Genomic DNA, 64,145 nt, shown 5'->3' with positions numbered 1-64,145 from the left:
TGTGGGCCGGCTTGAAGTATTGCCGTGCTCTATTAATGACGCCCAGTTTCTTTGAAGCCAATTTGGCTTTGCCTTCCAGGTGACCACGAAATTGGCAATCGGTCGAGATTTCGAGACCCAGTATTCCGATACTAGGCGAGGCTTTGAGGGAAGTGTTGTCGAAGAGCGGTGATACGACAAATGGGGTTTTTTTAGTGGTAAACGCGCAAACTTGAGACTTCTGGGGGTTAAATTTGACAAGGTTCAATTTTCCCCATTCCGCGACCTTCTCAAGAGAGGACTCGATAGAAGACACAAGTTTTTCCCGGCACTGGTCGACGATTACCCGAGAGAGACCTGCATGGCCCGTGTATACGGCATCACCAGTGCTGTCATCTGCATAGCAATGCATGTTGGAGGTGTCCAACATATCATTGATATGCAGAAGAAACAGCGTGGGAGACAGCACACAGCCTTGGGGCACTCCGGCATTCACGGGCTTCGGGTTCGAGCAATATCCGTCGACAACGACCTGTATGCTGCGCCCAGTGAGGAAGCTGGAGGTCCACTTGCACAAGCTCTCGGGAAGCCCAAATGATGGAAGTTTGGAGAGGAGCGCTTTGTGCCACACACGATCAAAGGCCTTCGCTATATCCAGGCTAACTGCCAGGCCTTCCCTCTTGCTTTCAATAGCCGCAGCCCATCTATGTGTTAGGTATACCAGAAGATCACCTGCCGACCGGCCATGGGGAAACCCGTTTTGTCGGTCGTTGATCAACTGGTGACCCTCTAGGTATACCAAGAGCTGACTGCTAATTATGCTCTCCATGATTTTGGAGAGCAGGGAGGTAATAGCAATAGGCCTGTAGTTTGCCGGATCCGAACTGTCTCCTTTTTTTTGGATCGGATGGACAAGGGCTGACTTCCATGAGTCAGAGACTACGCCTTTAGAATAAGAGTGCCAGAATAAACGAGTTAGCACCGGCGTCAACTCAGGGGCACACGTTCTAAGCACGATTGGAGAAATGTCATCCGGCCCGCTCGACTTCCTGACGTCCAACGAAAACAGAGCTCGCCTAACAGTTTTCTGTCTGAACTGTACTTCAGGCATAGAGCTCTGACACCGCGGGATGGTCGGCGGTGTTTTTCCGCTGTCGTCAAGAGTCGAGTTGGAGGCGAAAAGAGTGCACAAGAGATCAGCTTTCTCTTTTGCCGTATGGGCCAGGGTGTCATTCCTCATGTGCAACGGCGGCATGGACGGCTGGCTGAAATTACCAAGAGCAGCTTTCGACAACGACCAGAACTTGCGTGCTCCGGTCGGGTAACTGGAAAGCTGCTCGCCTATTTTGACGACGTGTTTTGATTATGCACGGGCGATTTGCCGCTTAAAAAATCTGGAGGCACGGTTGTATTTTCTCTTAAAAACTATGCAGTTCGGATCCTTTGTGCCCAGCGCCGCAACCCAAGCTCGATACGCCTGTTTTTTGCAGTCAGATGCTGCTTTAACTGACGCATAGAACGAGGGCTGTGATCTGCCACCGATGGGTACTACAGAGTTTGGTATAAAAATATCCATACCCTGTAGTATCACATCGGCTACTGCAACGGCGCAGGCACTAGGATCATCCGAAGGGAAACAAACCCTGCCCCAAGGGTAGGATGCAAAAAAGGAACGCATCCTATCCCAATCTGCTGACTTGTAGTGCCATACGCGGCGGGTCGCTGGTGGTCTGCGACGTTGGCGTCGGATAGGCACTACATTCCTGACCAGGCAATGGTCGGACGTTCCGAGAGGGGCGTCGACAAAGACCTGGTAACCATCGGGATGTGTAGTCAGCAGAAGATCTAATAAGGACGGCATGTGGCTATCCACATCCGGGAGCCGCGTTGGCGACTCAACCAATTGGGACAGACCATACGCCAATGCAAAATTATGCACAGATCGCCCTGCGTAGTCTGTGGTACGTGATCCAAGCCATTCGGCATTGTGCCCGTTGAAATCACCCAAGACTACGATTTCAGCGGAGGGGATCTGTGCAAGCACGTCGTCAATTAATGGATTGATGGATTGGCCTCCGGTCCTCGACACTAACCTATGCGAAACATAGCGGCACTAGGCCGCTACTTCACGCCGGTATTCTGTGCGAGTGTGGTAATTAACCCGGACGAGTCTGGCCCGATTGTGCTGACGTCAAAAGACGGCAGCGTGACTCTCCCACTTCTAAAAAAGCCCTTAGTCGCCTCTTACGACACCCATGGGCCTGGGACTCCCCTATTCTTTTTACGCCCCGGGAAAAGTACAGGGCAAAATCTTAATTTGCTTTATTTTGATTTTAAGGAAAATACTCATTTAGACAAAAAATAAGTTACGACTATTGACTTTCTCTTATTTACTAACTATTACAACTATTAAAATAGAAACAAAATAATATGGAGTGTGGCTTCATTGGTTGGAATAATGACTGCTGCAATTCTTCGTGGCATGCTCTGGACGAGGTATTTTATGAGGTATTGGTTACGCTCCCATTCGATCGTAATTGCAATTTGAAGCTCTCGGATGTTTTGTGGGGCTGGGTGTACAGCTATAACACGTCGTTTTAGAAAGCTCCATAGATTCTGAAAGTGATTAAGGTCGGGACTTCTTGCTGGCCAATCTAAACGGCGGATCCCGACTCCATTTAAGTAAGCTCGCACCCGTTCGGTGTGCTCGAACAATGTCGTCCATAAACACAGCAGCACTTCCTGTAACAGCTAACGCTGATTGTACATAAGGAATAAGAAGTTTCTTGATATAGCGTTGTGCATTTAGAAGCCATTTTATACGATTTCTAACTCTGTACGACCTTCTGAAGCTATGCCAGCCCAAAACATGACAGAGTGCCCACTGTATGTCGTAATTTCTTAATCTCACCGACCAAAACATACTTCTGCATAACACTCTGCTGGTCTTTGTAGCACTTTACGACGTCGGTACCAAATAAAAAGATTCTGGCTTCAATAGAAAAGCCTTGCTACAGTCTATATCTGTACATGTCTCACCATTTTAGGAAAATCTTAACGTTGCAAAATCGAGCCCACGGAGTAATCTAGGACAATTTCAATTTCCTCGACTGTGTAAATTGATTCTAGAAGTCTCTTTCTGACGCTTTCACTCACATTTATAACAAATGCAAGATTGATTTTGATGTTATTGTAGGTAGACTTCTTAAATCGTAGTTTAGCTCACAATATATCGATCGTCCTTGGGTTAAGTACATCGTTTTCGTTCTGATCCTGGTCTTCTTTTCAAAGAACCGGTTTCTTTAAACCTAGTCCATGTCATCTGAACGACTGACACCAAACCGTTCCGACACATAATAATAAGTACAGACTTCTTGAAGAAAAGTATATTACCAGCGATCATTGTCTACCATATTACGGTACGAAATTTGTCACGAAAAACCAATACAATTTTACATCAACAAAATTAAATAAGACTATAGAAACCCTTTTATATATACTATATACTACTATATATATACTTTATATATATATTTATAGCACAATATCTAAACACTAACTGCGGGTAAATCAAATTGAATAGAATATTTTTAACAAGCTTTGAAATTTTCAAATTCGGAACATTATATTTTCTTCCCGGCACTTTTTAATACCTACACAATTGTTTTTCGAAGTTCGCTGGAATTTAATTGTATTTTTATAATGATACGATCAGTATTGTTTGATTTTTGGCTTGTTGCATAATTCATCATGGAAAGTAACTATGCGAAAAGCAACCATAATCCACAGTTCCTTTGCGCGTAGTTTGAAGCCATGTAAACGTCAATTATTATAATGAAATACAATTTAAATTTCGACAGTACATACCGACGAAATACATAATTACAGCTTTATTCCTTCTCGGGCTGGAAGCTGTTTCTACAGGATACACAGCAGCACATTTTTCTGTCTTGTTGGCAGGAGTTTGCAAGAACTACTTGTGTTGTGATTTAAAGTGCACAATTTTTGTGTATTTACTGATCAACAGAGAATTTCTAATTAGTCTGGTGACGATAGCAATTACTTCAGTACTCCGAATTTGGATGTTACACAATACCGAATTGCACTGCATTCAATGCAGGTCGTATCACTTACTATCAGGTGTAGATATTGAAGAGTGCAGGTAGTTAAATTATAGGCCAATTAATCTTAAGTCTCTCAAGGTAACGAGCGTTGAATTTTACTTTTCCACTCAATCGTAGCCGGACTGTATTACAATACAGAGCGTTTCCTTTACTATAAGCCGAACATCTTACTTATTTCGTAGCTTCTTATAATAAAAAAGTGTATTAATTATATTTTTATAGGATAAGCCACAATCATCATGTCGCCAAAACCGCAGCAAGAAACGTTAGTCCAACCGGAGTCCCTAGGTGATGCTGATGCAGGAAACCGTGTGGTCATCACCGGGATGGCGGGGTCTTTCCCTGACAGCTATAATGTTAAGCAGCTTGAGGAAATACTTTACAACAAGGTAAATCAGTTAATACCACATAATATCTAATTTACTTGTAAAAATAATATTTAAATTAGTAAAACACGTGGTTTATGTTTAAAAATCGTATGATTAGTGTCAGTGAAAGTCATCTGTCGGCACACTTGCTCGTAAATTGAACCTTATTACGTCGTAACACACACGTACATAAACATAATAGAATTATCCCTACAAAGTTAAGTTAGTAGATAACTGCAAATAATCTAAGAGTAAACAGAGCATTTCAATTTAAACGGGTAATACAGTTTTATTACAACAAAGGTTTAATGCCGCTAATCCCTTTACACTTTTGGTTAAATAAATGTTTGCTTAATTAAGTCGAATAAGCATTTATTATAATTAAATAATTTATAATTCACAATAATTTTTTTATAAAATATATGTATTTTGAAGTAGGTTGTATGGCAATATGTAACCTTACATTTAACTTACAAAAAAAGAGCGCCATTTCTTATAATTTTCATATCTTGTTTGTGTCGTATTTGTTGCTGTGTGGTAAAAAAATATTTTTTACAATAATTGTCAAGTTTTAGCAAAGAAGACGAACAATTGGTAGATTTAAACCGACAGAAATACAAAATGCCCAACAAAATGGAAACGAAAGCCTAAAATCTAAAGACTTACCAGCTTACGATAGTTTCTTACAATGGAAGAGCAAAAGAAAACCAGTCATTTTCTGAAAATATGTTTTTGGTGTAATCCCTTGAACTCGTCAATACAAACAAAACCATTGTATAATGCAATCCCAAACCTTTATGTCAGCCAAATACTTTGATATGTTAATTGCTTTGAGGCATAGCTTCCGCAGTGTTGGTAGGCCCCCCACTAGATTTATTTATTTATTTATTTAAAACATCACAAAATCCACAGAACTTAAATTAGGTTATAATAATACTATTTTGTAGGACTTACATCTAATAACGGATTTACAATATTTATAATAAGACATGATATTTGTGCGTGTGGGATTTGGTGAGAGTGCGTGTGTGTGTGTGCATGTGTGTGTGTGTGTGTGTGTGTTTGTGAATTACTCTAAATTTAACCATCCTTTAGATTTTTACTAACACTCCTTTTAAAGCAGCCTTTACTGTTATTAAAAAGTTCAGTACTGTTGAATTGCTTATTATAGTTGCATAGAGTGCGACAGATTACCGAATTGTCATAATAATTAGTATGACTCAGCGGGACTTGGAATAGAGGCGTGTGTGTAGTGCGAGCTGACGGCACTCGTAATTGTATGAATAGTTCAGTTAGCTCTGTACTGTCGATCCTACCATGAACTATGTTATGAAGGAAAGAGAGATCCCGAACCTTGCGCCTGTCCTCAAGTGTCATCATATTGTGAAACCTGCAAGATTCGGGGTAGTCCACATAATTGTGTCGTGCGCGATAGTTGATATGTTTTAAAAATTTTGCTTGTATGTTTTCAATTTCTTGGACATGTGTTATGTATCGTGGGTTCCATATATTGCTGCAATATTCAAGAATACTTCTTACGTAAGCATAATATAGTATTTCAATACATTTTATGTCTGAGAAAGGTTTACTGACGCGCAGAATAAATCCCAAATTTTTGTATGACCTGGTGACTATTTCTGATAGGTGTTCATTGAATGTCATTTTAGTGTCCATTAAAACTCCTAGGTCATGGATTAAGTTAGTTTGCTGAATGATCGTGCTATCTATATTATAATTGAAGTTGATGGTGCTTTTCTTTCTGGTGAGAGTAATAAACTTGCATTTGTTACATTAATTTTTATTTTATTAGTCTTATAGTTATTGTTCAAATGATTTAGGTCAGTTTGGAGTTTAAGACAGTCAGTTAGATTATTAATACGTAAATAGATTTTTGTGTCGTCTGCGTACATAAGAAATTTTGCGTATTGAAAGCATTTTCCTACATCATACAAATATGCGGCATATAACAAAGGTGAGAGCGCCGAGCCTTGTGGTACGCCGGAAGGGTTGTGTGTGTAATCTGAACGATGCCCACCTACTACTACTGCCTGGCAGCGATTGCGCAGGTAAGATTCGGTCCATCTCAAGAGATCGCCGCAAATACCTAGCTCCTGTAACTTTCGTAGCAGGATGGTGTGGTCTACTCGGTCGAAGGCTTTCTCAAAGTCCGTGTAGATCACGTCTACCTGCGAGCCACCATCCATACCCTTCAATATGTCGTTAATGAAGATGGCTAGGTTAGTGTTAGTGGATCGACCTTTTATAAATCCATGTTGTTGTGCAGGTATATTGCAATACAACGTTCGATAAAAATATTGATGAGCTATTTTTTCCATCAGTTTACTAAGTGTATTAAGTATTGAGATCGGGCGATAGTTCTCAATGGATGTCTTGGTGCCCTTTTTGAGAATAGGTAGTATATGGGCCGTTTTCGAAATTTTCGGGAAGTAACCCTCACGAAAACATCGGTTGAACAGACATGAAATAGGCTGCGCGATACACTTCGCTCACTTGGCGTAAAATAACGCTGGTATTCCATCACTACCGGCTCCTTTAGTAGTATCAATGTTTTTGAGTAGTTTCATTATAAAATTTTCATTCGTATGAATAGTGTGTAGTGGATCGTGAACAACAATATTTCCAGGCACTGATTGATCTAAATTTTCAAATAAAAATTTCTAGAGAAAAAATTGTTAAATGCGGAGCATATTTCCTTTTCCGAGTAAAGTTCATCATTTCCATCGAACATCAGCTTAGGGTAGTTACTGTTATTTTTTCTTCTGGATTTAAGACCAGAGACTTTTGGGGCATGTCTTTATATTATTTTCTGATGTTGTTATAAATGATTTATAGTCGCTACGTTGCAGCGATTTAACTTTGGCTCTTAAATAGGAAAACGTTTTATATTCTAGTTTATTGTTATATTTTTTCCAATAAAAATGTGCTTTAGCTTTTTCTTTAATGAGTTTTATTAATTCACGACTATACCAAACGGGATATTTATTCGTAGCAGAGAGAGTTACGTGGGTTACAAATTGTTGTATGGCATTGTTGACTACTGTGTAGAAGTTGTTAACGGCATCCTCTACACTACAGGTAATAAGCAGTGATGGCCAGTCAGTTGATGATAGAAATTCGTTAATTGCATTGTAGTTACCTTTTTTAAATAATATAATTTTGCGTACTGCATTTTTCATAGAGGGAATTAATATGTCTACAGCATTTATCACTAAACAGGGATGATACTTGTCTTCTTTTAATAATATCTATCTTTTTATACTATCTGATTTATTTACGTTCAAGGAAAAATTTGCAAAAACTAAATCTAGCGTATTATTGTGGGATTTTGTTGTTGTGTTGAATTGATTCATTCCGAGATAGGATGTTTGATTTATTAGAGTGTTTGCGCTGTTCTGCACGTCAAGAGAACCTTTTTTTAAAATGCATGAATTACCTGAGGACCATGAGATGCAAGGTAGGTTAAAATCTCCTGCTAAAATAACATTATCATTTGGATGTTTATCAATAATGTTAGATAATACATCTAGTAATATATCTATTCTCGCTGGAATATGCTTATCGGGTGGTAAGTAGACAACTCCAACGTGTAGATCGTGCTGCAGTCGTGAATGCGGGGCGCCAGGCGCGGGAGGCGAGCGGTCGACCAGTACACCGGCCGGCACAGTCGCCCACACGCACTCGAGATCGTCGCGTTGCCATTCCGGGCGAGCACGGGCACAAAGCCGAGCTGCACTCATTATCATTACGCCACCGTGAGTGAGCCGCGGTCACGCCGGAGCACCGTGTACCTGTCACTACACAACTCAGTGTCAAGAATGCCATCGCTTAGCCAAGTTTCGGTTAATAGAACTATATCAGAGTCACAGGTCAATACATTGTTATAAAAATCGATCGTCTTTGTTCTAAGCCCTCGTATGTTTTGGTACACTAGTTGCACTTGAATATTATTTGGAGTCATTATAAATCGCAGTATATGTAATAGTCCTTAATATTGTTTGTCTTGTATAATTTGCGCATGATAATAACGTTGTTCTGATTGGTATATTTGTGTATTAACGTATTCTGATAATAAGTACTATGTGGTGAAGAAGTGACCAAGTGATGTTTAAAGGAATATTCAATTTTAAAGCTGTATCTGTTAGTGATAGCAACATTAATATTATAATGATTGTTTTTATTTAGTGGGTAATGTAGAAAACATAACGATATTGTAATATATATTCTGGTAATAATTGTAATCTGCTTCTTTAGAATTAGGTTGGTCTGTAATGTAAATAACGTTAAATAAGAGTATTGTATCCGTGCTTCATGTGATAATATTGTGAAATTTGGAGTGTTATAGGAAATGTGTTTGTTGATGTATTTTGTTAGCTGTGAGTTATTGAGTATTATAAGATGTGTTTGTATTAGAGAATAACAAAAATATAACAATGAAGATTTTTATTCAATTAATTTAAATTAAGTTATTTGACAAGGGAGGACAACTCTTGCAATATCATACAAAATAGGCAACATTCACCAAATATAAATGTTACTGCTATAGATAATCATAATATACCTAAAGCTCATAAATATTGTTCACCAGAATATACAAAGTATCTCAAGTAAGGAATTAGAAATTGAACTGTTTTTGAGCTGCTGTAATATAGATATATTATGTATTACAGAACATTGGCGTAAGAGTCATCAGCTCCAGTTTAGTTTTAGAGAACATAAAGTAGTCAGTTCGTTTTGTAGAAGTAGGGCAATACATGGAGCTTCCCTAATTATTATTAATAATAGATTAAAATGTAAAAATAGAAGAGATATTTTTAATCTCTCTATAGAACAACTAATTGAGATAGCTTGTATAGAACTAGAGCAATTTATTATTGTAAGTGTATACCGCCCCCCACTGCATCATATGAACAATTCCAACATAGAATGGAGGAGGTACTATCAAAATTTAGCAAAACTAGCAAGTCAATTATAGTGTGTGGAGATTTTAATATAAACTTGCTTGAACCTTCGGCCAATTGTACTAGCCTTAAAAATTTATTTCAAAGCTTAATTTGTTCAATGTATTTTGGGAACCTACTAGAATCACTTCTACAACAGCAACCTGTTTAGTTAATATTTTTACAGATGTTACTATTACTAGTAAACTCATAATTAATAATCTTCAGTCCGACCATAGTGGGCAACTTATAAAAGTAAATACAAGATTGGACAATGTCAGACCAAAAAAGGTGACGATTATACCAGTTACGGGAAGCCGTCTTGAGAGGTTTAGAAATAATTTGGTAAATACAATACCATTTTTACACTGTGGTGAAACTGCTAATTTTCACTATAACTTAGTCTTCAATTCCTTCTGTGAGGAATTTGACAGGATTTTTACTCCAGTAACGGTGACAGTAAACAACAAACATAGTTTTAATGATTGGGCAACAATGGATATCCACAAAAGTCGTAAACGCTTATATGACCTTTATTATGAGAAACATTACAATAATAGTGTAGAATTTAAAATATATGTAAAAAAATACTCCAAGCTCTTTAAAGTAGTTTGTCATGAAGCGAAAACACGTTTCATTGCAGATAAAATTAAAAACAGTAATAATAATGTAAAAGTGACTTGGAGTGTAATTAACAATGAAACTGGTAGATCGAATTGCCGTAACACCTCTATCTGTTTAAATATTAATAATCGCGTTATAAATTCGGAAATAGAAATTGTTAATGAATTTAATAAATACTTCTCCGAAATCCCGATTGTCACGACCAAAGACCTTAACTCTTCGCCAAAAGCAGCATATAATATGCTTAAATTACACGTACCAGAATCTTCCACTGATTTGAAATTTAAGTATGTTACAGGTAGCGATATAATAAAAATCTTCAAATTAATTAACCTAAAAAATACAAAAGACCTATGGGGCCATTCGACTAATATTGTAAAATACATACTTGACATTATAGCACCTGAATTAGCAATAATATTTAATGAATGCATAGATGAGGGTGTGTTCCCTGACCTCATGAAATACAGCAAAGTTATACCTTTGTTTAAATCGGGCAGTTCTTTTGACCCTGCTAATTTCAGACCTATTTCAGTGCTGCCTGTTTTTAGTAAAATTTTTGAAAAACTTTTGCTTCAACAGCTACAAATGCATTTTTGTAAATTAATGAACAAAAATCAGTTTGGTTTCACTAGGGGTTTATCAACAATTAATGCGGGTACTAGACTCATTGAGCACATCTTTGACGCCTGGGAAGAGTCACAGGATGCATTGGGCATTTTTCGTGATTTGTCAAAAGCATTTGACTGCGTCCACCATGAAACTTTACTCCTAAAACTAAAGCATTGTGGGAATAGGTGTTCCACAGGGTTCTATTCTCGGTCCTTTCTTGTTTCTTATATATATTAACGTTCTACCGTTTGTGGAAGATGATAGCCATGAGATTGTATTGTTTGCTGATGATACTTCACTTATTTTTAAAGTGAAGCGACGTGCGGATATTGATGACAAAGTAAGCAATGCACTCTCAAAGATAGTGCGTTGATTTGAGACGAATAATCTGCACTTAAACAGTAAAAAAACCAAGTGTTTACGGTTCATTACACCAAACACAGCGGAGGTACAAACCAACGTACTTATAAATGACCAGAGATTGGAACTTGTGGACACTACGGTCTTCTTGGGTATCACGTTAGATAAAAAACTTCAGTGGGGTCCACAAATTACCCATCTAGCAGATAGACTCAGCTCTGCGGCATATGCAGTTAGAAAGATTAGAGAGTACACGAATAGTGTACTTTAGTTATTTTCACAGCATCATGACGTACGGTATATTACTATGGGGTCATGCTGCTGACATTGATATAGTGTTTGCACTGCAAAAGAGAGCTTTTCGTGCTATATATCAGCTTGGTTATAGACAGTCTCTCAAAGAAAAATTTAAAGAAATAAAAATTATGACTGTTCATTGTCAGTACATTTATGAAAATTTAATATATGTTCACAAAAATCGTCACCTTTTTGCTCGTAATAGTGATTTTCATTATTATAACACTAGAAATAAGGGATTGCTTGTAACTAATTCTAGTAGGCTTCATAAGATACATAATAGCTTTAAGGGTAAATGTATACACTTCTACAATAAAGTCCCAGCCACTGTTCAGGCATTATCTATAAATAAATTTAAATGTTTCATAAAAAAAATGGCTCTGTCGTAAATCCTATTACTCCACTGCTGAATATCTAAATGATCGGACAGCCTGGGACTAGATTGTGATTATTTTATAGCGATAGAAATGACTGTACAATATTGTATATTTTTATTGAAAAGAGCGCAAAAAAAAAGAATGCTGGGAGAGTTTCTCGCGCCGCTTCTTCTCTCTCAGAGCGCCATTTGTTTCCGAAGCGGTAGTAGTATCTAGTAGTATAAGAAATGACATCAAAAAGAATTCTAAAGGAATCAATTTTGAGAATAATTTGAGAGAATCTAAGCCCTCGTATGTTTTGGTACACTAGTTGCACTTGAATATTATTTGGAGTCATTATAAATCGCAGTATATGTAATAGTCCTTAATATTGTATGTCTTGTATAATTTGCGCATGATAATAACGTTGTTCTGATTGGTATATTTGTGTATTAACGTATTCTGATAATAGGTACTATGTGGTGAAGAAGTGATCAAGTGATGTTTAAAGGAATATACAATTTTAAAGCTGTATCTGTTAGTGATAGCAACATTAATATTATAATGATTGTTTTTATTTAGTGGGTAATGTAGAAAACAACGATATTGTAATATATATTCTGGTAATAATTGTAATATGCTTCTTAAGAATTAGGTTGGTCTGTAATGTAAATAACGTTAAATAAGAGTATTGTATCCGTGCTTCATGTGATAATATTGTGAAATTTGGAGTGTTATAGGAAATGTGTTTGTTGATGTATTGTGTTAGCTGTGAGTTATTGAGTATTATAAGATGTGTTTGTATTAGATAATAACATAACAAATGTAATAAATAGTTTAGCAATAATAGAATAAAAAAAATTGATAATAGAATGGTTGTTACATTTTCCCCAAATCTGACACACTTATTATAGGTATGGGAGGTGAAGTATCTGTTTTCCTTACGTAAATTCGGCAGTTTTTTGTCCAAACATGCTTAGAGTTGGTTTCTGATGCCTTCTTTTTGCAAGATTTTAGTAGTTATTTATTAGACTTAGTGAGATGTTCGTTTATATATATGATTTTACTTTCACCTTCCATTCCCAGCGTCCTGCTTGATATATTACGGTGCTTCCGTGCAGCTGCCACGACGACGTCCTTGATGCCTGAACCGCGCAACGATGGCACGTGGGACCTGAGCCCCGGGTCGGCGAGCCTGCACCCGTTGCGCAAACTCGACATCGCCGGCCTACACTTACACCCCGACCTGCGCGGCAATCTTCACTACCACATCCGTCGTACACTCATCTTTCGCCTCGGGCACTCCGACCACCTCAATGTTTTGCAGCCTGACCCATTGTTCCTGGCGAGTGTGTTCATCCTCAAGGTGTTTGAAGCGGGCTGTCACAGTTTGTAGTTCCTCGTGTAACTGCATATTTTCATCGCGTATGGTTTTCAGTTCCGCCTTTGTGGATGAGTAGAATTTAAGCATGTCATCATATTGACTACTCATATGCTTTATACAGTCTTCGAGGCCCCCAATTTTCTCGCTTAGCTTTTGGAACTGAGATGTCACGTTACACTGGAGGGCTTTTAACATATTTTCGTCGTCCACATTAACCTGGTGCTGTGCCTGGGGTGTATCAATACTTCTCTGCGGTGATGTGAGTGTTGCTGGTGTACGCTTCTTTGTGTTTACGTGTGCATCGATTTTTGCGTTTGCACGGCTCATTTTCATCAATCAAATGTTTGGTGATTGGTAAATGTAAAATTTTAAAGAAAATTAACGTATAAAGCCACTATAGCACACAGATTACTTTAAACACGACTTTATATATTTTTATTCGAGGAGCACAAGAAATCACGTCTACACTACTAAAATCGCGGCGGTACTAAGATGGACGGACGTTATGGTTAAAATCGCCGGAATACGTTGGATGAGGGCAGCACAGGACCGATCGTCGTGGAAATCTTTGGCGGAGGCCTTTGTCCAGCAGTGAACGTCTTCTAGCTGATGATGATTGCTTCTGCTCATTAACTCGATATTTCAACTAGCTAAAACTAAAATCGATATCGTTTTTGTAGGTAAATCCAGTGGGTTCAAGAGAACCGAGGTGGGAATATAACCACCCTGAGATTGCAAATCACACCGGCCAAGCTCCTGATTTGAAGCATTTCGATGCTCACTTCTTCAAAGTGCATTACCTACTAGCAAACGCTATGGACCCAATGTCCAGGAAAATTGTTGAACATACATATGAGGCAATATACGATGCAGGTAATGAAGTAATAAAAATAGGATTCAAAATCATTCCTCAATCACACACTTAGTCTTACAAATGTTAACTATTATACGATTTGTGCACATATTAATAGCATGAAATTTGTTTTCCAATTTATAAGACGTTAATTCGAGCCATTCCTTATATTTTCTTTCCTTATAATTCTTCCTCGACTGGGATGCTTATAATGTTATTGTGTATGTACCCATGTCGTATCGTCCCGGAAACACCGCACAAGGAAGATCATTCCACAGTTTTGTAGTACGTGGAAGAAAGCTCCTTGAAAACCGCACTGTGAAGGACCGCCACACATCCAGATGGTGGGGATGATTGTGCTGGCGTCATAAGACGGCTGCGTGACTCTCCCACTTCTAAAATGCCCTTAGTCGCCTCTTACGACACCTTTGGGCCTGGGACTCTACTATTCTTTTTACGTCCTGGGGAAGTACAGGGCAAAAAAACAGTATTATGTATGCTTTCAACTTTAAGTCGCATTGGTTCTTAAATACGGGTACTCTAGCTATATGTAGAATATAACTGTTTTAGTAACGCATGGTTAGGAAGCGTTGGGTGGGTGCAGGTTAAATCTCCCATTTTGACTTCTGGTGGAGAAATTCGGTTGCCTTTCCATTCTATATGTAACACAGAGGCACATATCTTTCTACCAGTAAAAGAAAAAACGAATGTTTAGTTACGGCGTGTGCATAAGGAGGATAAATAACAGGAGCATTGAAAGCCGTTTAACCGTGGAATGAGCTCAAGTAGCGAAGTCTTTGCCTAACTAATTTTAATGAAAATAACCCGCAACTCAATTTTCGAAGGGCAGAATATGATATTATATGCTCAAAATTAGCACAGATTGACTGGAAAGATATGATGAGTAAACATGACAACGTTAATGATATTATGGTTAATTTATTTTACGCCAATACTCAACAAATAATACGTGAAACGGTTTCTTTAAAAAATAAATGTAATCATAAATATCCTTCTTGGTATGACCGTTCATTAATTAATTGTTTAAAAGAAAAAAATAAGTTAAGATTTCGATTAAGCGTTTGAAACATTACAGAAACCCCCGAGATTATATTGAATTAAAGTTAATAAGTTCACGTTGTACCCGTCTGGCTTCTGTTTGCTATAACCGATATTTAGTCAATTTACAAAAAGAATATAGGCATAACCCAAAGTTTTTTTTTTGGAGTTACATTAAATCGAAACGTAGTGGTACTAGTGCGAATCCGGCTCTTATGGCTGATGGTGAGGTGATAACTTCAGATGGCCCCCAAATCTGTGAGCTTTTTTCTTCATATTTTGGCTTTATTTATACAAATAACAGTGGACAACCTTACAATAACTGTCTAAACTCTGAATATTTATTTAATGTCAGGAATAATAGTCCGTTATTGATGCCGCCACAGATTGACGATAATATGATTTAAAAAAAACTGCAATCACTGGATAGAAATAAAGGAGCTGGGCCAGATGGAATTCCTTCAATTTTTGTGGTTGAATGTGCTGAGCAGTTGGCAGTACCGCTCTCATTTATCTACAATAAATCTCTCAGTATGGGATGCTTTCCGTTATATTGGAAAACAGCCAAGGTGGTCCCCATACATAAGTCAGGCCCTCAGGAATCAATTAAAAACTATAGACCAATCTCCATTTTGTCTACATTTGTTAAAATTTTAGAATCCTTAATTTGTCCTTTTCTACAAAATCACTTCAAATTGTTCTTACATGAAGTTCAACATGGCTTTGTACCTTCAAGATCCACAACAACCAATCTCGTAGATTTTTGTGAAACTATAACCGAATTACTGGATGCACAGAAACAGGTCGACGTTGTATATACTGACTTCAGTAAGGCTTATGATCGAGTGTGTCATAGTGTCTTGATCGCCAAATTATCAGCTTATGGTACGAGTATATCCAACATATTTTTGGAATGGTTTAGATCATATTTGTCTAGTCGCTACTTTTTTGTGGTGGTGAATGGCTTCAATTCCTCTCCTTAATTTATTACATCTGGTGTACCGCAGGGCTCTCATTTAGGGCCCCTACTTTTCAATTTTTTTATTAACGATATCGTAAATTCCATAAAATTATCAAAACCTTATCTCTATGCCGATGACTTGAAAATATTAAAAGTAATTAATTCAATCGAAGACTGTACCAAACTTCAATCAGATCTCGAGAGCATTACTTTATGGTGCCATTATAATGGTATGGTATTAGACTCAGATAAGTTCCACTTTATTACTTTTTCACGGAAAAGCAATAACGTAGCGTACAATTATAGCATTAATGGGACTTCTATTCATAAGTTAAATCAAGTTAAAGATCTAGGCATTGTTTTTATGCTAAGTTAACTTTCGTTCCCCATATAGAGTATGTTACCTCTCGGGCATCTAAAATGTTAGGATTTTTAATTAGAAACATAAAAGTATTTCGTGACAACTTTTTAAAAATTTTACTTTACAACTCATTGGTACGGAGCATATTGGAATATGGATCGGTAGTTTGGAGACCCCACTATGCGACACACATGTTAAGAACAGAGCGAATTCAAAAAAGATTTATTTGGCATTTAATTTATTCGAACGGACTTTCAAGAAAAAGTCTGTCTACCTATGCTAATAGACTCGTATTTTTCAAAATGACTTCCTTAGAAGACAGGCGAACTCTAATCGATCTTATCTTTGTATTAAAACTTTTAAATGACAAGATTGACTGTCCTCAGCTTCTGAATAAAATTAATTTTCGTGTCCCTAGTAGATATCCCCGGAAGCAATTTACTCCGCTAGTTCCACCGGTTCGAAGATGTATGTTTGGAGCGAACTCTCCTATTCCTAGGCCTGTTCAAGATGGTAAACATATATAGCGATTACATCGATATTAATTTCACGACTTCTGTCCATACAGTTCGTAAATTATTTGTATGTAAGTTTAGTGAATAAAATGTAGTCATAATAATTATGTTTCTTAGTTTTATAATATATATATATATATATAAATATATATATTATATATATATATATATATATATATATATATACATATATATATATATATATAATATATATAATAATCTTAAATAATAATAATTTAAAACCAAATCATTTAACCATTATTACTTGTTAGCGTATATATATATTTCCTCTTTAACTAATATTTACTTTGTGAAAATTATTAAAGCATGTGGTAGATACCTGTAATTGTTTGTTACATGAAGCACATTATATTTAGTCTGTATTATAAATATATAACGCATCAATGTAAACAAATGTTGGTATTTCTAAAAATAAATAAATAAACTACCAGAGGGCACCCTCAATATTAGGGCCATTTCTGTTTTTATCAATATTACCTTGTGGGAAATAATCAATTAATGACTACAATTAAAAATGAAAATCTAAAAGTGGCCAGAGATATTCTAGGTATAGTATAACATTATAAAATTCAATGGGGACCTCAAAAAACAAGCTTTCGGACAGACATAGTTTTGTAGCATATGAAAAAAATCGCCACATAATAGAAGTGAAACCGCATGTTCGCTTATTTGTTGAATTTACTTTTAAGGTATATGTCCTGAACAGCTCAGTGGGAAAAAGGTCGGTGTCTACATTGGCACATGTATGTCAGAATCGGAGAAAGCCTGTTTCTATGTTGCAACTGCTAAAAATAATTTTGGCATTGCTGGGTAATATTTTATTTACAATTTTTATATTTTAAGTTTCCGTCCCATTAAAACAAAGAAAAATATCAGATTCCCTTAGTTATCTCTTTATCTATCTGTCTGTCATGAACCCTGAGAAACGAAGTTTATAATAAGATGTTGAAATTCACGTTTATGAAATAATCATAATATGCAATCCTGATGTTCTAATCAAATATTATGAATTATATTTTAATACTTCGTAGTTGATTCAACACCAGCTGTAAGGACCCAGTGACATAAAAATCTGTGAGGAGCAAGTTGAAACCACCTAAAGGAATTAATCTGAAAATCGTTTTTTCTCATTGTATCACAAATATACCGACGTTTTCCCAAACGCATTTTTAGTGCCTATATGGAATGGGTACATGTGTCGCTAAGAGATAAATTGAAAGAGATAAAAATATTTTCTATTTATATAAATACAAATTATCTAAATAACAAGTGAAATATTAACAGTGCAAAATGCGGCACCTATTTTAAATAATTTCGCGAGTATAATAAACACTTTTTAAACTTTTATCATCGCGGAACTTTTACATGGTTTTTATTATGATGGGTACTGACGGTATATATTTTATTTATACGAGCCATTGGATTGGGTTGCATAAAACACGGGTAATTTGCTAAACGTCAATACAACCCATGGCTTGTAAGAGAACCTATCGAAATTAAAAAACAACCTAAGGATTTTAATAGGGAGGATTATTTAAGACTACCAGCATGGAATCCCGTGGTGTTATTCTGCAATACGATTAATGCAACACAAAGATCCAAATTTATGGACGTCGTTAGTAGTGTGTTTCGTGAATTAGAGAACCAAAAACCGAAACGAATTAGACGCCACATGGACAGATTGATGTACTATTTAGTGTCAATGTGTCAAGAGTTTCTCGCCGCCTCCGTAGTTCCGCCGTGACAATGCATGCAATTGGATCGAAATATCGGCTTCAAGTAAATAAAATATTTATGTCGTAAATACCCGTAATAATAATAACTATAATAAGCTCTCTTGTACACTCGCTATGGAGCCATACTCAAATCTCGAGTCTGCTGTTTTCTATAACGTTTGCACAAATAATATCATACAATTCCTTATTATATTTTCAGGTGCAGCAAATCCATGTTTGCTAATCGTATTTCTTACTGGTTAAATGTCAAAGGACCCTCAATGTCTGTAGATCAAGCTTGCTGCAGCTCATCGGTTGCTTTACAGTTGGCATATGAGGCTATTCGTCGCGGTGATTGCGAAGCAGCTGTTATAGGTGGTGCAAGTCTTTGTCTCCATCCTCAACAATCAATTCATACTTCAAGGTTCGTTGTATGAGTATTGTTACTCTAGAACACTTAAATATCATAATTGGTATTGCTAGTCGTGATGTGAAGATGTTAATTGGACTCTGGAGTCTGGAGAGTCGCAGATGTAGAATGCGACTTCCGTCGATAGTCTGCATTCTTATAATCAAGTTACTTCAGTTCATGCTGGGCTGCCAAGAATGGGTATAAAAATGTTGGTCTCAGTAAGATATACATGTTCATGCCGTTAAGTGACTAAACACCTGACCTGTGGGTCCTATCTACGCAACCTGAAGCACAAATACTGGCGATTCAATCTAAAGGATCAACTATCTCGGGAATCTAGCCAATTAATTAAGAGGCTTATTATTTACATATTGACCTTAAAAATCTACCTTCTTTTGGAAAAGATAAAGCTTAAAAACTTAGCGAAACGTTTGTTTATTTCAAAATAAAATTTCAATACAATTAAATTATAATTACATTACATTTCGAAAAATGACTAATAGATTTGAGTTACTCATTAAATTTATTAAATTAACTTTAAATTTCAGGGTTATAGATTTATGTCCCGATGGTAAAACAAAGTCGTTTGACAAGAATGCTGATGGCTGTGCTCTATCGGAATCTATTAGTGTACTTTTCATACAAAAAGCCAAAGACGCTAAACGGTATGTAAACTTGTTATTAAATAGCTGTAACCCGCGACTTCATCCACATGTTACCCTATTATATGGTATTCGAATGCTCCTACAAGCATTTATACAATTCATTTTTAAGGCAATGTTCGCAAGAAATATTATCGTGTGATCGTTTTTGCTCTGACTTACTTTGCAAATCCGACTAACACGAAAAATACTTTTTATCTTCGCGTTATAATATCGCTCATAGAATTTCAAAAACTCCAGAGATTGGCCTCTACAACCTTACAAACTTTACCTCGTTATAATTTTAGTATAGATGGCATCATTGTATCATATTGTCTCACCGTGGTGCCGTGGTGGGTGATACAATGCTAAATAAAGGAAACACTATGTTCGTATTCACTTTTAAGCCTGAATTGTATCATGTATCCAGCTTGTATTTTACTTTTCTTAATTTTTTCTTTACTTTTCGATAATATTATCTGGTCCTATTCAAACTATCCAAATGACTTAGTAAATTTTCTAACTCATACTTACATTATAAAAAAAATATAATTGCTCATACATAAAATTATCATAATAGAAGCGATGTTGTCGTGTCCATACTAATTCGAATTTACTTTTAGTATTTATGCTGAAGTGCTTCACGTTAAAAATGAATATACAGAAATAGTCAAAACTGAAACCGGCCCAAAATACGGATTTTATCGCGACGTTGGTGACATGACTTATTTCATAAAACAATTTTATAAGGAAGCTAATGTAGATCCTGCAGATGTTAAATACGTTGAAGCTGTGGGTTCTGGTAAGTGTATGATATAATAAACATGTAAAAGTATCACCAGTGTCTTATGAGTTCATTCAGAATAGTATAATAGTTAAAGTTCCAATATATGTTTACACGTTATGACTAAATTTAACATTTTACTGACAAATGTCGCTGCTTTAAATCTCATTTCATAACTGTGAATGACAGGGCATCCAAGGATTACATTTGTTAATCTTTAGCAATTATTTAAGGACAAGATTATTAAAATGTTGATAGTATTAGAGCGAAAAAGAAAACTCATATCTTTCTCAGATATTTTATTGACATTAAAAGAACTCTAAGGAAATCTGGAGTTTTCATATTCTGGTATTATTCCTTGATCTTAGTGTTCATAAAAGGACCATTTTTTGACTAAAATACACACCAAAAGTTTTGAAAATTGACAAAGCTATTTGATGATCTAAAGCTGAGACAACTTTTATACATTTACAGCAACAGGCGAAGTAGACAAAGTTGAGCTTGAAGCATTTAACAATGTGTATTGTACACAAAGACGTGAAGAACCATTGCTTGTTGGAAGTGTTACTTCTAATATTGGTTATACTGCTGCTGCTTCGGGTATCTGTTCTATCCTTAAGGTACGAGTAAGTTAGGACATTATAAGAATATATTTTTAGTTGGTATAAACTCATCTATATGAGCTGAATGCTATCTCTCAAAATATTTTATTTTAAGCAAGACCAACTAAGAAACTGGACAAGTGCGAGTCGGACTTGGTTTGGCACATATTAGTAGATACCTACTTATAATTATAAAAAAGGATAAATTTTCTTCATTCTTCGTTATAAATCGAAACTATAAATCATAAAAATCACTAAATCTGTTTAAGCTGCCGATATTTTATGAAAGGGCTTCATTGTGCCAATGAAGCCCTTGCATAAAATATCCCACATGACATTATTCACTCAATTAAAAAAAAGCATAAAGATACTGTTTTTTATAATTTAATTACAAAATTATAGTTTTCAGACTTTTCCCTATACTTGTAGCATACGACGGTATTATATAATTTCACATTTCTATGTCAACGGAAAATACTCTATAAGTTTTGATTCCTTCAGAGAGTCAAGCTATACGTTTTTTGCGGCATAAAAAGCCGTATCTGTTTTTCGCGTTAGCTACATATAGTTGAACTTCCGATAGTTAAAAAATATTCTCCGCATGCGAAATGTAAAATTTTGGACTGCACGTAATTTTAAGTCAGGCTTGTTGCAAATGTTAAGATCAAAATAAAACCAGAAATGCGTCTTACAAACACATAGAGTTGGCATTAACCCTCCCTTTTATAATATATGAAGTAATTGAAAAATCTGTAGTATTCATTTGAAAGTAATTTAATTAATAATATATTATATATTATAGGTATAAGAGTGGTATATTATATTATACTTATTATTACGAATTACATGCAATAAAACTCATATTTTTTTTTAATTTAGGTTCTTCTGGCGTATCGTAATGGACTCTTAGCCGGAAATCTGCATTGCGAAAATGTTCGTGACGATATAGATGCACTTCGTGATAAACGCATTCAGGTAGTCACTGACCACAAAAAGTTCAACGGGGGATACGTCGCTGTTAACGGAATATCTATCACCGGTATCAACGCGCATGTACTTTTGAACAGAGTCTACAAACCCAAGGTAAACAATATTAATTGATAACTAACTCTTATTATTTGTGTAAATCTTCATCTGGTAAAATTTGTATTTAATTGATGTGTGTTAAAATTCAGTAAGTGACTCTTCAATATTTATTTTATTTAATTATTTACTAATAATCCAACAATATTATATAACATCACCATTATAAAATAATATTACAAATATGTACGATAATATTAGTAATTAAGAGGTGTGTGTGTGTGAATTTATGGGTTTAGGTGAGTGAGGGTGTGGGTAATTGAGTGTTTTCGTGTTCATGTTCTACAATTTTATTTTTCTATGTACTAAATATTGATATTTCGTGTAAAAAGCGTAGATATTGCGAAAATATAAAAAACTCACACACAAGTATGTTATATTTTAAAATACTGTTCGGGGCAAAATTCATAGTCACATGATAGACGTGAAACTAGGTAGTGTGAGAAATTCTATGGTACGGTGCACATAGAATATCCAATAATTCCGAACAATCTGTCAGGTTATACCATAACATATGAAGGTTCCATTCTAAAGCGTACATATACATAGATTTCGAAATGAGAGTAATCCTTGAAGAATCTAACAAAAAATTTCTGTATAGACTCTATTCTGTTTAAATGTACTGCATACTGAGATGACCGATCCTTGATGCATAATCAAGCATACTCCTTACGTTTGTTGAGTACAGAATTTTCGTACAGGTTTTCACTTTACAAAGCGCCTATTAGTATAAACTTTGCGAATTGGCATTTAAATATTATTATGAATACTTTGCAGGATCTGTCTCGGTACCAGACTAGCATACCACGTTTGGTCACAATATCTGCCAGACAACAGACAGCGGTAGACAGTATTTTTAAGGACTTGAAAAGTCGTCCGGTCGATCCAGAAGAATTGGCTTTATTCTATAATATCCATGAGAACCATATAAGTGGACATCTGGGTAGAGGATTTGCAATTTTAGGTAGTAAATTGTTTATTATGCTCATTTAACCTGCTTTATTTTAATTATAAATGCAAGATTTTATTGCATCTGAATTAATACTTCTTAATACTAATAACTAATTTGGAATTAAATATATCAACAATAAGCTGCAAAAAAAGTAGGATATTAAGTTGTGTGTATTTTTATGTGAAATATATAAATTTTACATTTTATTACTAAAAAATTCATAATGTAGCAGGCTCTCAATGCTCGGGCATATTGAAGTATTCTATTAACGTGATTTAATTTCAGATCAAAATGTCGTTGATTTAAAAATCAAAAATATTAAAAATTTGAAAGTTGAAATTACAAGTGGTATGGAATTAATATGTTTAAATCCATTTTTATCATTTGAGCTACCTTGATTTAAAGTACCTATACTCGTGTTTGTAGTCGGTATTACAAGTTTATATCACAAAGAGTTTAATACGTAAGACGTTTAGTGACTATACGTTTTAAATTTGAGAAAGTTAATAAACTTTTTATTTATTTGCATTATAGACACAAATGAGGATCAAGAGACAGTATGCTTGGTGCAGAAGTCAGATTACTTCGACGATGCTAAGAAACCTTTGTGGTTTGTGTATAGCGGTATGGGCTCCCAGTGGGTTGGAATGGGAGCCCATCTCATGCGTATACCAATCTTCGCTGCAGCCATTGAAAGGTTTTATATATAATTTGTATAAAATTATAGTTTTTTAATAATAAAGAAAAATACTATTCAGATAACAATACGTCATCAGTATAGGTAATTTAGCTGCTTTTAATTTTAACCATTATTTTTTGATACGTTACCCACACTGAAAATGTTTAGAACTGGCCAGTTAGAAACATTGCTAATAAATAAATAAAAACTTTTTTTTTCAATTTCAATTTTAGAACTCTTTGGTAACCTAATAGTATAGTAGTATATTGCATTCATTTGTCATTTGTTTTTGTGAATTGCAAATTTAAAACTCTTGTTACACGTGAAAATGAACTTAACGCGAGAAAATTTTCGGACAATGATTTATTATGACTTTCGTTGTGGGCTTACTCAACAACAAAGCTATGATAGGCTGCGATTAGCATTTCTTAATGAAGCCCCATCTTGCGCCACTGTTTACATTTTACGAGTTTGAGCATGTACGTAGCAATCCCATTGATGATCCGAGTAAGGGACGTCCTTTAATTATGACTACAGAAGATAACATTAGTGCTGTGTGACGCATGATAGAGGAAGATAAGAGATTACACGATCATTTAGGCGTCAGGAAGCTTTGTACCAGATGGATTCCCCATAATTTAACCGACGACCAGAAACACCTTCGCATGGACTGGTGTCGCCAAATGTTATAAAAGTTCAACGGAGGTGACTCAAATGTTGTATTTGACATCGTCACAAGTGATTGAAGCTGCTACGAACCCGAAACCAAAAGACAATCAGCTCAGTGGGTGTTTCCTTTCGAGGATCGGCCAATTAAGGTAAATAAAGGAAGAAGTCAATGAAAACTGACTGGCATGTCAATCGCTGTTTGCACATGCAGACAACATTGTCTGTTGAAAAAATTCGACAGCAGCGCCCTCGAAGCAGGATTCTCCTTCACCACGACAATGTTTCAGCACACTCCACAAAACTGTTTTTTATTCCCAAGAACTAAAGATAAAATTCGAGATATTCGCTTTACGAGCCCTAAAGATGCGGTAAAAGCGTACGAAAATGCCATAGAAGAGACCCCTAAGTAAAAATGGGCCCACTGCTTTTTTAAGTGGTTCCTTCGAATGCGACGATTTTAAGAGAGGAACGGAGATTACTTCGAAAAACAATAAAAGTATTGGTAGCTTTCTACATTAAGCCGTTTTTCATTTTCTAAACATTTTCAGTGTTATCTAGGTATATTAACAAAATACTGCTAGATTATTTAAAATATCAGTTAAAAACTTCAGCTTACAATGAAAATCTCAACGACTCCTCTTTATACAATCTCATTATGATCGATTGGCTAACCGGGCCCTTCTTTCACTAGTGCTGATTCCTTCAAATTAACGAAAGTGCCCATATAAAATTTGAACCCCGAATTCACCCTCTTAGGAATGAAGAGTTTCATTTATCAATTTTGTACTTCAACTCAAACCTCTTCACGTGACTCCTCCGCAGTGCGCAGCGTGTAGATTATTATTCACAGGAGATAGATGTTTAAAGTTAACAATGGGTGAATGAGGACCACTTCCACCCAGGTGGTTAGAAAGTCTGTAATTGGGTTTGCTTTTGTTGTGTCGGGCTGTGGATGCACACCGTTTATAACTCGCTGGATTATAGGTTTGGCTATGATAGCCCTTGGTCTGTTGTTGTTGCTGTCAATTTTCGCTTCATGCGTCTGTCATTAGTATTTCTCTAATTATACGACAATTTTAGACTGTGGAAAATTTTATAAGTGTTTCTGCGAAACTCTCGGACCTGTGTTCCGGTATTCCATTAATTTCAAGGTTACTTTCGCGTTGATACACTTTCCATTAGATCAAGCCTAGCTGAAATACTCTTCAATTATTTTTTAGGGTTTCGTTATCTGCTTTTAGTTCCGATATTTTTAGTTCCATAATATTCAGTGTTTCAATTTATCCCTCGTATTTGTTATTAAGAAACTGCATTGAATCCTTAAACTATTTATTAGTTAGTTAGAGCAAATTCAGCATTAAAGAGTTCTTTTAATGTTACTTGAAGGCAAGATGTCAGCTATTATTTTATGATTTCTCTAAGTTGCTGTTCAGTTACATAACTGCGTATCATCAGCTACAGCAGCATTTAATATAGTATAAATAGAATCGCTTTGTAGATTATATTTCCACATATATAAGTTGTACTTTAGGCTACACGGAATATAATATTTTCTTTTCAGCGAAGAGCACAAAAGCAACCTGCTGCATTGTTTATTATCACTATAAGACAATCTAGATAAAGACAACGTGATTAGCTATATCGGCAATCACGCGAAAATAATTATTATTATGAGTAGGGCATTTAGATGCAATTGCATGCAATTAAATGATAGGATCTATTGTGCGCCCTGCTTGTACTAGCGCGCCTACCCTTGACTTCTTGTGTCCAAAAACAAAGAGCTGTGGTGAGATCGAAGCTACTGACTCGGAGACGTGTGCCGGGATTTAAACTGTATTATCTAGACCTATTCCGTTTAAGAAGCGTAGGATCTTCAGAGAGTCCAGGCCGGGCAAGTCCTCTGCTTTGAGTGAGGGTGCTTTAAGACACCCCAGCCTGATTCTGGCAATGACCTCGCATTCCAGAAGGATGCCTATGGGGTCCTCAGCGTATTCGCAGCAGAATTTGCACAGATTTGCCCGTTCAGCTTGCAGTGGCCCGAGAGGAAACCCGTGAGGGCTCTCAGTTGTCTCCTGTCCAAGCTTATGCATTGTTTGGCACGCTTACTTTGATAGTTGCCTAGGAGCAGCTTAGCCTGTCGATGGCCTGGTAGCGAGGACCAGTGACTGGCTGCTTCCATCATTTCTTGATTCCTTAGGACGTTATGGATATCAGATTCACCGGCTCCAAAGAAGGGTTCTGGACCTATGAAGGGGGATGAGGCTCCATCCTTAGCTAGCCGGTCAGCTATCTCATTGCCTTTTATGCCTTTGTGCCGTGTATCCAGGCCAGAGTAACTTGTTGTTCTGGCTAAGTATATCTAGTTTTCTTTACGCGGCTATGCAACATCCTTAACTAGATATTACCCAATATTTTAATTGTGTATCAAAATCAGTTAATATTTCTACATGTTACTGAACAGACGACTTTGATGTAAGTCTTAAAGATTGACTTTTCTAAATACCTAAGCTCGATCACATTTACACCAGAACAGGACGGATCGAGCTTAGTGTCAAGAATTTTGAGTGTGGGAATATAAAACAATTTTTGGAAATCCTGTTGAAAATTTTAATTTTTTTTTTCGCAGATGTGATAAAGTCTTGAAACCTAAAGGAATTGATATAGTTCATATCATAACATCTCAAGACAAGACTATGTTCGATAATATTCTGCACTCGTTCGTCGGAATTGCTGCCATTCAAATTGGACTTACTGATATACTAACTGCAGTAGGATTTGTACCGGATAAAATAATTGGTAATATATCCTATCAGATATATAAAATTTGCTATACATATATAATTGACAAACTGTGTTGATTCTGGAGCGCTCTGACAAAACGCTTACAATGAACTTCTAGAAGACCATACAGGATTGTGATCGTTGACTGTCGTAGTTACAAACCTATTTATATTATAGTTATATCAGATATGAAAATCTTCAAAGATTACTCGGAAATGTGCTGTTATGTTGTTGTTTATATAAGCAAAACCAATAATTGATTTTTTATGCCAGAGCAAGTCACGTGGTGGGAAGTTCTAAAGCAACCATACATGGACATCCGTAGCACCAGGGGTCAATAAATGCGTTACTGATCTTTAAATGATATATATGTTATATTATATTAAATTTATATTAAAGAATATGTTTAACTTTAACATTGCCTGTTATTGGCATCCACAGTTGAAAAGTATTTGGGGCTGAATTAAGGACTGATTTAAAGTAAAATGCTAGGTCCAATGATCATATTTTTTTTCTAGGACACAGTGTGGGTGAACTGGGCTGTGCATATGCCGATGGCTGTTTCACCGCTGAAGAGATGATTCTGTCGGCTTACAGCCGTGGTCTGGTTTCTGTACAAACACCTTTTATTCGCGGTTCCATGGCTGCGGTTGGTGTGGGATATGAAAAAGTAAGTTTAAAACATGTTTTTTCATTACATTCCGTAGACGGAATGTAACGAGAGCATTATCATAATAAGTTATTCCTCTGTGGTAGTAGTTTTTGACGTTCAATAATTTACATTTTAAATCCTTTTTTTAATAAAAATATTTGAATTACAATAAGGTGGGCTGAGACCATTTCATGACGTCCACAGCAGAAGTTGCAGTAGAAGATACAAGTTTCTTTCAGCACTTGTGAATGATTTTGAATAAGCCTGGCGTAGAGTATCTCTACTACTGCCATCGGTCATACTACAGATATACCGCCCTAATAATGCATGAGGCAAAAAAACAGTGATACGTAGGTCACACTAAAACCACCAAATTATTATGTTAAGTGCTTTTCGAAACACTCTCCTTTAGATTTTCAACATTTTTTCATGCGATCGAACCATTTTTTTAAACAGGAGGACCACAGATCTGAAGGCATGTTTTCAATGTGCTGATTGAACGCTATCACTATCAAAAATCTTTGATTTTGGGGAAAACACAAAAATAACAGGGTGCTAGGTCTGAGTATGTGCAGGATGGGTGACGAGTTGTACTTTTTCGGAAACCATAAATGACTTAGTTTTGTTGGCGCGGGTGACGGAGCGTTGTCATGATTTATGAGAACGCGGCTTGTTGGTCGTCTTTCGCGAACATCCTGGGTAAAAAATGGTAGAATACCACTTGGCATTAACACTATTTTGATCTTCAAGTGGAATTGTGCAGCTGGGAACCGTAGCTGAGCAAAAAAATGCAACCTTTATTTTCACACAAGAAGTGGATGGCGTCTGCTTTATAAGTTGACATAGACTGCCAGTGGTTTTAAAGTCTGATCTTGAAGTCCCTTTAAAAAATATTTTTCAGGTGTCAAAGATGTGTCCACCGGAGATTGAGGTAGCTTGTCACAATAGTGCTGAGTCCAGTACAATCTCAGGCCCAGCTGATGAAATGCGTGCATTTGTTTCCAAGTTGACCGCAGACGGCATATTTGCAAAAGAAGTGCCGTCATCAAACATTGCTTATCATTCTCGCTACATTGCCGAAGCAGGTAATGGCCATGTGCTCACTCATAAAAAATCATTCTGTTTCAACAATTCAGTAGTTTCCCTCAGCTTTAAGCATACTTTAATTATTATAAACACAAACTTTGTAACATTTTATGCTATTTTATGTCAAATGTCCATAACACAACCATAATATTCACGGGTCTGCTTTTGGATTAGGTCCTGGCTTACTGAAATACTTGAAAGAAGTTATCAAGGAACCGAAGGCTCGCAGTGAAAAATGGCTTTCTACTTCCGTGCCTGAAGATAAATGGAATACAGAAGCAGCAAAATATTCATCTGCAGAATATCATACCAATAATTTGCTTGTAAGTACACTGGCCTTCAAAAGTAAGTATCACACTTTTAAAATTGGGATAACGTTTTAAGTTCACAAGATATACTTTCGAAATAAAAAGGACTCCAAAGAGAATTTAATTTTGTACATAAAAACTTTATAGTCGGTAACCTTCTTTTAATAATTGGCTGAAAAAAAACTTCAAAAACAAAACCATTCCTTTTTCAAAGTGGACGTTTCCGAATTACAATTTTACCATTCACATTTTTCTTTCTGTTTTAAATTTTTTTCAAGATCGATGGGTCTTGTTTTAAAAATTTATGCTAAAAAGCACATAGCATTTACTTATCATGCCTCTTTCAGTTGAAGAATGTGCTAGGATCATGGCTTTTCTGGAACTAGGCATCAGTATGCGTCGCACTGCAAGAATGGTTGGTGTGACGGTACGAACGGTCGAGAAGGTACGAAGAGACTGGACACCATCTGAGGAGACCTTGTAATGGCAGACCCAGGTGTACCAGTGCCCGAGAAGATCGTTAAATTATTTCTACTGTGTTAAGAAATCGCCACCGAAGTGCAGTTGAAGTCCAGCAACAGCTACTTCAGACCCGGAGGGACTACATTAGTGACAGTACAGTGAGAAGGAGACTTTCTGAAGCAAATTTGAAACCCCGAAGACCAGCGAGTGGCCCAAAACTCGAGAGACAGCATCGAGTAGCGAGACTGCGATACGCCCGTGAACACATGCAGTGGGATGAAGAAGAAAGGTCAAGAATTTTGTTTGCAGATGAGTGAGATGATGATGCACTTCTGATCGAAGGCGAAGTGTTTACAGGCGACCTGATGAGCGATATCTTCAAGCCTGCATCTCAGAAAGAGTCCAATACCGTGGAGGCAGTGTACATGTATGGGCTGGCATATCTTCAGAAGGTCGCACAGAGCTAGTAGCCATAGAAAATGGCACCCTCACTGGGCAAAGATATGCTCAAGAGATTCTCAATGAGTATGCAGGGCCGTATTTAGCAAATATGGGTGATGGATCGATGCTGATGCATGATAATTAATGCCCGGCCACACTCATATCGTACAGGAGTATATTCAGGAGGTCGGTATCAGCGTGATGGCTTGGCCATCAATAAGTCCTGATCTCAACCCGATTGTACACGCCTGGGATGAGCTTGGGAGGCTAGTCAGAAATTGCAGACCACCACCTACCCTCAGGGCACTAAAGCAGGCCCTGGTAGAAGAATGGGAGAATATTCCCCAACATCGGCTATGAAACCTAGTGTTCAGTATGCCAAACCGGCTCGAAGCTGTAATCAGAGCTCGAGGAGGCAATACCAGTTATTAAAAATGAAATAACATGTAATACATTTTAGTTGAATTTTTTTACACTAAACTAAAAATGGCTATTTTCATTGTTTTATCTTTTTTGAGTTAAAAATGTTACTAATGTATAATTTTAGTTTCTAAGAATTAAAGCCTATAAAATTTGCAACAAAACGTTTTTAATCTTAAATCTCTACCTTCTATAGTTAAGAAAAAAAATTAATTTGAAAAGTGTGATACTTACTTTTGCAGGCCAGTGTATTTTAAAACGTGTTTAAACTCGTTAATACGCCTTTTCGCTGAAATGAAACCTATTAAGATAAAGATAACAAGAGAGCTACATTTTGTAGTTGAATTGTTGAATCATTATATTTAAAAAGTGTTGGATAAAATATTATTTAATATTGTACAGTATTTAACTTATACATCTCTTTTATTCAATATTTTAGAATCCGGTACTTTTTGAAGAAACATCGCGTTTGATTCCGCGTGACGCTGTCTGTGTAGAGATTGCTCCTCATGGCTTACTGCAGGCTATTCTCAAACGATCTCTGCCTGATTCTTGTAAGAATATACCCTTGACGCGAAGGGGTCACAGTGATAATGCGCTTCATGTATTGGAAGCTATTGGAAAGTAAGTTTGTCATTTGCTTGTGTAAACTCAATTTGTTGAATAAAATTATCAAAACGTGTGAATATTTTAAAATGTTATATTTTTTATTATCACAGGTTGTATATGGAGGGATACAATCCGAAAATAAAAGCTTTATATCCCAAGGTAGAGTTCCCAGTTTCAGTTGGGACACCAATGTTGGGACATCTGGTACAATGGGCTCATGCCGAGACATGGTATGTTATAATTTTCTACATAATTAATTGAGAGATGTGAATAAACTATAAATATTCAGTTAAAGGTTCATCACAGATGATACGAGAAGTGAATATTTAAGTTCTGTTTGTTCTTACAAAATGTAGTCGGGCAAGGGGTATTAAAATACTTAGCAAAATATGGAAACTTTAAGAAAGCTAAAATTAATAAATTGTAGCACTTAATGAATTTAAATAACCACATCAATGTTCATGTTCTTCTCAATAATATCAAACTAGAGTCAAAAAAAGGGTGATGACAAAATTTAGTTCAAAATGATTAAGGAGGTTATTGTTAGAGAACTAAATAACAAAAGATAAAAAAATCTTAAAATAGGAGAACATGGAATTGACCACACACAGTTACATTGTCAAATGAAATGGAATAAAACATGCAACGAACCAGAATTGCTAGCCAAGAGACCAGTCGAACATGAAGTAACGACGCAATCAATACTTGGTAGAAATTTAGTTCTCAGCACAGATAGCAAACTACTCGTCTTTACTGCCATATTTAAGACAAAACAGATGCCTGCAACCAAACTCTGAAGCATGTGTATAGAACGTAAACAATATTTAATGTTTGCAAAAGAAAATAGTAAAAAATTGTATAAATTACCAATGCTCCATGATCTATTACAAACTCAAAAGTGCATAAAAATTAAAAGGTTGATAGAAACCATACCTTGCCGAAAGCTAATCACGACATCGTATTCGATCCGTATCTCATGGCAGTAGCTCTTACTAAACCAACACAATATAAGGCCTCTAGGTCGCAATATTCGACTATAGCTCGGTGACTAACCTTAACGAAGCTGTTAACACTTTTTTTTGACTTACTCGTGTATCGGCCGTTCCCAATATACTTTCTAAAGATAGAGATAAATTACTACCATCTACTGTCAGTAATTAGCTGTCAATAAGCTGTCCCAATATACCCGATAAGTCATTCTTATCGCCTTATATTGGAACGCGTGAATTGCAATTTTCATACAAACTTCTATCGCTGGTAAGCAATACATTGTCCCATTGACAGACAGCGTGTACGGATAAGGTGAGTTACCGTCGATAAGTTTATTGGGACAGAAAAGTCAAAGGTAGTTACGATTGTTATCTGAAGCTAGAGATAGACTGAATATTGGGAACGGCCGTAAGGCATTAACTATTTGACGTTTGAGTATTTTTGTTGTATCACTTTACATAATATATTGAAATTGAAATGATTTGTAAAACGATAAAAATGTAAATGTTGATTTAAAAGAGTGGCAATGACTTTTTGCCGCTTCTTCTTACTAGCTCAACCCTTTACGAAGTGGCAGTTAAATTCAATAAGAATGATATTTTTTTGACACTCGTAAGTGTCATTTCCGTGTCCGTGTCATCAAAGTGATTTTGATTTGATTTGATTCGAAGGAACCACTTTGGTTAGCCATCATTCATCACAAATATGCCCATAACTGTTTTGTTGATTACAGTTATGGTAAGTTCCATGTATTTAATATTTTTAGGCTTGTACCATTGTATATCTCTACACGTAGACAGACCACAGCGTGTTACAAAAGCATCATATCTCTATTCGATGATGAGCATAAATACTTTTCAGGCCATGTTATACAAGGTAATAAAAATAGTTTTATTATTATAGCTTATAATGAAAATTTCTAAAATTTTGTCGAAATATATTTTTTACTAAATATAATATCCAAATGATTTCTTAGTGTTAATTCCGTCTTCAAACAATTCGACACGTGTTTCGCCTCTACACGAGGCATCCTGAGGAGATGTAGACTCGCCAAACTCTGGCACGAGACTGCAGTCTCTGCAGAGTAAAACTAAGTACATTTGGATAAATCTGGATTTCCGCAAAGTAACGCCTTCTTCAATAAATTTTCTTAAATAATATATACAAAGTGGTGTTTTGAGAAGGGCAGTGATGGCCAAGTCCGGAACTACGAGACTTAGAGGAAAGTCGTGAAAGGAGTGACGCCCTCGATTCATAAGAAACCAGTAACTGCATATTTCGTTTTTTTTAATTTCTTGAACATTTTTTAGCACCTTATTAGTTAGGTAAAAGTGAGATATGCAAAGCAATTAGTAAAATTTATGTATTTGCATAAATTTTTAGTATTTTCAAAGTATGTTCCTTCTTCTCTAAGTCTCGTAGTTTCCGACTTGGCCATCACCGCCCTTCTCAAAAAACCACCCTGTATATTTTGAGGGACATTTTTAGTCACATGTAGCAGCACTGATACCATTTGGCTTGGAGGTTTTTTGTTCTACAACAATATTTTCGAATTATTTCATCTAAAAATAAATTATGAATTAAGTTACTTTCCTTATTATTATTATTATTATTATTAGGTATTTGTTTTCACAATATTTGATTAGACGCGAAGTCATTTGTAGGGTTCCGTACCAAAAAAGAAAAACAGACGTAAGTCACTATTTATAAAAGAAAGTCCTCCGCCGCGTCTGTCTGTCTGTTCGCGATATACTCAAAAACTACTGCATCGATTTTCAAGCTGTTTTCAACAAAAGATAGCGTGTTTGTCGAGGAAGGTATATAATTTGTTAAGTTTTGTATATAATTTTGTATGTATTAGCGATATTTGTTGGAGATGTCATAAAAAAGAAGCATTCTAGAAAACGCTGTCTAAGCCGTTTGAGATATAACATAATAATTTATGTACAATTGTTTTCAGGAAAAACTGTTATCCCCTACTCAGCAATATTGGTATCTGTATGGGACACATTAGCTATGTTATCGGGTGATGACCGAAGGTCTACATCAGTGGAATTCACCAATGTTCAACTTTTAGCGCAACCGATTATTCATGATCAAAAACAGCTCAAACTAGTTACGTCGTTTCACAGAGGAAATGGACGTTTTGAGGTATTAAATATAAAAGAACGAGAAATGATACCTAAAATTATAAAAAAATATACTCATAAACCAAATAAGTTAATAATTGTCAGTATTACGAAAAAACGCCGAATCCTGTATGGTCCCAGTCTTAATAAATATAACAACGGATATGGTAAAAGAACATGTAGGTAACTATGTATTACCTAGGATATTAAATACACTACTTAATGATCTTATAGATATATATCTAGAAAGAAAAACTTCAAAGTAATGCTACAAAAATACAACATACAAGCTAATAAAACAGGAATACCTATGAAATTTATTGTAATATTACCAATGACTTTCTATACATATAGAACGTCATTGAATATTACCAATATTTGTAATTAAGCATTAAATGAATCATTAAAACTCAGAGGTTTTGCGAGTATGTCTTTATTTAATGTATATATTAAAATAATTTTTGTTCATTAAATATATAAAATAAATACACGTAAAACTAAATTTTATATTGAATTTATAAAGCTTGGAACTCATTCAATTGGATGTGAATCATGCTAATCATGCTAGTATTGTATTTACGACAATCTCGCGGTATTGAAAAGTAATAGAAATAAATATCAGTATTAAAGTCAAATTTAAATGTAGTCCATGGTAAAAACCTCATTGTTAAATCTCAACACATCACTTCATGCAAGTCAACCTGGGACCTAAGATGAAGTGTCTTATGTGTCTGCAACGACACCGTCACCCACACAACTTAACTTGGAACACAATAGTATAAGTGCGCAACTGTACAATTGTCTAGCGGTAGAAATAAGTGTGATGGCAGTACTGCACTGTAGGAATATTGTAGTTAGTTCTACAGTTCGGGATAAACGACCACAATCGCTTGCCCCTCTTAGTATTCAATTCAATCAATTGATACGGACACATTACATGTTAAGTCTCTGTATGAGTGAGTACCCAGCCCTATAATTGACAATTGATTCATGTCACTTTCAGTCTTATTGAAAATTAAACTTTAATTTAAGAAAGGAAGGACTTAATATTATTTGAACTCTCTAGGTGACTTATGAAGAGACGCAACTTGCTACAGGATTCATAAGTGGATACCAAGATTACAAGGACAGAGCATTCAGTAGACATTCTGAAGAAACGAGTACAAGAATATTGAACTCGAATGATATTTACGAACTATTGTACACAAAGGGTTGTAGCTATAAGTGAGTACATATTATTAATTTAATACTATGAAAACTATATAACAATGACCATGGTTATTAATAAACTATGAAAACCAAAAATAAGAACTGTCAGTGCAGTTTCGATTTTATACCATCATATTATAATGTATATCATTACTTTTTATAAAAGAGGGTGCAAGTGAATTATTATTATGGAATTAATTAAGTGAATTTATAATTACCTGATAGAAATTAGGAAACAAGAGGTCAGGAATATGCGTTGCCAGCTTTGGAAGTATGCTCCAAGTTTCGAGGTCCGTAGGCCATTGTGCGTAGCAAGAACTTTCTTGCGAAACGCCCGTTTTTAGTAGACCACGCAATTAACTTGTAATTTTTATGTGATGTCCGGGCATTGATGATAAATATTCTAGCAACATACATAGTCATCCCATCCCCCCGTGAATAATCAAAATTTTATCTAAGTTTTGTAATGGGTCGTTTAACTATTAGGAGTTAAAGTATGAAAATGCCGCTTCGAATCTAAAAATACGAATATTTTTTTCTCTGGATAATTATTTGTAAATTTTAAAAGTATTACTTATGCCTTTGCGGTAGAACTCTGGGAACCTGGACTGAATAGACTCCATGAAGTGCTATTATGTAATGCCTCTTGAGAAGAAAAAATCTTCTTATTTTACCTACCGTGTATATATTGGTCTCAATTGTGGAAAAGATAGTAGTCAGTTAAGCTGTCTCGCGAGTATGGAGTATGTCAGGGAGTTTCTCAAAGTAAGTCCTGTATGTTATGTTATGAAGCCAAATGCTTACTCACTTTAACTTTACTAAATTTTTGAGGTCTGGGAGGAATCACAGAATGCACATGGTATCTTCTGTGGTTTATATAAGGCTTTTGATTGTGTTCAACATTCAACGCTGGTCAGGAAGCTATGTCACTACGGTATAAGAAGATCTGCGCTCGATCTTCTGATCTCATATTTAATTAATAGGATTATGTGGGTTTATGTCAATGGCAGGAGATCTTCTGGGACGCCTCTCGGTATGGGGGTACCACAAGGATCTATTCTTGGACTCTTCCATTTCCAAATTTATATAAATGATCTACCTAACCTTGTAGAAAAAAAACACAATATAGCCAGTAAATACGGCGCGACTAGTGATCTTTAGTTATTTCCATAGTACTATGTCCTATGGTATATTGTTTTGGGGCAGTGCAACCGATATTAATACCATATTTGTGCTGCAGAAAAGGGGTTCTTGATAATGTTCTATATGTTCATAAGCACATTGAGGAATTTGCTTGAAACTGTGACAATCATAATGTTAACACGAGGTACAAACATAAACTTTTTATGCCTACTAGGCACTACGAGTTAGTAAGTCTTCTATGTATTAAAACAAAAGTATTAGGATATTCAAAATAATTGTTAAAAAACTTTTGTGTGGTAAGGGTTACTATAACATTAATGACTTTCTTAATGATTCCACAGATTGGGAATGGAGTCACCGCCCTTAGGCTATTAAATAATAAGCTTAATTGTACAATATTACTTTGTAAACATATTTTTTGATGTAAAAATATAGCCCACTGAGTTTGTTGCGCCCATTATTCTCAGGTCTGAGGCATTATTTTTGGAATGGGTGGTAGTTTTTGACTTTCAATAAGTGATGTCACATCCTATTTTGAGTAAAAATATTTGTAATAAGAGTGAGGATCAGTTGACGAGTCGGGACCGTCTCACTGCGAGTTTCGCAATAATTGTTGAGTGCAGTGCAATATGTATTATGTTCTGCTGTGTTTGATTTATCGGATCTGAGGAAGTTTTGGTGAATAAAATCATGTAGTGATCACGAAACAGTTCCTCGACTTCGCTAATAAAATCCACTTTTCATCACATGCCCCGTAATCCTTTTATTTCTGTGCCCGTTGAACTTGTTAAGGCAAGCGTAACGCGAGCTCCTCTCTGTTGGTCTCTTAAATAATGGGGCACCCAATTTTCAAGTTGTTTTATTTTATTTTTATCTAATAATTCGATGATTTGATACGAATCATATTCATACCAACGTATTTGATTCATCATTATTTACTTTGGTGGATGGTCTTACTCGGGATCCATTCTTTAACTCATTTACTCTATGAAAGAAAATAAAACAAAAATGCACGGTACGATCTTAAGCCGTATCTTCACCTAACACAATATTGAAATTGTGATGGTCTCTGTTTCTACTGCATTAGCTCCACGCCAGATCTCATATTCAACAAATACTCTTATTTTTATAATATATCTTTACTTTTAATCAGGGATGATAAAAACAGTTGACAGTCAAAGAATCTTATGTTTAATGAAACTAGTCAGTAGCAACATCGATTAATCCTGAGTAAAAAAGATTTTAATAAATAAATGCTGTGATGTGAATAAGTTTCATTTTGAAATATCGCATCAAGGCGTTTTGATTTAAATACAAAGTAATCAGTACGCCTTTACAGCATTTTTCATGCTTACACCCTTATTGTTTATTGATTTAATGAGAATAAGTAACGGTCCCAGTATTTAGCACATCTGTTTAATGTTCAGCGGTGTCATCTGATATTAAAAGTGATAGTATGGTCTAAGTTGTAACGTATGAACATAAAACACACGTGCGGACGTTGGGACAACGAACTACGAAAAGCTAATAGCTATTATTTCAGCATTCACATCATATCATATTATATGTTATAGTGCTTACCTGCTTTGTCTACAAACTAAATAAATATTTCCTCTGTAATTTTATATGTAAAATATTTCAGAAACGAATTCAGAAGCATACTAAGTGCAAATACTTCAATCACCGAAGCTGAGATACAATGGAAAAACAATTGGGTGACATTCTTAGATGCAATGTTGCAACTGCAAATTGTGAAACGTCAGAATGAAGCAATAGCCTTTCCGAATTTCATAAGAAGGATTCTCATTGATGTTAATGAGCAAGCAGAATTTAAAACAGACTCTATTGTTGCTAATGTCTTTGACAACTCGCATTTGATAAGGTAAATGATATATTTGTTCGACTGTGATTTTTTCTATGCGAGGGTATACTCGAGAGTGCCTCCCCTGAAAGAAACATTTTTTTTCCACACATTTGACATCAAAACGCAGAGTTTACAATTGCATTCGTATCAGCTGGGGATATCTTGAGTGGTATACCTGGGGATACCTGATTCCACAAAGTATAAATAACGCAGTGATATCTCTTAGCCTGGGTACATGTAGATTTTATAAAATAAAAACATCAGTGGCACTTCTATCACTGGTATATAGTGTATTATCAGCCTAGCGAAACTCTTTAAGAAAAAAGGGATTCACTCGATTGTATGAAAAGAGCAGTCATTGACAGATTGACAGATGACGGCTATAATCTTATATAAAAAAGGAAAAACAGAAATCCATTACGTTATAAGCAACTGCTCGCTTTCAAACTTAGCTGGATTATACTTCGTCGCCTATTGCGATACTGTAATTAAGTACTACTATTTCAAACTTATGTAAAATGACTGCACGTTTCATACTAAACTAAGTTTAAATTTTTACTTAGGCAGTCCCACTTCTTGTTGCGTAGTATTTTCATCCTCTTTGGTGTATTATCTATGTGTCAGAATGCGGTGAGGTTTCTACGGACGTACAGACGTGATATTCAGTCATGACCCTGCCGAATTGTGGCTGCCAGTAAAAAGTCGTGAAAAGTCGTGAATGATATATGAAATACCGTAAAACCTTACTAAGAATATCAATTCGTTTGTTGCCGCCTTTGTTTTTAATTTTACAAAGATATGAGGTAGTATATTTATAATAGTACTGAGCGAAATGTAAATTAAGAAGTCTTTAGTCTTCTGATACCGATCACAATATTACATCTTTATATACTTAACTAGCCGTTCCCGCCCGTTTCTCTGGGCAAATTTTAAATTAAACAATAAAAGAATAAGTAGCCATAAACCATCTAGGATAAATTTCGCATCGAATGGTGGTAGTTTCGTGTTAATACGATTAGTAGTTTATTCTTGAAAGAGCTTCAAACAAAGACCATTTTCATCATATATAGAGAAATAGAAGAAGATAGATATTATGTGAAACTTCCGTGACACGTTGTTTTAACTTCTAAGCTACTAAACCGATTTTAATTTTTCACATTGTATGGAGTAACCACCAACTTGGGAGGTAGGATAGTTTTTATTCGCTTCGTGATACGTCATTATTTTTAAATTTAATGTAAATCGTAATGATTGAAATACTACAAATATCGTATTAAATAAAGAATATTTATCTACACCCATGCTTTAAATTCTCTATTAAATGTTCTAAAACACTTAGCTTATTAGCAACATTAAAACACCCAATGTCCTAATAACCATTACATCATCCAAACGAGTGTTGTAATGAAATTCAGTACAATATTACAACACTCTTTTGGATGATGTAAGGATTAGCTTTATTAATGTTAGCAGTAAGCTAACTGTTTCACAATCTTTTATAGGGGATTCATATTATGGGTGTAGAGAAAGTCTTGTATGCCACTATTGATAATTAGGTATTAAGATACTCATGTGATACTATTATGATAAACATACCAAACCCACATTCGTGTTTTAATACCCCTTATTACACAACTATTGCATAAATAACTACTAAAATTTTGATTTTAATGAAGTTTTGTATCTCAGGTAGTTCAGCAGCTAGTAAAATATAATAAGGAATAGTAAAAAAATAATTTAAAGATTGTATATAACTATATATTTTATAATAAGTATGTCAGTACTGGATAGGATCCGTTCTAATTCTTAGCCAACAGATATGTTTGAAGCGTTTAAGCAAAAAGCAATCATCTATCGTGAACTTATAATATATTGGTTATGTTAATACTTACATTAAAAATATTTTTTTTCTCCAGATGTGGTGGTGTCCTTATGGAATCTTTTAAGTTCCAAAACGTAACCTTCTCCCCACATAGAGAGTTGTCGCTATTGGGTCTGAATAATCCAGTTCAAGTAAGTTGCATGGTGACAGCGCATGTTAAACTTAGTTTAAGCCACTGTCTACAATCTGCACCTTTAATTTTACGTTCAATTCAGTTATTGTAAATTCTACCAATAAATAAATTATGTTGCATCTTAACAGCAATATATTTTTAAGATGGCAAATAATTACTTGTATATAATATATTTTTAACACTTTTATTCAACTTTATTTATAAGTGAAGGGTTTCTATTGAAAACTATAGACGAATTGTCGTCTATATTTGTATAGCTATTTATTTTTCTCAATTAAACTAATAAATTGTATCTATATATTCACAGGCATTAATGGCAGAAAATTTAAAGGTCGTAAGAGAATCAAAGCCATCTTTACGAGGAGCTACGTTATCTTGTGGTCAGATTGGTAATCTGGAGTCCTTGCAGTGGGTGGAACAACCAGAGTTGACTGAAACTGGGATCGATGTCAATGTGCGTCAATGGATTAACTAATATAGCAATTAAAACCATCCTCTTATTTTCCGTGGAACCAAATAATTGGATTAATAATGCTTAATCGTGGTTTGATTGATCGTTCTATAATTCATATATTTTTCTTTAAAACATTTTTTTCTACTCTACCTTTATCTGTCATGAATACTGCCACGATCAGTAATATAAGTTCATATTTTATAGAGTGTTTGAAAAAGTCTTTACTCTATGGCCTAAAAACACAGTTCTTTTGGTGCCACAGACAACAGGTAGGTTCATAGAAACGCTTGTAAAATAAGAGCGATTTAATGTTTTTATTCCAACACAAAATTTGAGCATATCATTTTATGTTAAATAAAAAAAGGCAGTATAGATGAAAAATAACGCTAAAAATAAACTCTACGAGCAAAATAATGTGATAGAGTATTATTCACCTTAAAAAGCTCGACAAAAAGTCCGCGATGGTATATATATATATATATATATATATATATATATATCTTAGGGCTAACTCACAATAACCATTTATTACTTCTTAAGTACCTTAAAAACATTGAGCATTTAATATAGATCAATATGGCACTATACAGCAGGTATGTAGTGATGTAACTTTTACGATGCTATCGGCAAAACCTTTTGTAGAAATACAGTCACAATTTAACATCAAAACACGTTACAATCCTTTGAAAATTGTTTTATTTCAAATATGTGTAACACTCGCTGTAATCAAAGAAAATAACTATGAGATTTAGTTACCGAGATCTTTGAGGTCGATATTTTTACTGTGAAGAGGTCTTTATGTGTTTTATATTTATCAGGTTACTTATGCTGGTTTGAACAATATGGATTTGCAGAGACTTACCGGTACTGTGCCGTTTAAAAATGAAATTGCCTTCGGAATGGACATCAGTGGACATACTAATAAGTAAGTAATCGTGATTGGCTTGAAATTGTTAATTAACTAATATTTTATACTACGATGTGTGACTGTGCTGGTTTTGATATTTTGCATTAAAAAGTAACATGGAGGAATATTTAAGAAATAATACATTTCATGTTCGTTTCAGCGGAACACGTGTAATGGGACTGGTGCCACAGCGAGCCCTCAGTACGAGGGTTCGAGTTGATAAGAATTTGTTGTGGCCGGTGCCAGAACAGTGGACCTTGGAAGATGCAGCTACGGTACCACTCGCGTACTGCCTCGCCTATTACTGTCTTGTGAGTAACGCAATAGTTCTATATCCTTGAACATAATAATATTATGATTTATATGAAAGTACTGTAGGCCTACCATGAACTCTTATTGCGATTCAATTGACAACCTAAAATGAACTTCTTTGCTATTTCGTACCACGACGTGATTAGAGCTATCTAATTTAGTTTGACGTCAAATCAAGTCAGAAAGTGAATCATTAATTGTTTTAGTTTCTTCATTCATTCGTACCATGAACTAATATTTCAACCTAAACTGGATATCTTATGTGTCAAAGTAAGCGGTTCGAAAACAGTTGCTACTTCCTTAGAGGAAAGTGAATTGTGTAGTTAATAATTTTTATAAAATAGTGAAAACATACAGAAAAGGAAAATTTTATTGATGAAAGATGAGATTAGAATACTTTAATGGACTTTTTGTAGGACTGAAAATAAATACCGAAAATGAAAATAATAAAGTTGAGCCAGAAAGGGAAAAAGAATAAAAAAATGTACTCTGTGCTCCTGTCAAATCAAACATAAATGGAGGTGTGCATAACTCGTTATTTTTACGAAAATACCTAAGCAAACATTTAATTTGTAATTCAAAGAACTAAATTTATTTGTATTCCTATTATTTAATAAGTACAAAAAAGGGCTTAATGGTTTATAATTTGACACTATAAAGCGCAATTTAAAAATGTATATTTATTACTTTCTACGCAAAAAGAGCCGCGAAAATCGAACCATTTTAGGTTTCGAAACGCAACGCATATGGTTCGAGTAAGAGAGACAAACTTATGCAACGTCTGTAGAGCGTCATCTCTTTCTCACACCGCGTACCACAGACAAATATATTTCGTTCATTGTTCATAAGCGATCCAAACGCCATTTAGTAAAAGGCACTTCATGGTACGAATTTTAGCGATTCAGTTTAGGTACCTAAATTGAACTGCATCGGAATCGCATCGCTAATTAAAAGTTGATGGTAGGCGCTCTGACGTTTACAGAGACACTCATATCAGATATATTTGGCGATAAGTTCTGTAACAAATACAAATGTCTTTTAATTTTTTTGTAGGACTTTATATTTATTTATTTATTAAAGCACACCACATCATATACAATACAATTTTCTTAATCTAATGTTACAATAAGTAGTTCTAAAGTATACGACAATTATGGTGAACATAAAAATTACAAAAAATACTCCCTAATTACTTCTAAAAAATAGAACTAATACTATCTAAGCTATAAAAAAAACAAAAAAATAAGAAATGAAAGTCAAATTATAACTTTAACTTATTAAAATAATGAAGACGAAAAAGAAACGAAAAACTACTTATTTGAAAAATGCAGATTGAGTACCAGTTAAGTGTTTAACAACACTTTCTTTGAACCTGACCAGCCCACCACCGAATATATCAAGTTCTGAATTGGTATCGTTTAACTTATTGTACTCGCGAAGAATTCGAGCGAGAGGCGCCTGAACTGGTTGGTTGGTTTTTACAGAAGGAACTTAGAACTCTTGATTTTGAACCTTGGGAATAAATATGGGACAGCAAGGTTAATATTCTGCAAGAGGTTACTACATTGTATTTGACCGTTTAAGAATTTGTACAAAAATATTACTCCGGCAAGAGATCTCCGATCGAGCAATGAAATCATATTAAATTTCCTGAGGTGCTGATGGTACGGGTGTCTATGAGAGAATCCAGTACTAATGTATGCAAGGTGTCGTGTGAATGCTCTTTGGATACTCTCGATGCGTTGCGAATGGATCGTATATAGGGGATTCCACATAATACTACCATATTCGATATGACTGCGCACTAGAGCGTTATATAGAATTGTTTTCGTTTTGGAGCCGAAACAATTCGAGTTTCGCTTTAGAAATCCTAACATTCGTGCGGATGTGGTAACTACTTTATTAACTTGTGCAATAAACGTTAGTTTGCTATCAATAGTTACCCCCAAGTCACGAATTTCCTGCACTTCTTTTAATGGTGCTTCAAATATCAAAAAGAGCAACGGTCCTAGGTGGGATCCCTGGGGAACACCAGATCGCGCAATGTATGAAGTAGATTCAGTGCCTCCTACAACTACTGACTGAAGTCTCTTATGAAGATATGACTCAAACCATTTCAGTAAGTTTCCTCCAATTCCATAATTACTTAGCTTTTGAATCAATAAAGGGTGACTGACTTTATCGAAGGCATTACTAAAGTATGTATATATCGCATCAATCTGGCGCCCATTGTCCAATTCTTGACATACTTCGGTGACAAAAGAGATGAGGTTTCTGAAACCATGTTGCTCATCGGAGATCAAACTGTCAATATTTTTGGAGATAACAGGATGGAGGACGGATTCAAAAAGCTTGGAAAAACAAGACAAATGCATATAGGACGGTAATTTTTAACGTCGGTAATATCTCCCTTTTTATATACAGGTAAAACACGAGACTTTTTCCATACTTCAGGAAATACACCTTCTTTAAGTGATCTATTGAAGATAATAGTTAAGGGTAATGATATTGCAAACCTACATCGTTTAACAAAGACAGGAGGAATCGAGTCTGACCCAGCTCCTTTATTAATGTCGAGTCCTTTTATTTTCTGAGATATTTCAGCTTCACTGAAGCTCAGGGACATCAGAGAATGAACATTACCAATATCGACTAGACTAGAACTGCGAACGCGACGCTGACCACAAGTGTATATAGAAGAAAATTGATATGAAAATAGATTGGCAATATCCGCTGCTCTTTGTGCTGTAATATTATCCATTTTCATACAAGACGGAAGTGTTGAATGGCCGCCTTTTTTATTTTTAACAAAACTCCAAAAACATTTTGGATTATTTGGAATGTTTGCTTCTTTATTTCGCTTGTATTTAGTATAGCAATCACCATTAAGTTTATGACAACGCTTTCTAATCATGTGATACTCTAATTCATATCTAGGATTCTTATATATTCGGAACCTCTTACGTAATTTTTCTTTTTCAGCAAGCAATTTTATTAAGGAAGAGCTGAACCATACCGGATATTTAGATCTCGTGTTGGTTGTTTTAGGAACAAATTGGTTAATGATATTGTTAATTATTTTATAGAACTCAGATACCATACTATTTACGTTATCATAGACGCATAGCCTTCGATTCCAATCAATAGTTTTCAGATCATTGATAATAGAAACAAATTCACCTTTATAAAAATTTAGTTTTGCATTACTTCTCGCTCGCAAAAATGATATTCCAGAACTTTCAATATTTAACAAGAAGCTAGGATGATTCGTATATGTCCTACTTAACACGTCAGGTGGGGCTGATACATTAATATTAAACATGTTACTCAATACTAAATCTAAAAAGCGGTCATCGCTATTACTAATACAATTAATTAATTGCTTTAGGTTATTCATAGACATAAAATCAACTAAGGCAAAGCCAAGAGTATTGTTATAGTTAGAGGGAGTCATAAAAACTTCGTTTGCTTGTGACTTCCAGTTAATAAATCCTAGGTTGAAATCACCAACAATAATGACGTCATCGCTTAAGTTGAAAGCTAAGTCAATTTTGTCCAAAAATTGTGTCAACGTCCCAATTTTTACAGGTGGAGGTAGATATACCACACATATAGAAAGTTTTTTTATTGCTTGATTAATATTAAGATGTAATGTGACCCATAAATCCTCGACATCTGATTTCCATGACTCAACTCTGAAAGAGGAAATGTCCTTAGAGACTGCTAACATAACTCCTCCACCATCTGATTTAGTATTGCTAGAACTCGAACGATCCCTACGATAGACGGTATATCTGTTGTCAAATAATTCATTGTTTGAAATACTGGATCTCAACCAAGTTTCGGTAAGAGCGATGACCCTATAATTAGAAGTTGATAAGTTCTTTAGAAAGTTTGTGGTCTTAGTTCTCAACCCTTGAGCATTTTGGTAATAAATGTTAAGCATCTTATAAAAAAACTATAGAGTAAAACAATAAATTATTAAGCTACAATTATATACTAAATTAAGTTAAGAGATTTAAGGTTTCGTTGTTCTTAATAAGCAAGGCTTAGCAGTTTTAATTTTTTCTCGTAAAAACGCGCCCATTGCGTATCCATACAAACTTATACTGCATCTGTTTTGCTTTCAAACGGGTAGCCGCGTAAAGAGCATTGGTTAATGGAGTTAGATGTTCGGATACAAATATAGGTTTCTTAGTTCCTCCGATACCAAGATGGCGAGAATTTAACTTATCTTGCGGATTCTTCTTGTTAAATTTGCTCACAGCAGCCAGAACGACGTCACGTTTGCGCGAGGTGCCTAACTTAACTACGACGGATCGAGGTCTATTACTGTCATTTGTTAATTTAGCCACTTTTGTCACGTGTTGTAAATCATCCTGAGTGAGAGGACAGTCCACAGTCTTGGCAATCTGAATTACAGTTTCAAATAAATTCTCTGATCTATTCTCTGGGATCCCATTAATAAGTATATTGTTCTCCCGTACATGAAGTTCGACGGAGCTTAGCCGGTTCGTTAGATCAGTGACAGTGGATTTTAACCTCTCATTATCTTTTTTTAAATGGACTATGTCAATATTTTTTTGTTCTAGTGATGATTTAATGTCTTCAAATTGTCGGATTTGACTTTGTTTGATTGTCACGGTGAGGACTGAAGATAACTCCTGTTGTAAAATATCTCGCAATTTTTCTTCAGTAACAAATAGTTCTATTTCTGGCAGCTGTGGAGGGGGTCTATGTGAGGGCTTTATTCGCTGTGTTATATTATCAGAGCCTGAAGGTTCACTTCCGGGGCTTGTTTCTTGAGAGCTCATATCATGGGCGCTTCCATCGGAATTTGCGCGAGCTTGCGATAACGTGTTTGCATTGCCATCTTTACACTGCCTCTCAGAGCATTCAGGACACCTGAATGACGCTTTTTGTCTTGCGACCATCTCAATAAAGCGCTTGCGTGGGACATTTGCACAATCTAGATCGTATTTTAGCTTACAGATATGGCAGCACAAATAATCCTTTTTTGGCAGCACATTATGCTAGCACAAATGTTTGAAGGGGCCATTATAAGTTTATATCAGTCATAATAAATTCTAACAAAAAATAATATTAATAAATTTTTAGATATAAACAAATTATAAAATAATAAAAAAAATGCACATAAATTTCTTGGATTCGAACCACGACCCACTGATGTCAATATGTGCTGACCGTAGTCGTTTACATAGAGCTATGCGAATAATTAAGATTGAAATAATAGTATCTAAGTAGGCATTTATTCGAATTAGTAGGTATTATATCTTATACTCGTAAGGTTTTTACTACTGACATTTGTTTAATTAATAAATAGGAAACATCTAAACTGATTTCAAATTTTACAGGCTATGAAGACTACTCTGCATCCTGGAGACAGTGTGTTAGTCCACTATGGCAGTGGGGCTCTTGGACAAGCATTGATATCTGTCGCCTTGGCCTCCAAGTGTGAAGTTTTTACTACAGTCAGCGACACTAAGAAGAAACAATTCATACAAGAGCTATTCCCAAGTATTGATGGTAATATGATAATTAAATAATTAATAATAGTAATACACTTTTAAACGAACTATTTTGCCCCAAACTAGGCATAGCCTGTACAAAGGGTACAAGACATATCGTATGAATGTATATCGTATTAAACATACATAAAAACATATACATAAACTCGGAACAAAACATCCATATATTCATCCTATTGCTATTATCACTGTGCTAAATGTGTCGTTAATTATCTATATAAATAAAATGATAGAGTGTGATACAATTGAAAACTTCTATATATGACATATAATTTTTCTACTATTAATCCGTGTTAAATAAAAGCTATTTTTATTATTACAGATCACTTTCAAACTAATATAATATTATTCTTTCGGTCACTTTACTGAACAAACTTGATAAAAATAAACATGGCGCGTACCTGAATTTGACATTGAAATTTGATATTGCTATAAAATTTCACTCATACGTCGATAAAGGAGTTTCTCTTCAAAAATCCGTCAAATAAGTCATTTTTATGAATACTGTCCTAGTTTGAAAAAAATCTCGTTATCATTCAATCACATAACGCATAGACATATATATATAAAGGGCTAAAACCTTTCAGATACCACGATACGATTTAGGAAAATACCTATATTTTGTTATAAAAATCTACAGTTCTCAATACAGTGAACGCATATAAAACACGAAAGCAGTCTTATCATACTATCAATCGTTGAAAAACTCCAAAAATTCACACAATTAAGTCACAATACAGTAAGCTCTGGAGATGTGGTGCTGGAGGAGAATGCTGGGAGTTTCATGGACCGAGTGTAGTACCAACGTCTCCATTCCCCAAGAACTTTCGGTGTTAGTACAGAGTCGCAATCTTAAGTTCTTTGGACACGTCTCCCGGCGCTAGAATGAGTGAATTGAACGCCTTGTCGTGCAGGGCAATGTAGACCAGAGGGCGAGGAAGGTCGCCCCTGCGATTGACCGACCAAATTAAGTCTGCTGTGGGCGGCCCATTGGACGAGTGTACCAGACTGTCGGCCAGCAGGGAAAAGTGGTGAATTCTCTTGGGGCAGATGTGATCCGCCCCAACGTGGCTTACGTGATTGGTTCTGAACATGACATGATTACTTTAGATAGAGCGCGTGCTTGACATTTTTTATGGAATAGGAGGTCAAACGAGCGTACGGGTCACCTGGTGTTAAGTGATCACCGCTGCCCACAATCTCTTGCAACTCCAAAGGAATGACAGGAGCGTCACCGGCCTTTAAGGATGGTGGACGCGCTTATTTTGAAGGTACCCATGTCGTATCGTCCCGGAAACACCGCACATGGAAGCTCATTCCACAGCTTTGTAGTACGTGGAAGAAAGCTCCTTGAAAACCGGTAGGGATGATATCCTAACTTGTGGCGTGACGTGCGAAGATGGAATTCGGCGGCAGGAATCAAGTAAAACAGCTCTTCGGAACACTACCCGTGATAAATAGATGAAACACAATGAAGCGACATCTCTACGCAACGCTAAGTGGTCTAGCCGTTCACAGAGCACTGGGTCCCCGACAATTCGAGCTGCTCTATGTTGCACGCAGTCAAATGGATCGAGCTGATACTGAGGTGCGCCAGACCAGAGATGACAGCAATACTCCATGTGTGGCCGGACCTGCGCTTTTTAGAGCGCTAGAATGTGGGCCGGCTTGAAGTATTGCTGTGCTCTATTTATGATGCCCAGCTTTGCCCTCCAGGTGACCACGGAATTGGCAATCGCTCAAGAATTCGAGATCCAGTATTCCGATACTAGGCGAGGCTTTAAGGGAAGTGTTGTCCCGTCGAAGCCCATATGATGGAAGTTTTGAGAGGAGCGCCTTGTGCCATACACGATCAAAGGCGTTCGCTATATTCAGGCTAACTGCCAGGCCTTCCCCCTTGCTTTCAATAGCCACCGCCCATCTATGTGTTAGGTATACCAGAAGATCACCTGCCGACCGAACATGGCGAACGCCGTACGGTCGGTCGGTGACCTTCTAGGTATACCAAGAGCTGGCGGTTTATGCTCTCCATGATTTTGGAGACCAGGGAGGTAATAGCAATAGGCCTATAGTTTGCCGGATCCGCACTGTCTCCTTTTTTTGGATCGCATGGACAAGGGCTGACTTCCATGAGTCAGGGACTGCGCCTTTTGAGTAAGAGTGCCGGAATGAACAAACGTTAGCACCGGCGTCAACTCAGGGGCACACGTTCTAAGCACGATTGGAGAAATGCCAACCGGCCCGCTCGACTTCCTGACATCCAACGAAAGCAGAGCTCGCCGAACAGTTTTCTGTCTGACCTGTACTTCAGGCAGTATACGTCATAGCTCTGACACCGCGGGATGGTCGGCGGTGTTTTTCCGTTGTCTTCAAGATCGAGTTGGAGGAAAAAAGGCGCACAGTAGATCGGCTTTCTCTTTCACCGTATGGGCCAGTGTGTAATTCCTCATGTTGAACGGCGGCAGGGACGGCTGGTTGAAGTTACCAAGAGCAGCTTTCGACAACGACCAGAACTTGCGTGTTCCAGTCGGGTAACTGAAATAATCTGGACAAACTTTGCAGTTCTGATCCTTTGAGTCCAGCGCCGCAACCCAAGTTTGATACGCCTGTTTTTCAGATACATGTTTGTCAGATACGTGGACGATGTATGCGTTATGTATAAGGGATACCAGTCATAGTAAAATAAATCGATTTTTGAACTAATTAGCTAGATCAGTGTATACCTTCAACAAAAACACGTACACTTTTCTCAAAGGCTGGCAAAGCTTCTGTCATTCCTCTACTGCTACAGGAGAATGTGGGCGACGATGCTGGTCACTTAACTATAGGTACCATAAAAATACCTAAATTATTAAGGTATATATATTTTGTTTGAAAGTGTGATTTAAATCTAAATACTAATACTAAATAAACCAGCCTGGTTGAAGCCATCTTGGTAGACTTGGTAGTAATTTTAAAAAAGTAAATATTATGACTGTTCGTTCAAGGTCAGTATATTTATGAAAATTTAATATACCTACGTTCAGAAAAATCTTATCATTTGTTTTGTCAATCGAATATATGGAATTTTTGTTTTGTATTTTTTTTTATAAATAACCGATAAATGCTATCAAACTATTTTTATGTAGGTACATATGCTTAAAACACTGAATCCAGCAAAAAAAAATAACGAATATATTATTGCACTAATAAAAGATGTTCCTACTATACTTTATAATCAATATATTATGTAATCTTTTCAGATGATCATATTGCCAATTCCCGGGATGCATTCTTCAAAGATAAAATATTATCCGTCACGAATGGTAAGGGATGTAAAATTGTGATTGGTGGTACCAGAGGTTGGCTTAAAAATGTAAGTATTAAATTAAATTATTAAATACATTATAATGGTTGTTAAAATTGTCGTACTCTAAGAGTCGAACTATTATTCGAAAATAAATCTCTATAATGGGCATCTTTTTTACGTGTTTGTGACTTACTTTTACGGGATCGATCATTACTTTTATCTACACCCATGCTTTAAATCCTCTGTTAAAGATTCTAAAACAGTTAGCTTATTGCCAACATTAAAACACCCAATGTTCTATTAACCATTACATTATCCACGAGTGCTGTAATGAAATTCAGTACAATATTACAACACTCGTTTGGATGACGTAATGATTACGAGGACTGGCTTTTTAATGTTAGCTACATTCTAAAACAGTTCGCTTACTAGCTAACTGTTTTAGAATCTTTTATAGAGGATCCATATTATGGGTGTAGATAAAGTCTTGTATGAAACTGTTGATAATTAGGTATTAAAACACCTCACGTGATACTATTATTAATTTTTTAATACCCCTTATTACACAACATTTGCATAAATAAGTATTAAAAAAAGGACCAATTGCAAAATCACGCCATTTTACGAAATAATGTTGAAATAAACATATTTAATACATTTATTTGTTTATGCTATTTCCCACAACTGTATTGAAAAACGTCGTGTGATACATGAATTTGTGGGATATTTAAAATTCGTGACATTAAAAACCCTCGCCTTCGGCTTATTAGTGGCAGCTCATCTGCAATAACCTACTTTCCACTTTTGTTACAATGTACATATTTTTATGTTTCAGTGCTCCTTAAAAGTCATCTCGGTTACTGGTGTATACATAGATACAGCATTATTACAGATGCAAGAAAACTTTGATTATGGCATGAATTCGATGACTTCGGGTAGATCATATGTGCCGATAATTTTAGACACCATTTTCAATCAAAACGGCTACAAAAATAAGGCTGTAAGTTTTATTATCTTAATATATATATAAATCCAGTGTCCTGACGTTTGTTTCCAGTGAACTTCTGAGCCAATGAACGAATTTTAATGAGTCTTACTTCATGGAGTGGAGTTTAGTCCAACTTAAGAGATAGCATAGTTTTATTTCAATTTTGGACCCATAATTATTTTTATCATCAATATTTGTTTTGTTATGGATATGTTTTCTATGAGAGAATTTAGTGACGCACGGTTTGACAGTTCCACTGTGAAACAATTTCATAACATAACGACAGGGAGCATTTTTTACAAAATAATTATTGATGTTTTTTTTTATGGAATAGGAGGACAAACGAGCGTACGGGTCACCTGTTGTTAAGTGATCACCGCCGCCCACAATCTCTTGCAACACCAGAGGAATCACAGGAGCGTTGCTGGCCTTTAAGGAAGGTGTACGCGCTTTTTTTGAAGGTACCCATGTCGTATCGTCCCGGAAATACCGCACAAGGAAGCTCATTCCACAGCTTTGTAGTACGTGGAAGAAAGCTCCTTGAAAACCGCACTGTGGAGGGCACATCCAGATGGTGAGGATGATATCCTAACTTGAAATATTATTGGCAAATTCCTATAAAACAGTATTTTTTTTATTATCTACAGAACAACGTCTGTCGGGTCAGCTAGTTTTAATATATATAAATTACATGTCACGTTGTTTGTCCGCGATGGACCCCTAAACTAATGAACGGATTTTAATGGGGATTACTTCATGGAGTGCAGTTTAGTCCAAATTGAGAGATAGGATAGTTTTATTTCGATTTTGAACCCATAATTATTTTGTAACGCACGGTTTGGCAGTTCTACTTTGAAACAGCTTTTCATTATAATAACAGGGAGCATATTTTACGAAATAATTCTTGATGTTGTTGATGATACATTCATGACAATTTCATAGAAAACAGTATTTTATATAATATTATGTACAGAACAACGTCTTTCGGTTCACCCAGTTATAAATGTTAATAAAGATATTTTTAGTTTAACTATAGTTTTTTTAGTCTATTTCTATAGTTTTTGAAAACAGTCTTCTATCGTCAATTAATTATTATAATATTACTAACCATTTGTCAGTAAACGAACTCAATTTAACTGCGGAGCAATAGATACCATGAGTAAATTTATTCCCTTAACTATTTATATGTGAGGTGATACAAAAGAAAATAAATCAGCATTTTGGCATTGTTTGGAAAAAAAACAATATATATAATACCTTGTCTTTACTTTTGTCCTAGGAAGACTTTTACTTATCTTGATTTTTAATATTATTCCTATCAAATCGTATTGTAAAGATCCAGACATCGTAATTAAAAAATAAGTAATATTGTTTTTATTAAATTATCCATATTGTTATATCGTTACGTTTACTGTTTATTTCTAAGCAACTAAATATATTGCCATGAAAGTGGGTCAGGGATTGGAAAGTAATTCACAGCTTAAAAGTGAGCCTTTATTACGTTAACGAGCCTTTATTGGCGTTAAATTTCATGAACTTGCCCTTCACCGATCTGCAGCTGTTCCTCTCCAGGGCGGTGCCTTCAGGAGATCACACCGCACCTTTATACTGAATAACTTTCCACTTTTCATACTTTTCACTACTTCTTTTTTTTTCACTTTCGAGTCTGAACTAGAACTGCCATAGACCACGCTTAGTACTGCATATATTCCCCCGGGTCTGTTCTATTTTCATACTCATTCTCATCCATCTTTTAATTTAAATTGTACTAGAAATTTTCTTAAATTTTACAAAAGGGGGGGTAGAGTTGTTCGCGTCCGTAGGAGTCACCTAACCACAGCCCTACATGTACCTCCTGGGTGGTGCCAAATGAACAACAACGCCGAGTATCAGGCGGCGGTTCAAATAACCTGACCCAGTGGCCTAATCAGTCACAATTTTTGAAGGTAGTAAATGACTTTCACAACCCATAACTATCTTACGCCGGGGATCTTGGCTTAATCGCCTGGATCGCGAGGAAGAAAACCTCTATAAAATAATTACCCTAATCCTAAGGTGTGGTCCGTGCTGACAGGATGAATGGCCGAAAGGGTTTCAGCAACTAGCGCCAACCTCGACGGACCCGGCTAACGTCGCTATATTGTGCCTTCTCACAGTAATGGGCGTAACCCCGTGAGTGACAATTTAAATCGACCCTTCTCGTGGGAATCAAATTGCTAATTAAAAACAAACACAATATTCTAACAACCTCAACAAACATCAAGAAACAAACCGAACGATTAACAATCAACAAGCTCTTCTAAGGGACTTCCTTGAAGGCAGAACACGATCATTATCTCTCTCTTCTTTGTCTTCGGGCAAAGAAATTAACATACTACCAATAAACGAAGAACAATCAAATTCGTTGAAAGACACCCCTTTGCTAACTCCAAAGAATCCACCTCCCTGGCAACGTGTTCCTATAACGAAGAAACGTAAATTATGCAATGAACCCCCCTCTCCCGATGGCATTAGTTGCTCCAACAGCTTTTCTAGGCTCCCGACTAGGATCTAGCGGAAGACCCTCCTGCTAAACAGCGAGCACCAAGTAAGCCTCCACCGATAATTTTCTATGGAATAGAAAATGTAATCGAACTGACAAAACTCCTGCACTTCGTCGTCCAAGCCCAGGAATTCAAATACAAAATTGTCAATAAGAACCTACTTTGGATAATGGTCGATTCCATAGAAAATTATCAAAAAGTAATCGACCTCGTCCGGTCTAGAGGTTTAATCGGGCACACTTTCTCAAGAAAAGATACATAATGTCACCGTGTGGTCATTAAAAATCTTCACCACACTACTCCGTATGAGGCTATTATAGAAGCTATAGAAAGCACATGAAAAAAAATAAGAGGTGAAATCATAAACGTTCGTTACGGCCCTGACAAAATTCCAACCTCCACGATTTTTGTTAATGTTGAACCAAGCATAAACAATAAAGAAATAATATCTATCCAGTACATATACCATCAGCGCGTCAAAATAGAAGACCCTCGCAAATCAACAACGATAGTCCAGTGCAAACGCTGCCAACAATATGAACACTCGAAAAATAACTGCATGCGGCCTTTTCGCTGCCTAAAGCGTGCCGAAGGACATGACACTGCCCAATGCCCTAAAAAAGGCCGAAACTCACCAGCGAAATGTGCATTGTGTCTTCAAGACCACTCTGCTAACTTTAAAGGATGCCAGGTTTATAGAGAGATCCTGGTAAGAAAAACAAAGAAAACCCGGAAAGAACCATACTCGGCCGATATCGATGTTGATGGTAGGAAGCGTACATCTTAACCAAATACTGAAGTCATTATACAGATTGGGAATAATTGGATCCCCAAACCCTCAACTGGACGAAATTCAAGTCAAATGTCATACTCTGACGTGGTTACCGGACGTAATAATCACCCTAAGGAAACAGACCACACTGCATACACCGGTAGAGAAAACCACGAAAAACCCTCAAAAATAGACTCACTCTTAATAAAGCAAAAGCAATACCAGTGGTTAGCAAAATGGCGCTTTAAAGCCAGCGCCCAAAGTCCCATCACATCACCTTCAGCTTGAGAAGAGGAATCTGCACTCCAGTACAACAAGGCAACGATGTCTTGCCACACTGTGATTGTATTAAGTACCTAGGGTTCCACCTGGACCGCCGCCTCACTTGGAAGTCCCATATAATACATAAACGAAATGAAGTCAAGCTTAAATTCAAGAATATATACTGGCTAATGGGACGGAATTCAATTCTCTCCATAGAAAAATTACTTCTATACAATGCAGTCGTCAAGCCTATTTGGACCTATGGCATTCAACAATGGGGAACTGCTAGTGACAGCAACATAATATGTCTTCAAAGAGCACAAAACGGTATCTTGCGGACAGTAGTAAATGCATCCTGATTTGCTCGCAATGACGAGATACATAAATATCTGGACATGCCTACTATAAAGGAGGAAAAAAAAACATTCCAGACGCTACGCCGAACGCCTAGCCACTCACCCAAATCCCTTGGCTACTAAACTGCTCGAGTCCTCTCAAGCCATAAGAAGACTAAAACGAAAGCAAGTCTCATTAGAATAAGGGCTGGTTGAGGCGATGGCCTCCAAAGCCCAAATCGTTTAACCAAACTCTACGGAATGAACTGATTTTAGTCGTTACCGACTGATGGCATTTAATAATAAAAAAAAATACAAAACTAAAAAATTCGTTACACTGTTACATATCAAACCCGTATCCCCTGCGTCTGCAGTAAACACTTTGACCTGAGCTACGAGTATTGTAGACGGAGCTGTCGAAATTATCTAGGTATGCCTTGTTAAGTTGACAAATCTCGTCATTTACGCCTAATCGTTGCTACGCGATAACATTATCTGCATTATTCCCTTAACGATTAATGTGTGGAGTGATAACAAAGTGAATAAAATAAAGGAGAATGGGACTTTTGGCCTGATGGTTAACAAGTTGAATTATACTTTAAAAAAAGGGTATATTTTTCTGATGTAAAATACAAAAAACTAGCTCATTTTGCAATCTACAAACCGAAAAAACATTAAAATAAAGAAAATCGATTAAAATGACGTAATCGAATGAATATTTAATCGAATAAAATAACATTAAGATCCAGTTGTTTTATTTCAATAATATTAGTAAGGTGCATAGTTTATGTTCGAATTATTATTATGAATAAATAAAATATATTATTTTCCCTGGAAAAAAACAGAACTGAGCAATTATTTTATTATCATAAAAAGTAAATCGATCAATAAATCGCTTTACATAAAAAATCGATACTAGTGTAATCCTTGTTCCTCAACACCAACTTCACTTTGACAATGACAGTCTGACAGATCACTTCGTTTCTTCGTCATTGTCACTTCGTTTCTTGTTGTATTCGTTGAGTTACCTACTTGTTAACTACTTACCCAATTGAATTCCAAGGAAAGTAATTGTCTCTAGCAGTCTGTTTTACAGTTCATGTATGAGCTAATGAGTATATATTATTCTTATCTGAGCAAATAAAACTTCTTAAATATTAAATAAATCTTTTAATTTAGGTATACTATATTATATTATCTAATTACCAATTGTCTCATATTATAAGGCAAAAAAATGTCGTTACAGTTTTTATCTAAAACAAAAAACAAGGTTGGTACCAATCTAATATAAGTATGTGATAAATCCTTAGCAGCTAGGCGTTTAATAAACCTAGAAAAGATGAGCTGTCAACATATAGTTTAAGACATAACCTCATTTTTGTATCTTCGATTACTCAGCTCCTAGATTGACAAATCTTGCAAAATTTTCAATTATGGATTATTTAAATGTTATCTTTTAAATGGTGCCACTTTCATCTTGTTATCACTTGGGCCCAGGAATGTATGGAAGCGTTTCAATCTCCTTTAGTGATGACATACGGAACACCGACGTTGTCGCTAATTTTGGGCCTTATGACGAAGCTCACTGCTGCTCAGCGGGCAATGGAGAGGGCTATGCTCGGAGTATCCCTGCGAGATCGAATCAGAAATGAGGAGATCCGTAGGACTACCAAAGTCACCGACATAGCCCAAATGATTGCGAAACTGAAGTGGCAGGGCACAGCTCGGCGAACAGATGGTAACCACGTACCGGAAGGCGTAGTGTTGGTAGGCCCCCCATAAGATACACCGACGATCTGGTCAAGATCACCGGAGTAGGATGGATTAGGGCAGCGCAGGACCGATCGTCATGGCGATATTTGGGGGAGGCCTTTGTCCAGCAGTGGACGTGTTCCGGCTGAAAATGATGATGAATGATATTTTGGAGAATTATAAATCCAAATGCTTGCGGCGGGGTCGTGTGCCGGGACGTTTCCTTCTTTCAAATATTTGCGAAGCCAGCGATGGCTGGCCCATGCATCAACTCGTGAGAGGCTGCTTGTGGTGCCATGTCGACGTGTTATAGTTAGTAAATCATTGTATTTGATGGATGCGATTACACATTGTCATAACTACGAATGTTCTCGAAACATCTTTAAACAAACAAAGAATTCAAGCTCTAAAAGTTGACGCATGCAATATAGGATAATTTATATTTATACAGTTTATTCTTTACTACTTCTTATAAATTATTTGATATTATTTAAATACAATACATATATTGGATGCAGCCCCTTACAACTATTTGTTATGATTACTTATTACAGCTATTGTAAAATACTCTATTTGATTGAAAAGCGAGGCCGTCGAGTTTCTTGTATGTTCTTCTCACGAGCTCTACTTTTTCTGAACACATGGTAGATTCAGTAATTTAAAAGATACATTTAAAGTGATGATTCAAAAGCGCTTAGCTTAAGCTCAATTGAATAAAGTTTATTTGACATGAAAATTGCTCAAATAATTATAATTAATTAAATATAATATTATATTGTAGATAATTAAAAATTAAAAACAGCGGTTACGTCTAAATAGACTGTAACAGCTGTGAATCCGTCAAAAAAAATACGAACTGTTAGCAACGCACGTAAGACTAAATTATCACTAAGCTGTTTAGAATGGGCAAAAAAGTCCTCGAATAGTGACCACGTACCGGAAGACGCAGTGTTGGTAGGCGCCCCACAAGTTTGACCGACGATCTGGTCAAGATCGCCGGAATACGTTGGATGAGGGCAGCGTAGTGCCAATCGTTGTGGAATCTTTGGGGGAGGCCTTTGTCCATTATTGGACCTCTTCCGGCTGATGATGATGAAGCTTTTAGATTCAATTTAATTGTGTTTAGTGTTAATATAAGTCTTCCTAGAGTGACTTATTAATTCGTCTTAATTAATGAAAGGATCTATTCATTGTATAATAAGAATAAGTCATAATAAGATTTAATTATCAAAAATTTCTAATAATGAGTGCCCGATAAAAGACAATGGTTCCGTCGACATATTCCTAAGCAACTGGTATTATCTGCTATTTTATCATTAAAATCTATATTGTTTCAACAGCTTCTCCAACATCTGTTAAGCGAGGGAATAGCTAAAGGTATCGTTCGGCCTCTGACACGTGTGACATACGCGCCGAGTGACGTCACAAGAGCCTTCAAACTGCTCTTAGTAGCACAGAATCGAGGGAAGGTGCTCATCAACATGCAAAATGCTATTTCCGTTCAAAAACTCAGGTAATTTTTATTGTAACCACTGTGGTAATGAAATAGTAGATTATTAACCGAGGGTCGAAACAATCAATTCCCGAGGAATTTAGACGCCCAAGCGCAGCGAGGGGAGGAGATTTCGAAGATGAGGAAAACTAGATGTTTATCTAAACTTTTTATTGATAATATTTGATAATATTAGTAATACCTATTTGAAATTAATTGTCAAATTAGGACAATTTATGTCGACTTTTTAAATTTTAAATAAGGAACTCACCGCGTAATTGTTGCGGCTTATTCCGCTCAAAGAAGTTTGCGCTAAGTTCACACTGGCTGTTTAGAAAGTCACATGGCCGCAGCAATTTTTTTAATTAGTTTTTTTTACATAAAACTCTTCACAGCTGACAGCAGTTCTTAAAAACTTTTTAAAGTTCATTCCGGTCCTTAGGTGGGAAGTAATTTGTATGAGTTTTTCCCTCTCTATGGAGGGAAGCAGCATTTTCCACCGAATAATCAGATCAAACCAACATTACTTTCCGAGTATGAGAAATGAAAAAAAAAAGATATTTATCTTGTCACTAACGGTGATCATTTTAACTTGCTTGCGAATAAGTGGCTAGCCGAGTATCACGGGACAGCACAATAATTGTTAAAATAACTAATTTGGTACGGTTAGACATAAAAGTTTTTATCAACGGCCAAGAAATTGCAATTAATTTTGGGTATGTTGATAAGCCATAACATTTAATACTTTTATGAAGAAAATTCTCGGTAACCACTTTACTCTATGTTTGATATTTATAGATGTGCTGTACATTGATTTAAGTCTCGAAAGTTGACAATTTTGTCATCTTCCATTAGTACCCATCGACAAAGATTCCTATCAAAAAACCAGTGAAATATAGTTAAACATTTATGCCTTTAGCACAAAATTATTATAAATACAACAGGACACAGAAATATAGGAATCTTATCTATAGATATTCTGTCTTTCTGTGTTCTGGGATAAATATGATATATAATCAAAAATTTGACAGGCAAAGCCACGTCTTGCATGTAAATATAAATTGTTCTTTTTAATTGCTTATTGATTCAGCGAACCTGACTGATTCCTGAGAGTGGCTTAGGCGTGTATATGGCCGTTTAAGTAGATTTATTGCCTTAAGGCCAATAAAATCAGATACTGCTAAGCAAAGTCAAAATGAGAAATACTGTCAAACTAGACCACATTTCGATACTGAAGACGATTTCCGAAACATAAAATTTCATAAAACATAAAATAAGTACCTAAGTTGTTTGTATTTGAAACATTTTACGAGCAATTCTAAGGTTTTCCTTAGAAATGCCGCAAAAGGTTCACAGTAATAAGCCCGCTGTTAATTGGTTTGATCCCTTGGTTATATAAATACAAAAAACGACCGTTCACAGTTGTGAGTGATGGTAAAGCGAGAATTAGGTATTTTGGCCTTTATTTGTGAAGATCTCATTACTTTTAGTTAAAAATAAACTTGATCAGTATTATATTATAATGATATATTTTTTTTAAGTGTGTAACACTTGTACCTAATACAATTCAAATTGTTTTTCAAAAATGAAATGACATGAAATCACTAATTGAAAGTCAAAAACTACCACCCTTTCGGAAATGAATGCCTCAGACCTAAGAAAAATGGGCGCAAGCACCTCGACGAGCTTCATATTTTTTTTTTCATAAATATATTTCCGTACAATCCTACTAATATCTTCCCTTTCTTGGTGCGCGACCGTGCAGAATGGGATGTTGCTATGCCAACTTAAGGGCTGACAGACTTGCGCTGCATGTTTCAGTATGACAAATCTCTGTTATCCCTACTTAAACATTCTATTGAGATAAACCCTTTTGTTGCGAATAGCTCCCTTCCCAATCTTTGGTATTATTATGGCAATCAATTGGACTGCATGCTAGTCCTAATCAACTGCAGACAAAAACAAAATTTTAAATTCCAGGTTACAATTATCAGAAGACTGCTGTCATGCTATCATCACTGACACCAACATACTTGGTATGCAGCTTGCTGAACGTCTTGCGAACCGTGGTGCAAACAAACTGCTGATAGTCACTTCTGACTTGGGCAACAGCATCCGTTACAAAGTTGAGTAAGTATAATTAAATATTTCTCCTAATACAGGCCTGCCGATTACAAAACTGATCAATCCTTTTCAACTGGTAAATATCAGTTCTTACTGTCGTATAATCTTAACAATCAATGACCATCTAGTAAATCTTTGCTAAATTCTGATTACATGTTTGCTGATTTTACACTAAATAGCAAGATATATTTAACCGAGAATTGAATCACCTTCATAGTTTATTTATTCAAATTGGTAAATAGGAACGAAAATAGCATTAAAAAAAAACAAATAGCACATTCAACAACAACTATTTACAAAATTGTACTGCATCATTTGATGATTTCTATTTAGTTTAATGTAAGTGTGATTTCGCTTAAATGTGTTAGAGCAATTAGAAATAATAGAACACAAAAATAACATGTTTACATTGTTGAATAAAAAAAACAAATTTAGTCCCATCACCTTTGTTACGTATCTCTTCCGGGAGTAATACGTCACAACAGCCGACCAATCACAGCGCGTCATTTCATGGGACGAGGGTATAAAAGAGCGGCTTCCGGCTCATTTCATTCAGTCTCGTGCGAGATTTTGGCGAGACAACACGTCCTGAGGATGCCTCGTGTAGAGGCGAAACACGTGTCAAATTGTTTAAAAATAAATATTGGCGGAATTGACACTAAAGAAATCTACGGATGCTCAAAGGCAGAATTAATTTTTTTTTTTAAATGAGCAAATTTACGGCAGTTATATGTATTGTGTTCGGGCCAATTAACTAATATTCGTAATCCTAATTCATCTTCCCTCTCTTTTCCGCAAGGGCACTATATTATGTACCGACTTCGCTCGCATCCGATTGAAGTGATTCGCATGGGACTGAAGATACGCGAACCGTCGACGCGTCATTGACTGGTTGAGTGAATCATTCATTCATGCCAGTCGTCGTTTTATAAGCAGGCGTATTTCGTAAACCGCAGATTGCTTGCTCAACTCGAACAGCAAATGAACTCGATCATCGACCGCCTGGATCACCAATCGCTTGTTTAACTCGCCGCATCCCGCATTTACTAGTGATGGTATGAAGTTATAGTAGTAATAATTCAACTAATAATACCGCAACTTACAGTCCATTATGAATTCCACAATCATTGAACCAGGTTCACTACCGTATTCTAACAAAGTAAAAAGGCAAAATAGCATAGAAAGGCTGGCCTTACAAGTCAACAATAGTTGGTTTTGTGAATATTTGAAATTAATACAAATTTTAACTATTTTTACAATTATTATATCAAGTTAAGAAAAATAATTAATACACTTTTCTTAGATTGGGAAGGAAGAACGGACTGCAAATTGAGTTAAAATTTGTAGACAACTATAATGAAGCTGCTATTGTGAACGCTCTCCAATGTAGTGTTAATCTGGGAGCAATTCAAACTGCGTACACAGTTGTATCGAAAAATAATGTTGGACTTGGATTACTTTTGGACCGCATACAAGGCTTGGTGAAGAAATCATGTCCTTCCTTGAGGTAAAGAAAAAAACGCGACATTTATTGTATTATTGAACAATTTTTAGTTTTCATCAGCTGGCCTAAATATTATTATATAATATTTATTACAATACAGTAGCTAATAATATAATAATACTGTCAAAGGCAATACGGTCACCATAAATGTATTTCTGACGCATTATGACCGTGCAGTTATTCGGGTCTCAAAGTTATTTGTGTGGGTGTAAAACAGTGGATTATAGCACATGATTGTGTTCGCTCTGCCACCAATTCCAATAAAATACATGGAAAATAGGTTTAAGGTACTATATTATAGAATTCACTATATTTTTGGAGTAATTTATAACAATGGTGCTGAAGGAAAATAGAGTTACCGCTGTAAAAGTAATGTGGTGTCTAAAAGTATGGACGGGCGTGAGTATTGATATAGTAAAATATCAAAAGTACATGGAGAAAGAGTGAGGAAGCTTTAAATAATTAATCTTTGTAAATTTTTGCTTTTCAGGAACCTAGCTGTCATAGAAGTTAACAACCCTGAAAGGAAAAAGTCGCCTTTGGTGCCTGAGGAAGGGTTCAAGTTTATCACTCTACCTACAATTTATCTGGTTCGTGATATTATAGTTACCTAGCTGATGTAACAAACGAATTTGTAGTTTATCGAGCATAAAATAACAAATTGTTGCAAAAAATATTCCATCTTGGCTTATTCATATCTTGCAATCATAAATTCAATGCATTATAAAACAGGGAGGTAAAGAAAAAGTTATAATTCTAAGGTAATATACAGTTGACTCAAAGGAGTACTGACCATGTACTGAGTGTGAAAAGTTTATACGTAATACAAACGGACATATTAGTAATCAATATGACGTATGTTTTGTATTCTGTGTGCGGGTACCTTCTTCTGAAACTAGTTTCATATTAAAATTAACATTATCCCAAAACAAAAAGATTAACACTTTATACTGTTGCTGAAGAGATTCAAGTAAATAAATGACATAGAGGGGCCAAAACGAAATAAAAAATTCGAAATCCACAATGAGAAACCAAATTAGTAGATACTGAGCACTCGTGCATATTAATTATCCCAAGATCTCTCCCTGAAGTTATCGTATGAAATAAGTATGCCTGTATGACTTGTGCGTTGCGAACTTATGACACGTCTTATGTCACATTTAAGTAAAACGACTGGACCTTATAAAAGTACTAGCTGACCCGACAGACGTTGTTCTGTACATAATAAAAAATAATACTGTTTTGTAGGAATTTGCCAATAATATTTCAAAACATCAAGAATTATTTCGTAACATATGCTCGTTGTTATTATAATGAAATTATTAAACAGCAGAACTGTCAAACCGTGTGTCAACAAATTCTCTTACAGAAAATGTTTCCTT

At 35.8% G+C, this 64,145-nt stretch overlaps 1 protein-coding gene across 1 annotated transcript; it reads left to right on the top strand.

Moving 5' to 3' along the window:
• The first annotated feature begins 4,330 nt into the window (after nucleotides 1–4,330).
• On the top strand, nucleotides 4,331–27,816 carry LOC126979751 (fatty acid synthase-like). The gene is made up of 11 exons (XM_050829270.1): nucleotides 4,331–4,492; nucleotides 13,743–13,935; nucleotides 17,522–17,642; nucleotides 18,768–18,971; nucleotides 19,508–19,624; nucleotides 20,224–20,402; nucleotides 20,859–21,004; nucleotides 21,866–22,069; nucleotides 22,847–23,033; nucleotides 23,556–23,718; nucleotides 27,669–27,816. Exons 1-11 carry the CDS (start codon nucleotides 4,343–4,345, stop codon nucleotides 27,682–27,684), a joined length of 1,680 nt encoding a protein of 559 aa, XP_050685227.1. The 5' UTR covers nucleotides 4,331–4,342; the 3' UTR covers nucleotides 27,685–27,816.
• The last annotated feature ends 36,329 nt before the right edge of the window (nucleotides 27,817–64,145 follow it).

The sequence above is a fragment of the Leptidea sinapis genome, chromosome 1 (genome assembly GCF_905404315.1).
Source record: "Leptidea sinapis chromosome 1, ilLepSina1.1, whole genome shotgun sequence".
Classification (NCBI taxonomy): Eukaryota; Metazoa; Arthropoda; class Insecta; order Lepidoptera; family Pieridae; genus Leptidea; species Leptidea sinapis.
Note: the sequence above shows the minus strand (reverse complement) of the source record. Positions and strands in the feature narration are given on the sequence as shown.

Bases quoted from the DNA above. Each gene is read 5' to 3' on its own strand.
- LOC126979751 (XM_050829270.1), top strand. From the start codon at position 4,343: ATGTCGCCAAAACCGCAGCAAGAAACGTTAGTCCAACCGGAGTCCCTA. The intron at 21,005-21,865 runs GTACGAGTAAGT...TTTTTAATTTAG, and splicing joins GTATCTGTTCTATCCTTAAG to GTTCTTCTGGCGTATCGTAA. The intron at 22,070-22,846 runs GTAAACAATATT...AATACTTTGCAG, and splicing joins ACAGAGTCTACAAACCCAAG to GATCTGTCTCGGTACCAGAC.